The sequence below is a fragment of the Rhinolophus ferrumequinum genome, chromosome 25 (assembly GCF_004115265.2).
Source record: "Rhinolophus ferrumequinum isolate MPI-CBG mRhiFer1 chromosome 25, mRhiFer1_v1.p, whole genome shotgun sequence".
NCBI classification, from domain to species: Eukaryota; Metazoa; Chordata; class Mammalia; order Chiroptera; family Rhinolophidae; genus Rhinolophus; species Rhinolophus ferrumequinum.
The window spans coordinates 22241701-22309391 of NC_046308.1; the positions used below are offsets into that span (position 1 = coordinate 22241701).

At 53.2% G+C, this 67691-nt stretch overlaps 5 protein-coding genes across 6 annotated transcripts in view; 2 read left to right on the forward strand and 3 right to left on the reverse strand.

Annotated features, from left to right (window-relative positions):
• Nucleotides 1-796: 796 nt before the first annotated feature.
• Nucleotides 797-13223, reverse strand: GUCD1 (guanylyl cyclase domain containing 1). 2 transcript variants are annotated; one of them, XR_004422075.1, is made up of 7 exons: nucleotides 13011-13223; nucleotides 8240-8324; nucleotides 7234-7399; nucleotides 5961-6052; nucleotides 3915-4156; nucleotides 2937-3216; nucleotides 797-2680 (listed from the first exon to the last, which is right to left on the reverse strand). XR_004422075.1 is itself a non-coding variant. In XM_033097550.1 (6 exons), exons 1-6 carry the CDS (start codon nucleotides 13051-13053, stop codon nucleotides 3125-3127), a joined length of 720 nt encoding a protein of 239 aa, XP_032953441.1. In that variant the 5' UTR covers nucleotides 13054-13223; the 3' UTR covers nucleotides 797-3124. The 2 variants fall into 2 exon arrangements, 1 of the variants encoding a protein (XP_032953441.1); XM_033097550.1 differs by having other exon boundaries at nucleotides 797-3216.
• Nucleotides 13224-13555: 332 nt separating this feature from the next.
• Nucleotides 13556-31021, forward strand: SNRPD3 (small nuclear ribonucleoprotein D3 polypeptide). Its single transcript, XM_033097551.1, has 4 exons — nucleotides 13556-14176; nucleotides 15557-15700; nucleotides 28692-28884; nucleotides 30770-31021. The coding sequence occupies exons 2-4, from the start codon at nucleotides 15575-15577 to the stop codon at nucleotides 30829-30831; spliced, it is 381 nt and encodes a 126-aa protein (XP_032953442.1). The 5' UTR covers nucleotides 13556-14176; nucleotides 15557-15574; the 3' UTR covers nucleotides 30832-31021.
• Nucleotides 17796-18344, reverse strand: LOC117017401 (transmembrane protein 126A-like). Its single transcript, XM_033097552.1, has one exon. It carries the CDS (start codon nucleotides 18342-18344, stop codon nucleotides 18030-18032), a length of 315 nt encoding a protein of 104 aa, XP_032953443.1. The 3' UTR covers nucleotides 17796-18029.
• A 7227-nt stretch (nucleotides 31022-38248) lies between the features above and the next one.
• LRRC75B (leucine rich repeat containing 75B) lies at nucleotides 38249-48627 on the reverse strand. Its single transcript, XM_033097989.1, has 4 exons — nucleotides 48427-48627; nucleotides 45827-45955; nucleotides 44243-44358; nucleotides 38249-42798 (listed from the first exon to the last, which is right to left on the reverse strand). Exons 1-4 carry the CDS (start codon nucleotides 48601-48603, stop codon nucleotides 42288-42290), a joined length of 933 nt encoding a protein of 310 aa, XP_032953880.1. The 5' UTR covers nucleotides 48604-48627; the 3' UTR covers nucleotides 38249-42287.
• A 7097-nt stretch (nucleotides 48628-55724) lies between these two features.
• Nucleotides 55725-67691, forward strand: part of GGT1 (gamma-glutamyltransferase 1) — a 16332-nt gene continuing 4365 nt past the window's right edge. Inside the window, exons 1-7 of the mRNA XM_033097988.1 lie at nucleotides 55725-55776; nucleotides 61750-61913; nucleotides 62454-62584; nucleotides 62720-62806; nucleotides 65579-65771; nucleotides 66166-66323; nucleotides 67349-67498. Coding sequence (XP_032953879.1) covers nucleotides 61753-61913; nucleotides 62454-62584; nucleotides 62720-62806; nucleotides 65579-65771; nucleotides 66166-66323; nucleotides 67349-67498 — 880 coding nt within the window. The 5' untranslated portion in view covers nucleotides 55725-55776; nucleotides 61750-61752. The remainder of the gene's footprint in view (nucleotides 55777-61749; nucleotides 61914-62453; nucleotides 62585-62719; nucleotides 62807-65578; nucleotides 65772-66165; nucleotides 66324-67348; nucleotides 67499-67691) is intronic.

The window sequence follows — 67691 nt, forward strand, 5'->3', positions numbered from 1 at the left end:
TCCATTCAGGTTGGGGCCCCTTTCCCTCGGGTGGGCAGAAGGCTCATGCTGAAGGGCAGAGGAGCAAGTTCACTGCCAGGGTTAACATGCTGTTGGCTGCACGTGTAGCACACCTGCTATACTTCCTGGGACACTAGTTGGGCATCCCAACCTCGGCTGGTCAGCTCCGACTGATGTCTACAGGGCTGCTCTCCAGTTTGGAGTAAAGAGCCCAAGACCTCGGTCCAACCTCCTACTAATATATCTCCACAGTGTGGGGCTTGGGTAGGGGGAGAGCAGCCGTCAGGGTGAGAGCACAGGCCAGACACCGGGCCCCTACCCAGGGGCCGGCTCTGCTTCCATCAGCCTCCCTGTAGGACCTGGGGCAGGTCTGAAGATGCCACGTGATGCAGGATTTCCAAACACTTCTTTTAGAAGCAGAATTCTTATCAAATGCAATATTAGAAGGACCCAACAGCTAGCAGATACGGAGAGCTGCTGGTTGGGGTGGAGGGTGCAGGGATGGCTGGAGTCCCTCTGTTCCCTCCTGTGGTCCCCACTGCCCCCCTCACTTGACATCCCCCACCCCCCGGCCCTCCTCCTGCCCGAGGTTGTACGCCTTCCATGCCCTCCTCAAGAACCTTGGTCAACCTCTGAGGCCCTTCCACCTCCAGTATTGCTGCCTAGGCCCTGCACAAGCATCAGGACAGATGCAGGCCAGAAAAGCAGAAAAGTGTACTGCAGGTCGAGGACCCGGGCTCCTGCTCGTGCTGAGGAGACAAGAATTCATGAAGGCAGCCAGGGACTGCCATCATTGTGCAGTGAGAATAACGTTTATTGAGAATGGCTTGTTACAAACAAAATATATTTATGTATAAAATCTCTGCAATGCAAAAGATCCCTTTTGTCCCCATGTGGCCAGAGTGAACAAAGCCAAATGTCCGCTGTGCTTTGGGGGCTGTGCTGGACCCCCAGCATGTGGACAGGGGGTTGTGGGTGCCACGCGCTGTAGGCAGAAGTTCCTGATGGAGCTTTTTCTCTGGCCCCACTTTCATGATTTTTTCATTACACAATATAGTGTGGTTTGTGTCCTGCCTCCATAACCCTCCCCAGGAAGGTGGCACCATCTTAGGGGCAGGCAGCTTTCTTGTTAATCTTCCACATAGTTGAACCCTAACTTGTGACTTGCCCTGAGAAGCGCAGGGACAGAGCGTTTCTAAATGTCACATGACGGGCTGAGGTGTCATGACCACTGTCCGTGGAGGCTGCTCTCCATGGCCGCCTCCCAGCGTGGGCACGTACCTCACTCACATTCAGCCATCCTTGAAAGCTTCACTTCCTCTCGTTGTTTTCCTTGACACATCTATCCTCACCACAATTTTACTTGGGCCCCTCCTAAGAACGCCCAAACCCCACAGTTGCCACATGTGGTATTCCTGAGCATAGAGCCAGAGCTCCCCGGATCTTGGACCACCCAGCATTAAGGCAATAGAAACGAGACCAGTCTGAAGGCAACGCTAGTCTCACACCCAGAATAGCTGCCCAGCTAACAGCGCCTCCCTCCTGGCCCAGGCTACACCTGGTGTTGAGGAGCAATACGGCTGGGTGGTCTGACAGCCTTCGTAAGCAGAGCCCCTCAGAGCAGCCATGGTGGGGAGGGGCCAGCTGGAGGGGGAGGGCAGCAGCTGCTGCCACGTCCTGCCTTGGGCATTGGAAGACCAAATCGCAGAGGTGCAGGGTGAGTGGGGCTGCTGGGGCACCTCTGCTCCTTTGCCACAGGCAGCCTGTGAGGGGTCGGTACCCCAGCCCCTTTGGAAATGATTCATTTCCTTTATTTTTTAGGTGCAGACCTGGGTTCAAGACCCAGCTCCACCAGACTCCTGGGTAAACTCTCCCCAGACTGGGCCAGATTCGTCTGCAAGGTGAGGGGCCCTGGCACTCAAGCCCACCAGCTGCGAGTCCCCTTTTCTTTGAAAGAGAACTTGGACTGGCTTATCTGTCCCCTGAAGAGAGGTGTCAGTGGTTCCAAAGTACCTGCAATCTATTATTGTCTTATTTGAGGGTTATTCTCACCCCCAGAAGTAAAAACTTAAATCTCAAAAAAAAAAAAGAGAAAAACCCCCACCTACCCAAAAAAAAAAGAAAGAAAGAAAAAGAAGGCAACAGCTCTAGTTCATGCTCTGTGCCATGCTGTGTAATCCTGGGCATGCACCACCCTTCTTGACCCACCATTCTGTGCAAAAGGTCCTGGTGTGCACCGCCGGGGGGGTGGGAGACCACAGGCTGCCCCCTCCATTGCTTCAGAAGCACAGACCCTGTGAGACCTGGGGCTCCCCACACTCAGAGGACAGGCCCCACTGTTGGGACTTAGGCTAGTGTCAGGAGGCCTCCTGGGTGAGGGGCATCTTTGGGGTCCAGGCAGCTGTCCCTAGCCTTCTGGGTCAGGCTTTCCGGAGCACTCACCAGGACCCTGCCCACACCCTTTAGAGCTGGAGTACCTGGAGGGCTGCAGGGGCCTGAGTCCTTTCTTCCTGAGGTCCAGCCCTCCCCAGGAGCCACAGGCCTTGAACCAGCCACAGGAACTTGGGCCCTCTGGGAGGCCGGAAGGGGCGGTGGCATCCATGAAAGGACAGGGGGCTCTGCAGCACTTCCAGGGAGAAGGGCGAGGACAGCTCCCAGCACGGCCAGGGTTAGCTACAGTCTGCAAACACACAGATGCTGTCCTGATAAGCATCTCTCTCAAGGGCTTGGTCCCTCGGTCTGTGGGGAGATGGGCTCAGACCTCTCCCCTGGCCCAGGGTCTGGCTCGCAGGCAACAAGGGTACTGGCGGTACTGGACGTCTCCTGGACACAGTTGGAGTCAGGCTCGGGGTCTTGGGGGAAGCTCCGCTAGGATGCTCTGGGGGTGCCTCCAGCAACCAGCAGGTAAGCTGGGTAAGTGGCAGGATGACACTCACCACTGGTGGATGAAGCAGGAATGCTGCAGCCTCCCGGAGTTCCCTAGGGGTACTGCCACACGGGCTGAGGCCGCAGCTCTGCATCGGAGCCCCAGCAGCCCTAGGGCCTGGACCAGGGCCTTCTGAGCGGGCCCAGCTCGGGTGGGGCCGGCTGGGGTGTGAGGGCCGAGGCCCGCCGAGCTCCGCTGTCAGCTGTCTAAGTAGACAAACAGGATGTCCTCATCTGTGCCGTAGCTGGTTCTGGCCTCCTCGAAGTTACTGACGCTGGTGCTGCACATCCCTGGGGCAGGAGGGGCAGAGCAGGGCAGCGGGCTGGGAGAGAGCGTCGCGGCGCGGCGCTGGCACCCAGGGATGCCGGGGAAGTCTGACCATATCCCGCCTGCCTGGCCCCCACTCAGCACACAAGACTTCCACCCCCAAGAAGCCCTTCTTGCCTCTTGTGGCCTTTATGAGCTTGTCCCTGAGACCTCCCCAGTTTAGCAGATGGAGAAAGAGAGGCCCAGAAAGGGGATAAAACATGCTCGAGGCCACACAGGGCAAACCTGTGAGTCAGCGCAGTCCTTCCCCATCCCCAGGGCAGTAGGGAGCCCTGGAGGGGTCTAGAGAAGGGGCTGGCAGACTCTCTGATGTGTGTGCTGACTGTTCCCGGGAGAGGAGAGTGGGGAGGGAAAGAAACTGCAGTCTATACAGCAGGAGCCCGTGGGCGGGGCCCTGGGCCGTGGTGTGGAGCTAGTGCTGTGGGAGGGAGAGCTGGCCGGGCCGGTAATGACGGGGTGTGGAGGAGGCCAGCGCGGCCCCGCTGCCTGGCCAGAGGGGTGGCACAGATGACAGGAGCCCAGGAGGAGCAGGGGTTTTGGGGAGAAGGCGGCAAGGGAGGTCTTGGCCCCGCCAAGTTGAATGGGAAGGAGTTGGGAGGGCCAGGCGAATGTAGCCGCACCACCCACCGTCCCCAACCCCGTCCTCGTCAGCCACACTCACGGTCAGCATACGCTGGGTTGTTGTAGAAGATGGAGCCGGTGACCCGGTTGTAGCCACGCAGCACGATGAAGTGGCCCTGGTAGTCGGGGGTGCGGCAGAAGCAGCGGTGGCCGCGCGGGGCGAAGCAGCAGTACTTGGCGGGGCTGGAGCAGAGGTCGCAGTGCAGCACCCCTGAGTTCACCAATACAATGGCCACGTGGCCCTGCGCCAGGTGCGCCTGGATGTCCTGCACGCTCACCGTGCTGTGGGTGGGAGGAGGGGAAGCTGGCACCGCTGGGCCCACTCCTCATCTTTCAAGTGGAGCCCTAGCTGGAACCTGTGTCACACAGCTTGGGGAGTGGCTTGTCTTCCCTCTGCCCCGAGCTCCTTGCAAGTGGGAACATCTTGCTTTGTCACCGTGGTCCAGGCTCAGCCCAGGGCCAAACACAGGACCACTGGAGGGTGTCTCTGAGTATGCCCAAGGACAAGCTGGCCCCGTCAGACCCTTCGGGGGTGGCAGGTCAGCTCCAGACAGGCCCATCAAGGGCTAGTGGAGCAGCACATGGGACCCCGCCTCCTGGACTGGGAAGTGAATTATTTTAGCCAGGCACCTCCACTGGTCCTTTACCCTAAATCATGTGTGGTTTACATTGGAAACTGTCGGTCCAGTTTAATTCCCCAAATCTGAGCCAAGCAGTGCTTTGCCAGTCTCAAAACCAAATGCTTCTCTGAAAGGGCTATTTTTCTTTTTTGCCAAGGCTCCTTGTGGGAGAAGTGGCTGTCTAGGAAGAGCTGGTCAGCAGCGCTTCCAGGAGAATCCCCAAACCAGCAGAGCCAGCTGCCCCATGGAGTGCGGCCCCACCCAGAGGCAGCAAGTCCAAGGCCAGGGGCTCCACCATCTTTCCTGGCTCCTTCCTTAGCAGTCTCAGCAGTGATGGCCTGAGCACCAGTGGCCTGGCCCCACTCCAGCCCATGGCTGAGTCACATGGCAATTTGGTTCGTTGCCTCAGCCCAAGGAAACATGTCATTTTCCCATTTGGTCTTTGAAATGAAATACTAACTGGCTGACTTCCCAATGGTATGTACAAGAGTGAGATTTCAGCTACAGAAAAAAAGCAGGGGCTGGGCTGGAAGGAAAGGCAGAGGGTGGCATGGGATAACTGTGGGTGGAAGTGTCAGGTTGGGGTCACAGCAGGACTGAGTAGCTGGGGGCGGGGCGGGGAATGGCGGGGGAGGGGGTGGGCGTGGGGGGCTCACACCACTTTTCCCTTCCTCTGTTTCCTCAGCTGAGGAATGAGGACAGCACCAGTGTCCCACTCAACAAGACAGCACCTGTCAAGTGCCACGAAATCAACATTCGCTGCCTTTCCTTCCAACGTGTGTTCATGTGGCATAAGGATGCATGGAAACTCTTCCTGTTTTCTAAGTCACCTATAGTGTGGCTTGTTAAATGAAAATAGAAATCTGTAAAGAACAGGGAAACCTGAGAAGAGAAACCTGAGGGGAGCCCGGCCGGGACCTGAGCCAATAGGCCTGAGAGAGGAAGAAAGCCACTTGTATCCGGGCAAGTTACTCCCAGGCTCTGCCTGAATCCTGCCCCCACGTAGAGATGAGAAGGGGAAACCCATGTAAGGTCATAGCAGCCCATGAGGAGATCTGGGAGCCAGGCCTCCCCAGATAACCTACACACTGGGCTGCCCTGTTACCCTCCATCACTGTGCCAGCATGCTCCTCAGGTTGTCACCCCTTCCTTCAGGTTCCTGTTCTGTCCCATGCCACCATTCCGTGAGCAGCCCAAGGACCGGCTGGAATGTGTCTTGCTCACCTGTCCCTCCAGCCCCTGCTCAGAATCCATCCCAGGCTGAAGCCTTGTGTACAGTAGACCATGTAGTCCCACTGGTCCCCATTTCATGGATGAAAAACCAAGGCTCAGGGGGGCAAGTCAGTACCCATGGCCACCCGAGCAGGAAACCCCAGTTCTGCCTGTCTCCCAAGGCCCTCGCCTTTCCTGTACACTCCAAGTCTGCGGGTGAGCAGGTACGCAAGAGAGGGTGTCAGCAGGCTCACCATTTCTCTACCAGCACCTTGGAGGCCTTGGCTTGTGCAAACAGCTGGTTCACCCGGGTTTCCTCTGTGTCAAAGTGCTTCCTGTAAAAAGACTGAAGAGAAAAGAACAGGCTGGAGGGGCCGCCCACCCTGGCTGTCCTCACCCATTTGGACAAAGAGCACGTTATGGAGTCAGAGACGGTGGGAGAGTGGAGGAGCCTGGCCTGCCATAGGAGACGGCATATGCAGCACGTGAGCAGAAAGCTGCATGTCCCGAGCCCGCAGGGTGACTTGCCAGTGTGCACAGGACCACACAGAGGCAGGAAGAGGATGCTCAGGGGACGGGGGGGCAGCTGAGCTCGGGTTGCTTCCCTGGGCAGGTCAGTCGCCCCTGGGCTTGTGCCTCTGGCAGGCATGAGCAGGAGTCTGAATAAATGAGCAAAGGGGCAGCTGAGCCCATCTAACTGCTCAGCCACCACTCGGCTTAGCCAGGTGAGGTCCATAGAACAGACTTGGTTTGGTGCAGGGACCTCAGGAGAGTTTCCGGGGAGTGGGAGCTTTACTCATGGGGAAGGCAGAAATGACCTTGTTCTTGGGCCCTTTTCTCTGCCTCGTGCCAATGGTGAGAGCCTTGTTCCCCCAGCCTGGAAGGTTCCGAGGAGAGTTAGTTGATTGGCACTGGCCACTGCTCGGCAACCCTCTTGCCAAGGAGGCCAGCAGGGACTGCGCTCTGCCAAGTTTCAGAGCCTGGGCTGAGCTCTGCCTCAGTGGCAGGCAAGACCAGCTCTAGCTGTTCAGGGAGGGAAAATGCACGGGTGTGTTGACGAGGCTACGCTGGCATTCTTTTTCAGGAGAAAAAAAAAAAAGATGATATTTTGGTTTTGTCTTTCAGAATACCTATTACCCATGAGAAGGAAGAAAATGGGCAAATAATTGTTGGATGAGGTCAGAATGGTGAGCTCTGAGGCCTTGGGCCCTGCCTTGGCTAAGGGACAGGGGAAGGGCACAGAAGGAACCCTGAGACGCTCTTCTGCATCCCTGTCTTCCAGTCCTCAAGTCTGTTGAAGGCAGTCAGCAGGGTTCTCTGGGGCAGGGGTGCCAGGAGGGACCCAACTTGCTGTTCAAATCCTCTGGGCAGGCTGAACCTCAAGGTCACTTGGTCTTACCAGCTTGAAGTCCTTCCCATGGCACATCTGCCACGCTCCCTGGTTTCTGCACACCTGTGTGTCCATGCGGTGTCCAGGCCTTGCCCGTACCCTCTTCTAACAACTGGACCTGGTGGTCGGCCACTCACCTGGTTTTTGTAGCCCTTGTCAACGCCCAGGGTCTGGGTACAGAAGCGGTGCCTCACGCCAAAATGGCGCATCAGGTAGGCTAGGTCGATGGTCCAGATGCTCCTGGTGAGCTGCAGCTCCTGCAGGGCGCTCTCGAACTCCCCGTCATCCAGCTGGCCCAGGTACCTGTGGGCAGACAGGCCACGGAGGCCAGTTCACCTCGAGGGGAAGCTGGTCTGGTCACCCTTCACCTGTGGGTCCATCAGCCACTGGCAGAGCTTCCACTCCCCAGAAAGCTCTGTCCTTTGTCATGAAACCCTATGTCCCCCCTGGACACAACCTGAGGCTGCTTGGGCACCGTGCTGGCCTTAGAGTCGAGAGCCTGAATTCTGCTTCTCCCATCTCCTGCTGTCTGTGTGACTTTGGGCAAGTCACTGCCCTCTCTGGCCTCGCTAGTTTCATCTCTAAGATGAGGTGGTGGGACCACATCAGTGGTTTTCTAAGCTTTACTCGGATAATTCTTCTGTTGAACCCTATCTTGCCTAGAATTCCAGGATGTAAAAAGGATAAGGGAAAAGCTGCTCCGGGGTCCCAGGCAGCCATCTAAAAATTCTCCTACAAGGTGACAGCTATGGTTCCTCCAAGCTCTGATGGTCAAGGTTCCTGTGATGATCACACAGCCTCAGCTCAGTGCTTGGCTACCCAGTGACCCTGTCTTCCAGGGGCCTGAGGCCGAAGAGATGGAAGGCCCTGTGTCCCAGTCATGGGGTCACTCTGTGGACCAGGACTGGGCACCTGGGACTTCCCTGCCAGCCCCAGAGCTCCCAGGCATTCCCAGGGTGCACACTTGGAAAGCCTGGCCCATCCCTCGCTTGCTTTTGCAGATGGGACTGAGCCGGACTAGAAGCTCGGCCTCCCACAAGCCCCAACCAAGGACAGCCGCATGGATAATGGATCCCAGCCCGGTCTCCCCCTGCAGCCAGAGCATGCGGTGCGGATGAGGAGGGCCCTGGCCGGCCTACTCACCGCAGCACCATCCTGGAGCAGGCCAGCCCACAGTCCCAGTGGTAGAGCTGCTGGATGATGGGCACAGGCAGCTGCACAAAGTCCCCTGCAGGGAAGCACAGGGAGGTCATGGACCCTTGGCACAGTGCCTGTCACTGCCACCTCCACTGGACCCATCGTCATTGGGCCCTGCCCAGATCCTGCAGGTGCTGTTCAGGGGCCAATCCCCAGCCTTTCAGGTCCCCAAATCCATTCTCATTACAACAGCAGTGATCTTCCCAAAATACCAGTCAGAGCAGGTCAGCCCTACACAAAATCCCCCAGTGGGTTGGTTCCCGTCTCTCTTAATGCCTTAATGGCTGCTGCCCCAGCAGCCTCTGCCTCCGCACCTGTCATTTTCACCCGACCATCCCATCCTCCAGGCAGAATTTTCACCTGTTGTGATCCCTTATGCCCCCGGGCCTTTGCTCACCTGCTCCCTCTGCCTGGACTCTCCTGGCCTCCCAGGTGCTCGAGCTCACTCCTGTTTTTGTGTATCTTCTCCATGATGCTACCCCTGTCCGCCCCGCCCCCTACTCTGTGCACTCACAGCCCCACAGGCCGCTCTCTCAGAGCCCTTTTTGGTGGGAGCTCCAAGGAGACGGGGCCAGGGCCAGCACGTGACAGGTGCTCAGCAGATATTCATGTCTGAATTCATGAGGCCTCTGGAGTTTGTCTGACTTCAAAGCCCCCAGGGCCACCAAGGTGTGACGACCACGGTTGAGAGGAGGGGACTGTCCTATAATCTGTGTATGTGGAATGCTACCCTGGGCGACTTCTCAATCTGTCCTTGCCAGGCAGAGAGGTAGAGTAGAAAGGGCCCGCCCTAAGTGTACTAGCCCCAGCTTGGCCACCGGCCACCGGCCAGCTGTGGGCTGAGCAACTGACTTCCTCTTACTGGACTGAGTCTGGCCATCTCTAAAGTTGGGGACTTTGGTCTGATTCAGTCATTCAATCAACAAATATTTTCCAAGGGCCTAGCAAGTGCCTGGCATGTTTACGAGAGATACAGCAGTGAGTGACAGGTCCCTGTCCTGGCAAACACTGAAAACAAGCAAGTTTAAGAGAAAAACCGGGGGCTTAGGCTAGGGGAAACGGTGGGGGTGTGCCTTAGAGAGGCAAGAGGTAGAGAGCGCAAGGCAGAGGGAGAACAGCGTGCACTGAGGGCCTGAGGCAGGGGCGAGCTGGCGGCGCCGGCAGGACCCTCCCACTCTGCCCTTCCATGAATCTGGACAAAGTTCAGAGTCTAAAGGACCAGGAGGAACTTCCCTTCAGTAGTCACCACCACTCACTGCTCGCTCATGACACCCATTCAGGACATGAAAAGCCTGCCCACATTGTTTCCTCACCTCAGGTCTCTGGGGCCTTTCTTGAACCCAAGACCAGCCGGTGCAGAGCCGTCCCGGGAGCCTGCCTGCCCCCCACTGCATGCCCCCAGCATGAGGGCCACGCATTAGCCCTGGAGGCCATCCTCGCCTTCCGACCTACTGGCCTCGTCTGGGCAGTGCCTTCTTAAAAGGAGTCCCGTGCTCCTACTCTCCTGTGTCTAAATCCGCCCCCGCCCTCACGGCCTGGCACAGATGCCACCACTTCGGGGCCATCTCTGAAAAAGCCACGCCCTTTCCTTCATCGGCACTCCGCCAGGCCTGAGTTCACACTTTGCCTCCCAGAGGGGACCCTGGCACCGAGCTTGTCTGTGCCCTTCTGGGCCGTTGTACATTCCTAAGAGGCAGTGACCTGTGGCGGCTCCTTTGCTGCATGGTACTGGTCTCTCTCTCCAGACTCCTCACCCTCAAGGGCACGCAGCAGCGTGGGAGGCAGGATGGCATGGGCGAGGGCAGGCCACCCACTGGCTGAGTCACCTGAGAGGCACCTGACTTCCCTGAGCCTGCTTCCGCCTTTATGAAATGCACCATCACAGACACCAGCCAGCAAGGTGGTGGGAGCGCTCAGGGCAAGGAGGTGTGTAGAGCCCTTTGTGGGTGCTGATGTGAACCCTGCCTCCATCCAGCTGGGAGGGGGCCCGGCACACTGAGTCCAGGCCTGGCTGAGGCTTTGTTCCCTCCTTCCCCCGACCCCAGGTGCCTTTAAAAGGAACCCAGGCACTTCATTCAAGGCCTTCACACATTCTCCTCCTCCCATTGCCATGGATTCAGTGCTGAGGGCTTACTCCCGCCTGACCTTTGCCTGTCTTCTCCAAATTCCACCTCAGCTCCTCTGCCATCTCTGTACACAGAAGCCAGAGGGATGCCATCCATAGCGTCCCACTGCTCTTAGGATAAAGTTCTCACAATTTACCATAGCCTGCAGGCCCTGCCCAAGCAGGACCTACCAGCCTCATCTTTGCCTTTACCCCTCATTTACCCTGTTCCTGTTACTCTGGGCACCCATCGAGCTTCATTCCACTCCAGGGCCTTTGCACATACAGCTCTCTCTACCTGGAACTCTCTTTCCCTTGCTGTTCTTAAGGCTTCCCCTGATGGTCATTTCGGTCTCAGCTCAAAGTCTCCTCTTCAGAAATGCTTTTTCTGGCTACATCTTCAGAGTGAGGGAGCCCGCCGTCACAGCATGCTGTTTGTTTCCCTCACAGTACTTAGCAAAAGTCAGTCAGTCGATCAGGCTCTTCTGTCTCCCCACTAGCCTGGAAGCTTCCTGAGGGCAGAGAATTTGCTAATCTCGTTCACTGGTATTCCCAGTGCCTGGTGTCTGATGCTTAGTAGTAATTCAACATTTGTTGGAAGAAATGAACTTGTTGAGCACCCACCGTGTGTTAGGATCTGGGGACACTGTGTGACTAAGATCCAAACCCTGCCCTCCAGGGATTCATACTCTAAAATAATTCCCCCCAATGGGCTGAGTGGAGGAGAGCTCTATGCAGGGTATTGTCCCCCCATGGTGGGGTGCCTCCCTTTTCAAGAATTCCCTGTGGACATAAACGGCCTTTGTGTTTTTCTCTACACAGGCTGTTTATTCCCCAGCCTTTCCTCTTATATATCCCTTAATTTGGAACGTTGTCTCCCATCTCTAAACGTCCGAATGCTCTGGTCCCTTTCCTTCTCTGAGACCCTCAATATGGATTATTTGAGGTGGTGTCCGTATTCCCCAGTGGACAAATGGAGAATTCTTCAGGGGTAGGTGGGGACAAGGTGGCATTTACCTCCTCCTAGCCCTCAGCCCAGAGCAGGCACCCAGACATGCTTGGTGACTGGAACATGCTTTTCCCCAAAGGCCTTATCCCTTGAGATGCCAGGGGCCTACCTGTCACCGCAATGCCCAGCACTCCCACCCCCAGGCTTCCAGACTACAGCCTGTTCATGGCTCCCTCCTTACTCTGTACCGCAGGCTCTGGTATGGACTAGCTGGGCTTTGAGTCTGTCTGTACTTTCTCCTATGCCCAGCTGTAAATGTGGCACAGGGCAGTTGCTCTGAGCTCTGCTGCCCCTTTTCTTCTTGCCCTGATCCTTTAAACTCCTTGATCCTGAGGTCCCGAAGAGCTGAACATCCCCTTGTGGCCGCCCCCAGTCTTGGCACCAGCAGGTCTGCCCATAGGGACCCACAGACACTCCTGTGGGGAATGATAAGAGTAGGCGAGGTCTTCCAAGCCCAAAGCTGCTACAAGATGTTGATGCCTGAAGCAAAGGGACTGTCCCACGTGAGAACTAGGGTCTGCCTAGAAGGCCCTGGCTGGCTTCAGTTGGCAGCTGTCACCAAGGAAGGAACGCAGCTCACTGGCCCTGAGTACTTAACCCCTCTCAGCCTCAGTCAGCTCATCCATAAAAGTGAAAATCACAAGGCAGCCTTCTTCATGGGGTGGTGATGAGGATTAACGAGGCACTGCATGTAAAACACAGCACAGTGCCTGCTAGAGAAAGCTCTCTGTGAAGGTGAGCCATTACTCCACTGACACTGAGGCTCAGGAAAAGCAAGCGCCTGGTCCGACATCACAGAGTTGGAGTAGGATGCAAATCCCAGGGTAGCATTAGACGGTACTCCTTGCTGCAAACGCAAGAGACCACTTCCTCGGGTGACACTGTGGTTCCACTGAGGCGTTAGTGTCAGGTTCCCACGCGCTCGCTCTTGTCCTCTCCCATGAGTTGGCAACTCACTTCAGAGTTTACTACGGTAGTACTACCACTACCACTGTCTCGTTCTCATCAACCCTGTGCCTTAAGCAGAGAAGAAATCACTCCTTTCCCCCTCCCCCACCTAGAGAAGCAAACTGAAGACCGTGACACTGAATGTCAGTCTTGGTTTCCACCCCAAAGGAACTCAGGCCACCTCGGCGCAGAAGGAACCAGAGGGTGAAGAACTGTACAGGACAAAACGCTGAGTCCGGGAGGCCAGGTAAGGGCCCTCCCATTGCTCTGTGCTCTCAGCAGTTCCTTGCGCTTCTAGGCCTTGGTTTCCCCAGGGGTCAGGATCTCCCAAGGCGACTCCAGCAGGACTTTTTGCTTCTGGGGAAGGTGGCGCCCCAGCCTCACACGCTGGGACCCTCCCCACCATGACCGCTACCAGAGCTGACTGGGGTCTCAGCCCTGGGAGTATCAGGAAACCCCAACTGACAGGGGCTGGAGGGTAGGGAACCAAGGCGGCTGCGTACACCTGGCCAAGTTTCGCTGGAAGCTCTATAGCCTCGCCGGAGGCGGCGGTCGGCCCAAGGTCGCGCGCGCGGCCGGACCCTGCCCCGCGCTGTGGAGGGGTGGGAGTACCCCTCGTTCCCGAGTGAGGGCTGGGCCCTCAGGGAGGCACTAACCGGGCTCGAGCGGCGACCCCGCTGCCTCCGCCTCCGTCCTCATGACCCGGGCGGCGCGGGGCGCCCATGGCCCCGGCCTGGCGCCGGCTGTAGCTTCGGCTGGGGCGGGAGTGGGACCGGAACGTGTAAGGCTCCTCCACCGCCACCTCCACCGCCAGCGCGGTGGGGAGAAGAAGAGGCGGTGGCAGAGCCTCCCCAAGCCCCGCCCCGGCCCCTCCAGGCCTCAGATCCTGGGACCCCGCCCCTTCCATAAGCTCCTCCCCTTCCCTGGGCCTCCAAAGAGGCCACCCCTTTCCCATCCCTCGTCCTATTACTAGAGGCCCCCCGCCTCCTGATCTAAGCCCGCCCGGGCCAGTCGCAGCCTTGGCTTTTGGTGACCCCGCCCCTTTCCCAGTTCTCGCGCAGACGCACAGGCCCTTCTCCGCCTCCGTTCCCGGGGAGCCCCGCCCCTCTCTGAGCCCCGCCCCGAAACCCTGTAGTCCAGCGAACATTGGCTCCCCAGAGGCTCTTCCCCTTAGCAAGCTCCACCTCTACTCACACCCGCTTCTTTGTCAGCCTCAGGTCCAAGGCCTGGTCCTGTGGCATAAATCGTTGGGCTTCGGGAGACCTAACCCTACTCCGAATCCCTGGGCCGGCACCCCCTCTTCTCTATACCTCAGTTTCCCTATCCGTATGGTGAAATTCGTCGCCTTGCTCAGGTCGCACTTACCTGGCAGTGCCGGGTTCCAAAGGTTAAATTGTGAGGGGAGATCCTAGCCTTCGGCCCTACCGCCTGCTGCCCCCGATCCGACGGCCCAGACCCTAGATCTCCGCCCTTGGATCCAGCCCGTCCCTGGTGGGGGGTGCTTGGAACCGCGAGTTCCCCTCTTCCCTTGACGGGCTGAAGGTCGGTATTTCGGGTGGCACCTGGGCCCCATCATCAACCCTCTTTTCTGGGGCCGGAACGATCGTACCAGAGCCCACGTTTCCTAGCCGGCGGGGTGAGGAGGAGGCGGAGGCGAGATCGCTCTCACCACTAGGAAAAGGAAGGGGTCGGGTTCTGCGCGCGGCATTTTGGGAACGCATGGTATTCTGGGAGAGCGGAATCCGCCATTCGCTCGCCTCACGCCGTCGGAGTCGCCTGAGACACCGCAGCCGCGCGGGAAAGGAAGAGGAGACCGGAACCGGTGAGGAAAGGCCAGGGGCAGGCGAGGGTAGGCCGAGACACCCGTGAGGGGCCGGGGGCTGGAGGACGCACAGCCATGGAGCTCTGCGTGGCTCGGGGAGGGAGAAGAGCGGGAAGCCTGGGCCACCCAAACATCAGCGTCGCCTCACTAGCGCCTGGAAGTGAGTTTATTAGCTTTTCCCCAAAGTACATGCTCTTCATTTTCTATACCTCTCCAGGTCTGTTTTTCGAAGTGTGCAGGCAATAGTCTTGAAATCATTTCTGACTGATTGCCTCCATCCTCCATTCAGGCGCTGGTGCCCCGTGCTTTCCACACTGGTACAGAAGTTTTATCACGTTCCCCTGCTTCTTAACTGTGTTTGATCCATTTTATAAGTGCTGCTACCTTTTTGTTGGATTATTCCTTACATATAATCTTGCAGTGGTCCTTCGCTGTTTTCAGCCTAAAATCCACACTCCTAAGGCTCCTCTCCAAGGGAGCCGGCGTGTTTTTCCCAACCTCGTGTTCCTTTTCCTTTCTTGAACACACATGGTGCTTTCCAGCCTTTAGTCGTTGTTCATTTTGGAGTTAAAAAACCCTTCACTTGTCTCGTTCAATTAGGTCAAGCCAGGCGCTTGCCCTGATTGTTTCTCTTCCAATAAAAGCATTTCCTGCTTCTAGCACATTGTCACTCTGTGAACACTTTGATATTTTCTCTTTAGCCTTGATGGTGAAGTGGAGGGTCAAAGGGCATAGAATGGGTTAAATTAAATACACAACCTCTTCCAGATTTGCCTGCATCCTTTGGTCTATATGAGCAGTGCTTAGTAATACTGTATATATGTATGCCCAACACTAGCCACATGTGGCCATTGAGCACTTGAAATGTTGCTAATATGACTGAGGGACTGAGTTTTTTAAATTTTATTTCATTTTAATTAAGTTTAATTTAAATGGCTACATGTGGACAGTGATTGCTGTCTTGGACAGCTCGGGTTTATATCATGGGTTCTCAAAATGGTGTCACCTACAGCTCTGGGTTGACAAATACATTGTAAGGTAATGCATGCCACCCCCCTTGCCCCCAAACACACAGAATTGATTGATGGTTATTTGGTGAAGATAAAGGGACATAGGATAGCAGGGAGGAAGATGGAAGGTACTTTTCATTCCCATTAGATTTCCCTCTACCCGGGCTTCCATTCCTCCCCACCCCACATGTTCCATGTATTTTTTCAGATAGGTACCTCAAGCTAGATGTTAAGCTTTTTTTGTAGAAAATGCAGCTGAGACATCTTTGCTAAGTTTTATGGAGTGTCAGGCCTTAAGGGAGGCATGGTATGTGCCACATGCCTTCTCAGGCCCTGAAAGATGAACTAACTGTTGTCTCTCCCACTGTAGAACTCTCTTCCTGCCAAGATGTCTATTGGTGTGCCGATTAAAGTTCTACATGAGGCGGAGGGTCACATTGTGACGTGTGAGACAAACACTGGTGAGGTGTACCGTGGGAAGCTCATTGAGGCGGAAGACAACATGAACTGCCAGGTATCCTGCTTTGTACATGAGACTGGAGAAAGCTTGTGTCTCTGTCTTGCGGGACAGAAAGATGGTGACTGGAGGTCTTTTTGAAGTTCTCATTGAACAGTTCCTTACTGAGTGCCTAATGTGTGCCAGAGACTGGTATAGGTGCGGGCATATGGGCATGAATAAGAGCCATTCAGAAGTTTGGAATATTTAACTTTGTCCTTTGTCCCATATTTGGGGGACTGTTTAAGAGAAGTGGCACTGCTCCCTTTGTTGGAATCCTTCAGGTTCAGACCATTATCCATTTGCCCCCACATATTTGCATAATGCTTTGCAGTTAGCAAAATCTTACACTCACATAATGTGCTTATTTGCCAGTTTTCTTGAGGGGAAGAATTTCATTTGATTATAGCAACTACCTTTCGAGGTAAATGGGTTTGGTGGGAGTTTTGTCATCCATAAAATAGGGAGAATAAGATTAAAGGACTCATCTAGTGAATGTCACCCTGCTAATAAATGTTGGAGCAGCTTCCTGATGTGGTGTTCTTCCCGTGGCACTACTTTGCTTTTAATAATCACAAGAATCTGTATAACATTACAAAGTGTATCCGCACACTTTCTCCTTTGTTCTTTAAACCATCAGTTAAGAGCTTGGGCTTTGGAATCATGTTGGTTTGAATCCTGATTATACGACCATAGCCATGTTAATCACCTCAGTTTCCTCATCAGTAAAATGGGAATAGTGTTACTTTGGGTCCTCTGTGATGTAGATGCCAAAACTGAGGAGAGTAGCATGGGGCAGAAATGGCCTGGCTCTAGTACCCCCGCTGTGGCCAGTCATTGGCTGGCAGCCTGCGGAGAGAGTGGCCTCGGGGTGTATGTATGCTGTAGTGGATACCAAAGGTGGCAGCTGGAGCTTGTCAGCTCCCTGCATTCCTCACAGCCTGTTGTCCCTTGAAGGGAAACCTCAGCAGAGCTGCAAAGATTGCCACAGAGATAACGCCTACACACCCCAGGGCTATTCTAAAAATCAGATGAATTGTGTGTGAGCAACACGTAGCTCAGGTGAGAAAACTGGAGGTCAAAGAGATAAAGTGACTTAACCCAAGGTCGCACTGTGGATCAGGTGTCCTAACTATTCCTTGCTTCCTAGGGTCATTCATTTATTTGTGGTATCTCTGTAGCTTTCAGCATCATCTTCCTGCCAGGTTGACCAGCTGGGGCAGTACCCTGGCATTCAGGGAGATGGGCATCTGGTGGCTGCTGATTTCTCTCCCTTGGTAGTAATGCCACAGAGATGGGTGGTGTGGACTCTCTAAAGGTCCTGTGGCTCCTGGCTTCCTTTGCTTTTGTGGGGTGCCACTGTCATAGATCTAGTCTTCTGGCTTAAGGCATCCTTGTCCGTTTTAAGGTACTTTAGTTTGGTGAGTAGAATGCAAGACTAGAGGTAGGGAATCCTGATGTGTTTATTCCACTATTTGGACAACTTATTGAGCTTCAGGTCGTCAGACTGCCCGTCTGTAATGTGAGTGTCTCACCGGATGGCCTTAGTGGTCTTTCAGATGCAGCCAGTATGGGGTAAAGCACACAGACCCTGCTGATAGACGGATCTGGAATCAGGTTGTAGCTTGCTGCTTGGTGTGACTTGGAGCAAACTTTGGACTGCCCTCACCCTCTGTTCCCTCCTTTCTAAATTAGGGATGAAACTAGTACCTCAGCCTCAGTACCATGGTTCAAAATAAATAAGCAGATGCTTGTCAAATGGTGGGGGCCTGCCTCCTGCCTGTGTTAATCTGCTGGGGCTGCCATCACAAAGTTCCACGCTTGGTGGCTCAAACAACAGAAAATTATTCTCTCAGGGTTCTGGAGGCTGGAAGGCGGAGATCAAGGTGTCACAGGGTCGGTTCTTCTGAGGTCCATGAAGGAAGACTTATAGGTGGCTGGCTTCTTCCTGTGTCTTCACATGGTCTTCACTCTTGTGCCTGTCTCCAAATCTCTTCTTACAAGGAAGGAGGCAAGTAATTGGATTAGGGCCCAGTTACCGCTAAAGATCCAGTCTCGAAATAGTCACATTCTGAGGTACTGGGGCGTGAAGACTTCAACATAAGAATCTGGGAATGGGGCACAGTTCAGGCCATAACACTGCCCATGCCAAGATGCGAGGCTTCTCTGGATCTACCTAAGCTTGGCACATTGACTACATGTGCCAGGTGCTTGTCAGATGGTGGGGGCCTGCCTCCTGGGGGCTTTGGCATGACCCCCCCAATCACTGACTGGACTGCTGGAACTATCACTGAATTTCTGTGCCACATCCAGAGAACTGAAGAGCCTTTATAAGTAGTTTGTATTGTCAAGAACCAAGGCATGCTGCAAAGCCAGTCTGGAGCAAAATGGGAAATAATATCTTTCTAAAGACGGGCTTAGTTCTGATCCTACTGGTTAAGATGTTTCCTTTCTCTGGTAGCAGGGCTGAGGCATACCTTGCTGCTAGGCCACCATTCACAGTATAGCCAAGAAAACTGTACAGACCGCCAAAAACAAGACCAACTAATCCACCTCGTGTGATGGTATAGGTTTCACGATTCAAATCACCTTTATTCAGTGGTGATACAAAACCTTTGTAAGATACTCGTATGTTTGCTGTCAAAAATAGGATCCCTGCCATTGGTAAACCCGCAGCTATGTGAGCTTGTGTCATATTTAAGATGTGCTGTTAAACCACAGGGAGCAGCATTAAGTCCAATATATGTTGATCCATGTTCAAGTAAATCCCTTTTCATTTCTGGAAATTGGTTAATTTTTCTGGTTATGATAAAAATTCGGTTTTCCTTGACAGTATCGTCTGGTTCACAATTTTCAGTATTGAGCTTCGTGCTCTCCTCCCAGCAGTTGGTGCTTCCTCTGGTCGTCCTCGGCCTCGAAGGCTCACTGCTGCATTTTATGCAACTTGCTGGGGCACAGCCATCTTTGACTGACACATGACTCAGTCCGAGCAAACTAATTTTTAAACTATATTTTTTCTGAACTATTTAAGAGTGGATTGCGTTCATCATACTCCTTCATTGAAGAATACTTTTGTGTATATTTCTTAATAACAAATACATTCTCTTATTGTGTCCATAGTACCATCATTCAGGAACTTCAACATTGAATCAGTACTTTATTTAGCCTGCAGTCCATATTCCTGGACTGCAAGTGTCCCAGTAATGTCCTTTATGACAATGTTTTCATCCCTGTATCACTTACTGCACTTAGTTGTCAGCTCACTTTATGTTTCTGTAGTTTTGGTTGGTTCCTCCACTTTTGCTTTTCATATCATTGATGTTTTTTGTTTTGTTTTTTGAGTTTTCAGGTTTTATTTAAAATTTTTATTAAAATGTAGCATACAATACTATATTAGTTTCAGGTGTACAACATTTACACACCTAAAGATGTGATCACCATGATGAGTCCAGCAACCATCTGACTCTGTACCACGCTATCACAATATTATTGACTATATTCCCTATGCTGTACATACACCCCCATGACTTACTTGTTTTATACCTGGAAATTTGAACCTCTTATTCCCTTTCACCTTCCCCCCCTTTTTAAATTTTTCAATGACAGTTGACATTCAGTATTATTTTATATTAATTTCAGGTGTACAGCATAGTGGTTAGACATTTATATAATTTAAGAAGTGATCCTCTTGACTCGTCTAGTACCAGGTAACTACCTGGTACTATACATAGTTATTACCATATTATTGACTATATTCCCTATGCTTTACATCCCCATGACCATTTTGTAACTACCAATTTGTACTTTTTAATCCCTTCACATTTTTCACCTGCCCCCGTTCCCCTCCCATCTATCACCCTGATAAACCCAATACCCATTTGACACCATACATAGTTATTACAATGTTACTGACTACATTCCTTATGCTGTACCCTACATTCCCAAGACTATGGGGTAACAATTTGTAGTTGTTTTTTTTTTCCAGGGAGGGCGCAGCTTACAGGGATCGAACTGGCAACCCTGGTGTCATCAGCACCATGCTCTAACCAGTTGAACTAACCGGACCCCCCTCAATTTGTACTTCTTAATCCCCTCCACTTTTTCACATAGCCCCCCCAAACGCTCTCCCATCTGGCAGCCATCAAAATGTTCTCTATACCTATAAGTTTATTTTGTTTGTTTTGTTCTTTAGATTTCCCATATAAGTGAAATTACATAGCATCTGTCTTTTTCTGTGTGACATAAGTCCACTGGGCACAATACATGTGGCCAGGTCCATCCATGCCACTGCAGATGGCAAGAACCCCTTCCCTTCCATGGCTAGGTAATAGTCCATTGTACATATGTACCACCTCTTTATCCATTCATCCATAGACAAACCAAATACCCAGGCTGCCTCCACATCTTGGCCATTGTAAACAATGCTGCATTGTTTACATACGTCCCCTCGAAGTAGCATTTTGAGTTTCTTTGGATAAATATCCAGAAGAGGGATTACTGGGTCCTTCTTTGTCTCTTGTTATAGCTTTAGTTTTAAAGTTTATTTTGTCTGGTATAAGTTTGTTTTAAAGCCTGTTTTGTCTGGTATAAGTATTGCCACCCAGCTTTTTATTGTTTGTGTGTTTTCGTTTTGATGATATCTTTTTCCATTCCTTTATATTCAGTCTATGTGTGTCTTTTGATCTAAAATGAGTCTCTTGTCGGCAGCATGTGTAAGGGTCTTGTTTTCTTACCCATTTAGCCACCCTGTCTTTTGATTGGAGCATTTAATCGATTTATATTGAAAGTAATTATTGATAGATATGTAGTTATTGCCATTTTATTATTCATATTGTTTATGCTTTTTTTTCCATTTTATATAAATCCCTCTAAGATTCCTTGTAATACTGATTTGGTGGCAGTGAACTCCTTTAGCTTTTTCTTGTCTGGGAAGCTATATATCCTGTCCTTAGATTCTAAGTGATAGCTTTGCTGGATAAAGTAATCTTGGTTATAGGTCCTTTCTTCCTCTCCCCCTTCTCCCGTCCCCCCCCCACTCCAGTTCGAGCTGTTGTTTCTCAGTCTAGTTGTGTAGGACACAACTCCCTGGCCCATGCTGGTATTATGAGCCTTGCGCTACTACCGGCTGAGGCAGTCGGTCACTGGTCGTCGGTCAGCCGCTCAGCTCACAGCAGCTCTTGCCAGCTGCCGGCCGCTCACAATGGCTGCCGGCCACTAACACTGACTGCCGGCCACTCATGACACTGCACGGTAGCCCACAGCCGCACACAGCAGCTCACGCTGGCTACTGGCCACTCACGCTGGCCACCGGCCGCTCCTGGCAGCACATGGTTGCACACAGCAGCTCACACCAACCTCCGGCTGCTCATGGCAGCCCAGCTCCAGGGAGAGCTGTTGTTCCCAATCTTAGCTGTAGAGGGCGCAGCTCACTGGCCCATGTGGGAATTGAACTGGCTACCTTGGCATTAGGAGCACAGTGCTCCAACCACCTGAGCCAACTGGCTGGCCTAGTCCTTGCTTTTTATCACTTTGAGTATTTCGTGCTAATCCCATCTGGCCTGCAAAGTTTCTGTTGAGAAATCAGCTGACAGTTTTATGGAAGCTTTTTTGTAGGTAACTAACTGCTTTTCTCTTGCTGCTTTTAAGATTCTTTCTTTGTCTTTAACCGTTAGCATTTTTATTATGATGTGTCTTGGTGTGGGCCTCTTTGGGTTCATCTTGTTTGGGACTCTGTGCTTCCTGGACGGGTATATTTATTCCTTTGTCAGATTAAGGAAGTTTTCCATCATTATTTCTTGAAATAGGTTTCCAATTCCTTGCTCTCTCTTTCCTCCTCCTGGTACCCCTATGATGCAACAGTTAGTGCGCTTGATGTTGTTCCAGAAGCCCCTTACACTATCCTCATTTTTTAAAAATTGTTTTTCATTGTGCTATTCTGATTGGGTGTTTTCTGCTACCTTATCTTCTAAGTTGCCAATTCGATCTTCTGCTTCATCTAATCTACTGTTGATTTCCTCTAAAGAAGGGGTGTCCAAACTTTTTTCAACGTTTTTCACCAACGGCCATATGCGGTAAAATACACAAACAGCCGGGCCACTCACTCGAGGTGAAGTACGTATTGCCTCACCTGGTTTATTTTTATTTTTATTTTTTTTTAAAGATTTTATTGGGGAAGGGGAACAGGATTTTATTGGGGAACAGTGTGTACTTCCAGGACTTTTATCCAAGTCAAGTTGTTGTCCTTTCGATCTTAGTTGTGGAGGGTGCCGTTCAGCTTCAAGTTGTTGTCCTTTCAGTCTTAGTTGTGGAGGGCGCAGCTCAGCTCCAGGTCCAGTTGCCGTTGTTTGTTGCAGGGGGCGCAGCCCACCATCCCTTGCAGGAGTCGAGGAATCGAACCGGCAACCTTGTGGTTGAGAGGATGCGCTCCAACCAGCTGAGCCATCGGGGAGGCAGCTCAGCGCAAGGTGCCATGTTCAATCTTAGTTGCAGGGGGCGGAGCCCACCATCCCTTGCGGGAGTCGAGGAATTGAACTGGCAACCTTGTGGTTGAGAGCCCACTGGCCCATGTGGGAATCGAACCGGCAGCCTTTGGAGTTAGGAGCATGGAGCTCTAACCGCCTGAGCCACCGGGCCGGCCCCACCTGGTTTATTTAAGTAAACTATATTTTTGGAATTTGCTGCGGGCCAATTAACAATGGATCACGGGCCACAGTTGGCCCGTGGCCGCAGTTTGGACAACCCTGCTCTAAAGTATTCTTCGTTTCAGTTACTGTATTCTTTATTTCTGACCATTTCTTTTTTATGTTTTCTATCTCCATCTTTATGTTTCCCATCTCTTTGTTGAAGTTCTCCCTGAGATCACTGAGCATCCTTATAATGAGTGCTTGGAACTGTGTCTGGTCGATTACTTGTCTCCATTTTGTTTAGTTCTTTTTCTGGAGTTTTGTTCAATTTTTTTATTTGGGATATGTTTCTTTGTCTCCCCATTTTGGCTGCCTCCTTGTGTTTGTTTCTAGGTAGAGGTGCTATGTCACCCAGTCTCAGTAGAATGGCCTTATATAGTAGGTATGCTGTGGGGCTCAGTGGCACAGTCTTCTTGGTCACCAGAGCTGGGTGCTCCAGGTGTGTCCCTTGTGTGGGTTGTATGTGCCCTCCTGTTGTAGTTGAGCTTTGGTTGCTGTCTGCACATCAGTGAGTGTATTGACACTTGGACTGATTGGTTGTGAGGACTGGCTGTAACTACAGTGGAGGAGCTGTTGTGCAGGGACTGACCTGTGGAGCAGGATTCACAATCTGGTGCCTGCCCAGTCTGCCCTTTGGGTGTGTCGTCCGTGGAGGCAGTCGGGTGATGCTCTGTCCGAAGCTGTCCACTGGGTGTGCCACCCCTGGGGTCTCCTAGGTCAGGCCCCACCACAGTCCAAGTTCAGCCTTGCCTTTGCCCTGCCTGGGGCCACCTGGCATGAGCCACAATGTAGTTTACAAATGGCCCCACCCATGCTGGCCTTTGAGGTGCTTCAAGAGGCCAAGCCACGAACCGAGAGGCCAAGCCACAAACTGCAGCTGGTTGTCGCCAGTACTGGGCTTACGTCTGTTCAAACGGTACAGGACATGCTGAAGCCAGATGTTGTTTGTTTTGATTTTGTGAGCCTTTGAGAGATTTTAGGAGAGTCTGCAGCATGAGCCAAGACAGGCAGTTTGTATGGAAAAGCCACTGGAAGTGACGTGGGTGTGCCTGAAAGTTGGGTTGGGTGGAGGTCTCAATCACTAGGGCAGGGCCAACAAATGGTATTAGCCAGATTGATGGAGACTCAAATATAGTGGCTACCTGCCTCTGATGTTGGGAGCCGGGCAGGCTCAACAAAGATACAATGGCTTCCTCTAGCTCCTCTGGGAGAAAGCTGCCCCTTCAGCCCTCACCCTGAATCCAGACAACTCAGTTCTTCCCCATATGTCCTTGGCACCTTTGGAGCTGCTGCCCCAGCTCTGGAACTCAGAGCAATGAGTCCATCAGCCAGTAAGGCTATGCACAAGTCCTTTAAGAGGAGTGCCTGGGACTGCAGCTGCCCTCATCTCACTCAGCCACAATCTCTGGTTTTCACAGCCAGAAGTTATGGGGACTTCTCTCCCTGGCACTGGAACCTTGGCCTGGGGAACCTGGTGTGTGGCTGGGACTCCTCATAGGGGACCTCATGGGGACCTCCACAGCCTAGCTATCACTCCTGATTTTTTTTTTTTTTTTTTTTTTAAGATTTTATTGGGGAAGGGGAACAGTGTGTACTTCCAGGACTTTTTTCCAAGTCAAGTTGTTGTCCTTTCAGTCTTAGTTGTGGAGGGCGCAGCTCAGCTCCAGGTCCAGTTGCCGTTGCTAGTTGCAGGGTCCAGCAACCTTGTGGTTGAGAGGACGCGCTCCAACCAACTGAGCCATCCGGGAGCTCAGCGGCAGCTCAGCTCAAGGTGCCGTGTTCAATCTTAGTTGCAGGGAGCGCTGCTGCTCACCATCCTTTGCAGGAGTCGAGGAATCGAACTGGCAACCTTGTGGTTGAGATCCCGCGCTCCAACGAACTGAGCCATCCGGGAGGCAGCTCAGCTCAAGGTGCTGTGTTCAATCTTAGTTGCAGGGGGCAGAGCCCACCATCCCTTGCGGGACTTGAGGAGTTGAACTGGTAACCTTGTGGTTGAGAGCTCACTGGCCCATGTGGGAATCGAACTGGCAGCCTTTGGAGTTAGGAGCATGGAGCTCCAACTGCCTGAGCCACCAGGCTGGACCCCCTCCTGATTTTTAATGGTCACACACAGGAGTGGGACCAGCACGTTCCATATCTCTGCCCCTCCGACTAGTCTCAAGGTGACTTCTTCTGTATGTCTTTAGTTGTAGGGCTTCGATTCAGCTAGACTTCAGACAATTCTCAGTGATGGTTGTTTGTAGTTTAGTTGTCATTTTGATGTGGCTGTGAGAGGAGGTGAGCACAGTGTTTACCCACTCTGCCATGTTGGCCAGAAATCACATTGTTGATGTTTTTGAAAAATAGAGGCCAGTTATTTTTTTAGAATGCCCCTTGATTGGGGTTTCTCTAGTGTTTCCTCATGATTAGATTCGGATTATGCTTTTGGCTGAACTGTGTAAGAGATTTTATCTCCTCAGGGTGTCACACCCAGACGCCCAGAATGCCTGTTTGCCCTTTATTGGTGATGTTAATCTTGATTATTTGCTTCAGGGATTGTGTGGTCTTTTCACTGTATATTCTTTTGCCTTTTGTAACTAATGAGAATTTTGTGGGGAGATTTAGGTTTACTGTATGGAAGAGTTTTCCTTTATTCCCCATTTATTCATTCATGTATTATCCATAGGGGCTGTGGGTTTCCGTTTTATTAAATGGGTTATAACCTGTTACTGTCATTATTTTGATGTTCAAATGATTTCTGATTTGGTCAGTAGGATCCCCCTCAAGCTGACTCCTGTGTCCTTTCAATGTGCTCTGGTCATATTTTGGGAGCACATCCTTACCTTCTGGCTCAAGATGTTTGTGACAGGCCCATCTTTTCCTTCCCTGACCCAGTTCTGGAACCAGCCACTTCTTCAAGAAGCCTTGATTTCTTTTAGGTTAGGAATAGAATTTAGAAACCAAGATCTGGGCACTGTTAAGTATTTTAAGTCTTAGTTTAACTTGTCAAACTAAGACTTGTCTCCGAAAGGGTGTGTGCTTAATAGTATCAAAAGTTTTCATTTTTTGCATGTGATTCTGTGCCAGGCACTATGCTAGGGATTTTACATACAATAGATCCTTCAGTCATCGCAGGACCTCTCTGAGACCAACATGCTTCCAGGTGCCCAGGGTGACCAGACATGGAAGGAGCAGATCTAAACCCAAGTTCCTGACTCCCAAGTCTGTGATCTTAAACCATAGTCCCTACAGATGAGGCGTAGAGGAAACCTGTGATATCCTGTTGCCTCTGGATGTTTCAGACCCTCAGCTGTGACTGTCAGATTCCAGGCAGGAATATGAGTAAAAGGGATCAGAGGAAGAGAAGGAGGCTCTATTATTAATGGTAGGGCAGAGTGCTTGCTGTGTACCCCACAAAGGGATGCTGTGTTTGACGATCCTGAGGCCCCCTAACATTGCTTCACAGATCTCTGCCTTGGCCCCAGGTAGGAGGAAATCCCCACAATTTGACTGTGTAGTAGTCCCGTCTTATCCAAGGGGGGATGTTCCAAGACCCCCACCCCAGCAGGTGTTTGAAACCAAGGATAGTACCAAACCCTATGTATACTGTGTTTTTTCCTATACATACCTATGATAAAAGTTAATTTATAAATTAGGCACAGTAAGAGATTAGCAACAATAACTAATAAAAAAACAATTATAACGCACTATAATAAAATTATGTGAATGGCTTTGGGGCAATTATTAAGTAAAACAAGGGTTACTTGAACACTGTGACAGTTGATTTGATAACCGACATGGCTACTAAGTGACTACCAGGTGAGAAGTAGTGGTGGGCTTGGATGGGATGGCTCATGTCCCAGGTGGGACAGTGAGACGTCACGAGATTTCATCACGCTACTCAGAATGGCGTGCAATTTAAAACTTTGTTTATTTCTGGAATTTTCCATTTAATATTCAGACTGGAGAACCATAAGATGTCATTTAAGTTGGGCCCTGGCTTATGCCATCTGTGTTGTATTGTGGTTATTTGGGAAAGTTGAGTAAATCGGGTGTTCCTGCCTGACCTTGATTAAAACCTCGTTCACTCAAGTTACTGTCTTGGCTAACGATGGGAACAGCTCCGAGTTACTAACAAGCTACGTGAGTGGGTGGGCAGTGAGGCTATGGGGCTTGTACACAGCACAGTCATGTCTCAGCTCGTGCAGCAGGACGAGCACGAGAGTAACAGTGGACATGGTTCTTAGGGTCGGAGTATGAGTCAAATAATACTGGACTCTGCCATTGTGAAAACACTTGGTTTACGTCTTGTTGATCTTACATGTCAGCCTCTGTCAGGGTTTCTCAAGTGGGTTAGGGAGATTGTGGCAGAGGAAGGAGTGAGATGTACCAGTATGTGCTGAAGGAGAAGGGACTGGGCAGCAGCACAGCCCCCAAAATAGACATTTTCACTGTCATTTTGATTCACCATTTTACTGAGATTCTGTGACCCCGGTAGGTAATAATAGGACAGCATTCCAACATACCTGTCTTGTTTAATTTGCTTCTTAGTAATTCTAGGGAGTTACGGGGTGGTCTGTGTGTGGGTAAGAGTGTGGGTTTAGTCAGATAGGCTAGGGTTCGAACCCCGACCAGGCTGCACAGGGCCCCGTGACCTTGAGCCAAAGAACAGGGTGGGTAAGGGCTTGGTCTCTGGGAACAAATCTGCCTCTAATGGGCTGTGCCGCTTTATCTCCAGTGGGGATGGTGATAGTATTTATCTCGTAGGATTGTGTGACATAAAATTAGTTGCTGTGTGATATTGCCTGGAACAGTAGTAAGTGCTCAGCGAAGTTGGCTTTATTATGTTGTATTTTTCCTTATTTTGTAGGTGAGGGAACTGAGGCTCAGGGGAACCAGGAAACTTAGCCAGGGTGACACCCCTGACAAACGGCAGGTTCGCAGGCCTGTTCCCAGGTGTATCTGGTGTTGTGAGACCCGGCCAGACCCACGTTCCCCTCGGGTAGCATCACCGTAGCTGGTGTGCATTTGCAGCACCAGAGGTTATGATGTCCAAGCCAAGGGCAGGGGGTCGAGGACTTAGAAACTGGGAATTTGCTAAGAAACTGGGAGTGCTGGGCTGGAGCAGATTTATGGGAAACTCGAGCTTTGCCTCCCCTGAGAGTAGAGCAGGGGTAGTGGGTTGAAGCTCCAGAAACTATTCCAACTCAAGATATAGCTGGAGGCAGCCCCAGAGGATTGTTAGTCTGTTTGTACTGTGGATGTCCAAGCAGAGGCTGGGTGGTCAGTTAGCACTTGAAGAAAAGAGCAAGTGAGTGTAAGATGACAACGAACCAGTGAAATCTGGGAAACAGCATATCTATCTGCACGGCGGGCTTATCCCATTCTGAATAAATTGTAATCATCTTACCTCCAGAAGACTCACAAAATAAGCTACTTTTAATGATAAACATGCTACCTGTTGAATTGGCCCTGGCAGGTTTGCGTCACCGTTCCGTGCTCAGCCAGTCTCCCAGCTGGTGTCACCTCTCGGCTCCCTGCCTCTCCGTCCCACAGGTGATCCATGTTGGCATATTCGTCTTTCCAAAGTGCTGCCCTAACCCTGACCACCCTTTCTGTATCCGTGAACTTGAGTGACCCCCATCGTCTCTGAGGTGATGAGCCTGTCCTCCATCCCAGTTCTGCTCCAGTCCCTGTATCCTGTAGGTCCCTGCCTGAGTGTCCTGTCTCTCTGCAAGCTCTTGCCTCACACCTCTCCTATTCCGGGCCCTTCATACAGGCACTGCCCCCTCAGCGTCTCAGTCCTGTTCAGCCAAGCCCGAGGGGCTCTTGTAGGGCATGCCCTGGGAGAATAGGAATCACCTCTGGTACGTGCTCGTGACCTTCGTGGTGCCTTTGCAGTCTGTGTGCTGGGAGACGCAGGAGAGGACAGAGTTTGGACAGGCAGTTCAAAGCTGCTTCAATTACAGTTTATCACCACTGAGCACGCTTCACATGCTGGCGGGAGGCAGTATAGCAGTTCAAGCTCTGGAGCCAGGCCAGCTGGACTGGAATCTGGAGTCCCTGCATTCTGGCTGTTTGACTTTGGAGAAATGCCTTAGTTTTTTTAATCTATAAAAGTAGGAAAGCGCATACCCATGCTGGAGGTGCTGTGAGGACCACATATGTAACATGTTAGCACAGCCCCTGGCACACGTATAGGTACTCGTGTTCCCCTGGCTTTGCCTGGCTCCTTTATTTCATGGTGTTAGTCTCTGTTTCAGGACTTCTCTCCCACCAGCCACGACCCCGCTTTGTGCCTCTGTTCTCTGCTGGCCCTTACTGACGAGCTGGTGATTCCCTTCCAGATGTCCAACATCACAGTCACATACAGAGATGGCCGAGTGGCACAGCTGGAGCAGGTATACATCCGTGGAAGCAAGATCCGCTTTCTGATTTTGCCTGACATGCTGAAAAATGCACCCATGTTAAAGAGCATGAAAAATAAAAACCAAGGCTCAGGAGCTGGTCGGGGGAAAGCTGCTATTCTGAAGGCCCAAGGTAGGTGTTCCTCATGCATTGGCTTTAACATACGAGTCTGTTGCGTATCTTTTAAGAAATGGTCTTATTATTGCCTGGGAATGGGTGTGGACCTGACCTCAGCCATCTCCACACCCACTGCAGTCTTGGGGTCCTTACCTGCAAGGGGCTGGGGGCCTTGCTCTGCCCTCCGTCTTGCCTCGCCTGGTTGCATTCTTAAGGCTTATGCAAAATCCACAGTGGCTCCTTCGAAAAATGATGGGAAGTCCTGTCTTAAGCTAAAGAGTAGATAAGTGTCATCTCTAAGAGGCCCTTTGTTTCCACAGATTATGTCCAAGGGTCTGGGAGAAACTTGATCTTGTCTAGTTCCCTGAGCAGGGCACTGCCGTGTGGATTAGCTTGACTTCTGAAGCAACAGGGCAGCAGTGCCCAGAGAGCCTGCGGATGTGTGTTGACACTCAGTATAAACCAGGGAAAAGCTGGTGGTGGGGATCCATTCAGAACACAAGGTAGCAGTTTTAAGCCATCTTTACCTGTTAAAGGGGCTGGACTTCCGTCTTCAAAGCTTCTTCTAGTTGAAAATAAATCCTTCCTTTAGCATATTCTAAAAGTGAGACTAGCCTTTTCCCACTGACTTAGTCTGGCCTTTCTTCTGGCTTAGCCCAATCAAAAGTTTTAGATTTGGGTCCGTGGAAAGTTCTGCCATGTTGATTAGCTAAGAAAGCAAATGCAGTAGTTAGAATCTGTCTTGACATTGCTAAAAATTTACAGGGCAGGAAAGTCACTGGATTCTCCATCAGTATCTTTAACTGCTCTACATATTTTTGATATGTGTGGTAGCTTTTGAGTTTAAAGGTGCAATAGAGTAATCCTTTAAAATGCCTTCCCAAAAAACTGATCAGAGAATCTCGTTGCCCTTCCTAGAGAAGAGGTATTTATGGGGAGGTAGAACCAGGAGCTCTAGACCTTTTGTCCTAGAGAAGGAATGATTTCAGAAATGCTTCCAGCTTCCTTGCTGGAATTGCTACTCCCTTTGCTTGCTCAGGGAAGGGCTGTCCTCATTAGCACTACGTAACTGCATCATTTTCTCTAGCGGAAGGTGAAACCTGGTGGCTGTGCCCTAGAAGGCACTTGGCAGTGAGTTTGCCCAGGCCCTCCGGCTTCTGCCTGAGCCATCTGTGCCTCTCCCAACCCCGTGCTCTTGTCCTATCAGCATGTGGCTGGGTTTTCAGGTGAATTCCCTCCCTCTTCAGGGCAGCTCTAAGCTCTGAAAGAGGAGAGAGGGGTGAGGCTCCAATTAGTAGTCATCAGAATATTTTCGCCTGTCCTTCAAAGCCACTCATCCCCTCTGAGAGCCCTTGGGTCACAGAGAACAGCAATCTTGTCATATTCTTAGTATGGAGAATGGTTTTGGTTTTTTGTGAGTTTCTGTTTTTCTTGTTTTTTTTTTTTTTTTTTGCTATTACAGAACATTTCATACATGCAGAATTGCTTGAAGATAATAAAAGCCCTCACCCAGATTTAACAGATACAAACATTTAACTATATTCGTTTCAGAATTTTAAGTGGATTAAATGCATCTGTCATGTTTTATTAGCGTGCCCTAGGCCAGCTCTGGGAATTCATCTTTTCTATGGTTCTCAGTCTTGCTTCACAATCCACCTTCACTCTCAACGCCCTGCCTGCCAGCTTCTTTAAAGAGTCCGGTGCCTGCTCCCGCTCTGACACCAGGCGCTAGGCCTCGCCCCTCTGTCTGGGTTTCCATCGCCCCTGTGAAATATGATGGTGTGGGGTCAGGTGGCCTTTCAGGCCGCTTCCCACTCTGAGGTCCCCAGGCTCCCGCTGCTGTGACAGGAGTACTCACCATACTGACCTGGCTTTGTCCATTCTCTTCCCCACCTTTCAGTGGCCGCAAGAGGAAGAGGACGTGGAATGGGACGTGGAAACATCTTCCAGAAGCGAAGATAAATTTATCTGTTGAACAGAACTTTGCCCTTATTTTTTCCTTTTAGGTAATTTGGGTTTGGTGGGGTGCGTGCTTATGTATATGGTATATGTTCTAGGTTTTCTTTTGACATCTTCCTCTTGAGATCAGGGGACATGTTAAAATAAATAACTATGGGTTTGTTTTATTTTTCTTTTTGATTATGTGTTCATTTTGGAGTTTGGTGGTGTTTGCTTTGGCAGCAGGTTAAATTTTGACACCCTGGGAAAATGCCAATGCTTTAAAGTAGCAGTTATTGATAAGAGTTTAAGTTGCTCTTCCTGGTCGTGGGCTGGTTAAGCCCTTAAAAAAACTCTGCAAACGCACAGACTGTGTGTCACTTATCTTGTGACATAGGCACTACGCTGTACTTTGTTCAGGTAGCCTTTGTGGAGATGTCATCAGCTCAGTTTGAACAACATGACATGAGTGGTCCTGGCCCTTGACAAAGTCTCGTGCTCTGACCTCTGAACCTGGAAGCCCCAGTGGTTCCACATTTGGCAAAAGCAATCTAATATTAAAAAGTAATTCAGCGAATCTTAGTAGCCAACATCTGGGGCTCCTATACTGGCTTCGTAAGCAGTTTAGTAACAAGGGGGGGAGGTGATGGGTGATGACAGATTTTTTGTGCATTTATGAAAGTATCTCGGCATTGATTGGGACGGCCAGTTTTTAATGTAGCGAAAGTAGAGAAGGCAGCATATGCAAAGCAAATAACTGGCCAAAAAAACCCACAAAACTCAGAAAAGCAGCCTGAAGACATCAAATACCACAAAGAGCTCTCGCAGGGGTTCAGTATAGGATGAGCTACAGCGAAAACTGTCGAGGAAAAGGGATCGATTATCGGCCCTTAGAACATCGCTCATTGAACAGGTTGTTCAAGTAATGGAGGAAGAAAGTCCAACACGTCCATTAACCTGGCATCAAGTAGGGATTTTCTAACAAGTGTTGTTTAATAATCATACCGCCAAGAGCTGACGGGCTCTATGTTATTCCTGTAACAAAGAACTGCTAAGGAGCAAGCCTTGCTGGAGGAGAGGTGTCAGTCAGATGCAGGCATGTCAAGTAAAGCTTCAGAAACCATCCCCTCCATCCCCCAGCAGCAGCCCCTGTGGGGTTTGCCCGGTCGTCCCCAGCTTCTCTGAGGCACTAAAGTGTGGCTGGTGACCCCCCCCACCAAGCAGTGCTGCTCCAGAGGAGGGGCTCCAGGACCGGGCGGTTTCAGATGAACTTACCTCACTGAATGGAGTTGTCCCTGGTCAGAAAAATGTGTTCATTGAGTTTCCTGTAGAGTGAATTTCTTTGAAGTCTTTATAAATGGAGTTCTGTCAGGTAGGAGTTGTCATAAGCACTAGTACCCTGCATGGACTACTTTGCTGCTTCTGTGCTGCTCACCTTGATTTACAGACATTGATTTACTTGGCTTATTCCTGAAGCCTCCTGAGGGGTTAATATAGCGAGTGGGAGCAGTGCTTTTCAACATTAGCTGGGGACCTTGTTAGAAATGAAGATTCCCTGTTGTGAGCGGCCGACCAACGACCCGAGACCGGCTGCCTCAGCCGGGGGAGCGCAAGGCACATAACACCGGCATGGGCCAGGGAGCTGTGTCCTACACAACTAGACTGAGAAACAACGGCTAGAACCGGAGTGGGGGGTGGGAGCGGAAGAAGGGGAAAAAGAAAAATGAAGATTCTAAGGCCCCAACCCTTAGAGATGGTAGTTGGTCTGGAGTGGGGCCCAGGAATCTGCATTCAAAACATTGCCCTTGCCACGCCAGCTAGGTAATTCTGATTTGGTATATCTGAGGCCACATTTTGACCTTGGACTACAGTATGTTTTAGTGTGATCTCTCCTTAAGTTACACTTTTACAATAAATGGTACTGTAAATAATAACATTACACTCAGTAGTGAATTGCATCCTGGATCTGAAAAACTGACTTTGGACCTGGTTCATTGTGGGAATCACGCAGGAATACCAGCCTTGCACGAGTCTATGCACAGTGAAAACCAGCCAGCCGTAACCTTACCTAGATCCTGAAAAGTGGAGGGGATTCTCACAAAGAAAATTAACCAAAAACATACAGCTTTATAAATAGTTTTATATCCTGCATTTTAGGGGGAAAAAATCAGTTCTTCACATTGAAAGAGCAAATACTTCTGCAAGATTTATTATGAAACAGCAGCCCTCCTGCCCTTCTAACCTCTTTTCCCTATCAGTCTGGGCTGATTTGTTTTTATTTGCCTCCATGTCACACTTTAAAACAAGTTGGCATGGCCACTCCTTGGTGTTCCATTTTAGGCATTACCTTTCGACTTCTCCGACTTCCTCCTTCCTACCATGCATTCCCCAATCATCTGTCTCCTGATGCTGTAATTCTGCTTAGATCAGATTCATTGTTTATTATGGCTCGGTGTTTCACAGCTGAGCCAACTAGTGGACTAGATTGCTTTCTTGCAGAACGTTTCCCTGGAATTAGTAATTCTCTTGTATTTTCATTCATTTATTTTTCTGTCCTCCTGTCACTAATTCAACACCAACCATAAAGACAACATAGCTATTTTATCAATTCCTTCTTGACCTGTCCCAATCTGGACTAGCTTTCCCTTGTGCCTCATGTATTGCTATCATTGTGGGCTTTCCCCACTTCTTGAATCTCCTGTTTTCTGTGTAACCTCTTGGTTATTACCTCATTCTGGTAGAGTCCTGCTGTAGAAGGGGTGCATGGGAAGTATTTTGAGACTCCATGTCTGAAAATGTCTCATACTTGATTTGATTGGGTATGAAATTCTAGATTGGGTATCAAAATTCCTTTAGAATTTTGAAGGCATTGTTACTTTTTCATCTAGTATCTTGTGCTGCTTTAGAGAAGTCTGAAGCTGTTCCAAGTCCTGACCCTTTGTATGTGACTCTTTCCTTTCTGTCACCAGTATTCTGAAATTTTAAAATGACGTGCCTTGGCAGAGGTCTGTTCACATGCATTGTGCCAGGCCCTTATTGAACCCTTTCAGAACGGACTCTCATCCTTTATTTCTGGGAAACTTTCTTGAATTAATCTTGAATGATTTCCTTCATTTGCTTTTCTGATTTTTTTCTTCCTGGATTTCCTGTTACGCAGATGTTGGATCTCCTGGACTCACTTGTTTTTATCTCCTCTCTCTGCCACGCCCCATTTTTCTTATCTTTTGATCTCCTTTATGGAAGAGTTCCCCAAATTGATTCTTGAATGTTCCTTTTTTTTTTCCTTGTTTTAATAATACCTTGTACCTTGGTTACAATATCTTATCTCTGAGGACATTAACATGCTTTGCTGAGCCTTTCATCTCCATGCCTGATATGTTCCCCCCGCCTTTTTTTTTTTTTTTTTTTTGCAGTTTTTCATATTACAGACTTTCTGTAGCTGTCTGGCCATCAGTCTATATTTAAGAGTGGGGCATTAAAAAATATCTGTTTGTAAGAAAAAGAATAATGTTTTGGGGTAAAACCCCCTAACGTCTACACCTTTAAGACTTCCTCTTGCACTGGTCAGGTTCCCTGGAGAAAACCCAGGTTCTTGTCAGGAGGGTTTACCTTGAACTGCTACCCTTCTGCTAGTTCAGCTGTGGGCAGGGGGCTGGGGAGTTTCGGCATTTTAACATGTCCAGGTTCACAGTCTTCCATGTCTCTGGGAGACCTAGAAGGTCCAGAAACCTAACCCCCTCTTGAGAATAAGCTCCAACTTTTTGCCAAGATTGGAGAGGGACCGACTCAAGATCATACAGAGGTCTGAATGTTTGAGTTCTCTCTTTTTGAAAAAACGTATTTTCTTTGTAATATATAACTTTTAAATGGAAAACAACTTGGTAAGATAACGAAGACCTAGAACAAAGGATGAGGTCCTGAGAAGGTAACTGGACAAAGACTGAAGAGATGGATTCTGGTTCTGACTGCCTACACTACCACTTTTCTCCAAGCCTCTACAAGGGAGGGTTTAGACTCAGTTGATTGCCTAATACATTCACCTGCTGGGTATTCCAAAACCTTTTTAAGATAAAGCATACAGGATTTCTTTCTGCATCTGGCCAAGATGAAGGTAATTACCTGGATTTACCCTCATGGCAAAAAAAAAAACAAACAAAAAAACAATGGGACGGCCCGTTGGCTCAGTTGATTAGATCACAGCGCTCATAACACGGTTCAATTCCCACATGGGCCAGTGAGGTGCGCCCTCCACAACTAGATTGTAAACAATGACTTGGAGCTGATGGTCCTGGAAAAACACACTGTTCCCCAGTATTCCCCAATTTAAAAAAAAGTTAATGAGCATTTAACAAAAAACAAACAAAAAAACCCTCAGACACTGAAGAAGAGTAATCACCAAGAGATGGGAAAAATAAGGCGGGCTTACTTGTGAGTTTTCCAGGATGCAGCACAGGAAGGGCAAACTGAAGGACCCTGCTAGCCTACCTGGGTTGAGTCAGAGCTAAGACTTTAGAAAGGCCAAGGCAACTAGAGTACATAGGACAATGCCAAAGAAAAGAAAGGTACACAGAGAACCCAGATCTGCAGAGTCCTCCTTGAATATTCAGAATACTGACCAGCATGTGAGTGTAAGGAAATGTTGATATAAAAAAAGGTCTAAGGCTGGCCTGATGGCTCAGGCGGTTGGAGCGCCGTGCTCCTAGCTCCGAAGGCTGCCGGTTCAATTCCCACATGGGCCAGTGGGCTCTCAACCACCGGGTTGCCGGTTCAACTCCCCGAGTCCCGCAAGGGATGGTGGGCTCCGCCCCCTGCAACTAAGATTGAACACGGCACCTTGAACTGAGCTGCCGCTGAGCTCCCGGATGGCTCAGTTGGTTGGAGCACGGGTTCTCAAACACAACGTTGCCAGTTCGATTCCTCGACTCCTGCAAGGGATGGTGGGCTGCGCCCCCTGCAGCTGGCAGCAGCGGCTGGGCCTGGAGCTGGGCTGCGTCCTCCACAACTAAGCTTGAAAGGACAACAACTTGACTTGGAAAAAGGTCTTGGAAGTGCACACTGTTCCCCAATAAAAATCCAGTACCCCTTCCCCAATAAAATCTTTAAAAACAAAAAAAAAAGTCAAAAGATGTAGAGAATTTTTATGAGTTTATTTGAGCCAAACCTGAGGACATGCCAGGGAGCAAGATCTCAAAAGGTCTAGCGAAGAACAATTTCACAATTTCTTTTATGCATTTGAAATTAAGGAGGGAATTTAAGGAAGATTATGGAGGTGGGAGAAAGCAAGGTGGGGGTGGGATTACAGGCTATTTAAGATTCTGTGCTCTCACGCTTTAGAAGGAGGGGTTTGAAAGGGCATTTCAAAGGTGTGTTAACCTCTGACACACAGAAACAATGGACAGGGCTTGCTTGAGGCAAAAGAAAGCCTTTTGCTAAAGAAGTTAAATCCCTGAAGCATGACTACCCACCAGAACCTGCCCAGCTAGGAATCCTTGATCAGATTCACCCTGTGAGGCTACTTTCCATAGAACCCTTTTTTTCAGTCTACATACAATAGTATAAACACTCCAATTAAAAAGCAGAGATTGTCAGATTGGGTTTAAAAAAAGCAAGACCCTGTAAGAAACACTTTAAATGTAAAGACTTAAATAGTTTAAAAGCAAAAAGATGGAAAAAGATAATACCATTGCCAACACTAGTCAAAAGAAAGCTGGAGTAGCTATATTATTATATCAGATAAGTAGATTTCAAAGCAAGGAATATTGTCAGGGATAATGAAAGTCATTTCATACCGATGATAGGGTCAGTTAATCAAGGAGCCATAACAATCTTAAACGTTTATGCATCTAATAATAAAGCTTCAAAATACATGAAGCCAAAAATAAGTAGAACTGCAACAAGAAATAGGTAAATACAATTACAGCAAGAGATTTCAGTTCCCCTTTCAATAACTGATAGAGCAAGTAGGCAGAAAATCAGCAAGGATATAGTAGACTTGAATAACACTATAAATCAATTTGACTTTTATTAACACTTATAGGACCACTCAACAATAACAGAATACACATTCTTCTCAAGTGCACACAGAACATTTACTAAGATTCAAAATTGGCTTCAAGCCTTGAGGGTGGCTGGTTAGTTCAGTCGGTTATAGTGTGGTGCTCGTAGCACCAAGGTTGCCGGTTCAATCCCCGCATGGGTCACTGAGTTGCGCCCTCCTTTAAAAAAAAAAAATTGGGGCCAGCCCCGTGGCTCAGGAGGTTGGAGCGCCTTCCTCCTAACGCCTAAGGCCGCCAATTCTATTCCCACATGGGCCAGTGAGCTGCGCCCTCTACAGTGAAGATTGTGAACAACGGCTCTCCCTAGAGCTGGGCTGCCGTGAGCAGCCAGAGGTTGGCGTGAGCTGCCGTGTGCTGCCATGAGTGGCCGGTGGCCACCGAGAGTGGCCAGCAGCCATTGTGAGTGGCCGGCAGCTGGCAAGGGCTGCGAGAGCTGCTGTGAGCAGCCGACCAACGACTGGCGACCGAGGGTCTCAGCCAGGGGGAGCGCAAGGCTCATAATACCAGCATGGGCCAGGGAGCTGTGTCCTACACAACTAGACTGAGAAACAACGGCTTGAACTGGGAGGGAGGCGGAAGAAAGGGGGAAGAAAAAAAATTGGCTTCAAGCCTTGTTAATTATGTTGTCTGACCTCAGTGAAATTAAATTAGATATCATTAACAGAAAGATACTTGGGGGAAAAAAATCTCTAAATATTTGGAAACAAAATAGTACTCTTCTAAGTAACCCATGCATCAAGGAAGAAACCAAAAGAGAAATTAGAAAGTATTTTGAACCAGCTTAAAAATGGAAACACAATATATCAGAATTTGTGGGGTGCCACTAAAGCGGAACTTAGGGGGGTAATTTATAGCACTAAACACCATATATGATAGGGAAAAAAAAGATCACAGATTAATATCTCAGCTATATTAATATCAGACAAGAAGATTCATTTAAGAACCAAGAAAAAGAAGAGCCAATGAAATCTGAAGTAAGCAGAAGAAAGGAAATAAGGATCAAAGTGGATATCAATGAAATAGAAATCAGCAATAGAGAAAAATCAGTGAAAGCAAAAGATGAGTCTTTAACAAAATCAATAAAATTGAAAACCTCTAGCCAGACTGATTAGGAAAGAGAAAAAAAAAAAGACACAATTACTAGTCTCAGGAATGAGAGAGGTGATTACTACAGATTCCACAGATATTGAAAGGAAATATTATGAACAACTTTATGCCAACAAATTCAACAACTTAGATGAAATGGACAAATTTCTTAAAAGATCCAAGATACCAACGCTCACTCAAGAAGAAATAGCTAACTTGAATAGTTCTATATCTATTAAAGAAATTGGAATTGTAGTTGAAAATCTTCCCAAAAAGAAAACTTCAAGCCCATGTGTCTTCACTGAGGAATTCTACCAAATATTTAAGGGACAAATAATACCAAGTCTTCCCAGAAAAATTGAAGAGAGGGGAATACTTCTCAACTCCTTCTTTGAAACCAGCATTACTCTGGTACCCAAACCAGGCAAAGATAGTACAACAAGAGAAAAACTATTGTGATATCACTACCCAAGAGAAAAAGAATTTTATGTTCATGCAAAAACTTGTACACGAATATTCACAGCCGCTTTATTTGTAAAGGCTAAAAATTCAAAACAAATATCCATCAACAGGTGAATGGATAAATTGTGGTGCGTCCATCCAATCGAATAGTAAACAATAAAAAGGAACTATTGGAACATGCAACAACACTGTGGGGGGTCTCAAAATAATTATGCTGAGTGACAGAAGTCATATGAAAAAAAGAGTGCACCTGTATGATTCCATATATCTAAAACTCTAGAAAATATAAACTGATCTCTAGGGACGGAAAGCAGATCAACGGTTGCTTGTGGCTGGGGATGGGTGGTGAGGGGAGGGAGGGAGCCCTTACCAAGGGACACAAGGAAACGTTTGGTCGTGAGAGATATGTTTGTTGTCTCGATTGTAGTGGTGTTTTCATGGATATGTACACAAGTCAAAATGTGTCATATTGCACACTTTAAACTTGTAGCACTTGGTATGTTCATTTTGATGTATTTCAATACACAGTGGAGCACAGGTATCTTTTCTACATGTTTCCTTTAGATGATCTCAACATCTTGGCAAAATAGGTTTAGGACTGAGAAGGCTGAGGCCCCGAGATGATCTCAACATCTTGGCAAAGCAGGTTTAGGACTGTAGTGGCTGAGGCCGCAAGAGATGAAGGCACCTATAGCAGACCACCAGAAGTCGGCATGAATCCTGCACCCCTGAGTACAAGGCTAGGCTTTGTTCAGTCTGACAAGTACTTCCAAACCCTCTCCTAATTAGTCCCTTTCAATCCTGGAAGAGGGCAGAGCCCAGGTCCTCACTGCTCCCCTCCCCACCCATTTTTGAACACGGTGAAACTGAGGCCCAGGGAGGTCCTGCCTGGTCTTACTCCTGGGGCAGCACTGCTGGAGGTCTGTTCCCGTCCACCAAGGACACCATCATGGTGGTCTCTGCCTTGAGTGGCCTCTTGGGAAGGGGCTTGCTCAGGAGTTCCAGTGAATCCTGGGCCCCCGGGGATGGCTGTGGAAAAGGCAGCATCACAAAGGGTTAGCATTGCAGACTGAGGCCAAGCTGCCTGGCTCACATCCCAGCTCCTTCAGTTCCAAGACTTTGACCTTGGACAAGTCACTTAACCTCTCCCTGTTTTAGTTCACTCACCTACAAAATGGAGGTGGTAATAGCACCCACCTCCTTCAATTGCAAAGAGAATTAAAGGAGTGTAAAGCCATCGGAACAGTACCTGGCCCAGAGAAGCCTACAGAAGTGCTCATTAAATAAATAAATGGCTTCAGTCCTGCCTAGTCCCAAAGGTTTGGGCTCCTGCCATTCCCATCCAGAGAGCCCTGGGTGGAGGCCCTGCCGATGCTGACTAGTGCCTGTCTGTGCCCCCCACGCAGCAGGCACTTTCCAAACCTTATGTCATCCTCACTCCAGCAGGATGAGGGGAGGCTTGGTGTACCTAGTTCCCAGGAGGGAACAGGCCTTGCGAGAACCACACCGCCAGTGGATCATGGGGCCTGTCTGCCCCCAGTCTGGGACTGGGTGAGGACCAGCCTGAGTGAGGCCCCCACCTGCTGCCTCCTCCATCTGGAACTTGGGCTGGAGCCGGCCTGGCGGGCACTTTCTGCCCGCCAGGCAGGCTGAGTGAGTCACAAGCCCCGCTTCCTGGAGTGTCCCAGCCTGTAGAGTAGCCTCCCTAGTGGTCGTGAAGCCCCGGTGTGAGGGCCCCCGTGAAGGGACTGCGGACACCTGCATGGCAACAAGGCCAACCCTCTTCTCTTGAGCTGCTTCATGCTCCAGCTCGGCTGTTGCATTGAGTGCCTCTGTCCAAGAGGCGGGGAGATTGAGGCCAGCTGCCGCCGCCTGGATTCTCCCAGAGCTCGCCTGGCGACACCCGGCTCAGGTCCTCTCACCATCCTGGAAGGAACCTCTCCGAGCGGTGACGTTCAAGGTTAGTGGGCTGGATGCAGGCCACTGGTGGGCAGGAAGCAAGGCAGGCTGGAGGGCCAGAGGGCAGGCGGGAGCCTGACATTTCTCCAGCAAGGAGTCACAGGAGCGCACGGCTGCCTGTGACAACAGGCTTATCAGCCTACCCGGCCTCGGCTTCCCCTTTCTTTCCCTCTCCACTGGCCCCTTCCACCTCCCACCCTGCTTTGCCTCACTCAGAGGAGCCTCAGCCCCCTGTTCTAGGGCCGGGGCACAGGGAGATGCTTCTGTAGCTCCCCAGCCACTGGGCAAGGAGGCCTGGGAGGAGCCAGGACCCCAGGGAGAAAGGAGAACCCGAGGCCGTGAGAGGGGTGGGCCTGGCCAGGTCACACAGTGAGTCAGGAGCAGCGCTGGGCTGACAGGATGCTCTTCACACCCTTCTCACCAACCCCGGATCAGGGTTCCCGCAAAAGTGCAAGACCAGACGGCCTGACAGTGGGGGGGCGGGGGGGGGGACATGCACCATAGAAGGGGGAGCTGCCTCACTGCCTCATGCTAGGACCAACTCCTTCCCATCCTTCCCTTGGCCGCCTCCCTCTGGCCCAAGAGGCTGCTGTGCAACCAGCCGACCGGGGATGTGCTGTAGTCCACGCCAACTCACAGTCCCCTGTAGCCAGAACTGTGGGGGAAGGTCGGCGCTGGTGGGCTGGGGTACACAGAACCAGGAGGACTCCTGCCTCCTCTTTGGCCCATGAGGCTTTGCTGTGCCACCAGGTGTCTCCTATCCGGCAGGATCCCATGGCCCCTGGACCTCACCTTTTGGCTCTACACAGGAGCCTTAGGTTACTGGCTTCCCTACTCTGGAACTCAGTTTCCCCCTGGACATCTCTAAATTCCTTTTTTGCCTCTGCCCTGCCCGACACCTAGTTGGGCTGAACTCCAGCTCTCCGCACATGGCGTTAGGCTTCTGGTCAGGAGCCTGCCCTGATAGTGCTTGGGAGAAAGGGAGACAGCCCTCTGCTGGGAGCAGGCCACCTCCTGGGCTGCCTTAGGACAGCTTGGTCCCAGAGACCCCTGCTTTTGGCTGCGCCCACCTCCACCCCCTACATGCTGTCTTGGGGTCCCCTATAGGGGAGGACTGTGCGTGTGTGCCCCAGGAGCCTAGAGGGAACACACAGCTCTCCATCTCTGGTCTGATGTGTCTCCTAACCCTGCAGAGTTGCCCACTCACCAAGTACAGGAGGCCTGGGGAGTGGGTCCTAGGGGTAGTGGGCAGTGCTGTGCCCTGTCGGAGGCAAACCTCCCCTCCTATCAGTACTCTTGTGCCCAGCCCAAGGGGCCTTTGTGGGGGAGGTCAGCAGCCTGGGCTCAGGCATGAGCTAGCTGTGGGCTCCGTTCCAAGCTTTGCCCCTCTCTGGGCTCCCAATTTGCCCCTTCCCAGCCCTGCCCAGATGTGAGGGCCAAGTCCCTGGAGGCCTCCTCTAACTCCACAGCCCACAGACGGACCTGACATCCACATCTCGGTCTGTGCAGGTCTTGTCCTGGAAGCACCTGGAGGGAGGTCACTGTGAGCTTGGCCCCTCCCTTTCAGGTGGGCAAGGTCCCTGAGTCTTTGCCGCCCCCTACACCTTCACCCCACCCTAACAGCAGGGCTGGTGCTCACTGTCCATGATGCAGAAAGGCTGAGGCAGAGGGGGTATCACCCTTTATTATGGGGTCTGCACAGCGGGTGCTGAGCCCCTCCTGCTGCGAGGAGGCTGAGATCTCAGTCGGGACTAATCATCCGGCCTCTGATGAGCCCGTTATCCTTCCATTCCTTTAATCCCAGGCACAGCATGTGCACTGGATGTCTGGGGGCCTGGGTGACCTCTGGGGCCTCCATCACCCCATTCTATGTGCTTGGGAGCATCGTCAGTCAGGTAGCAGGAGCCAGGGTGGCGGTCACCTAGTACAGCAGGCCTGGGGCTCAGACTCTGGCTCGGCAGCCGCGGAGCCCCAAGTGGAGGCAGCAGTGGTGGCATGGGCCACACTGCCCTCAGGCTCGAGGTCCAGGCCCTCATAGATGGTGGGGAGCGAGGTGCACTGGCTCAGCCGCCGGCGCAGGCCAACCAACAGGGGCTGGGGCAGGGAGGCCACATCTACATTGTTGCCCAGGTCCACCCAGGCTAGCGCAGGGAACTTGGTGGTGTCCTTCACGGCCTCCGTGAGCTCACGGGCAGCAGCCCGTGTCAGCCGGTTGCCGTTGAGCAGGAGCTGGGAGAGGCGGGGCAGCGTCCAGAGGCGGGGCAGCTCATCACTCAGCCCCGTGAAGCTCAGGTCCAGTGCCGTGAGCTCGGCGCCCTGGCTGCCCAGGTAGCGCGTTATATGTGGCACATCCCGCACCGACAGTGGGATCCCTGAGAGGGTCACGGTCTCCCCTGCCAGCAGAGTCTTCTGCAGGCTGCTCTTGAGGCTGTGGGAGGGTTGCAGGTGGAGATAGACTGAACAAGGGCCCATAGCCCAGGTTCCACTGCCCCCAGAAAATGCCCTGTTGGTGCAGCCCAGGGAGGTGAGTTGGGCCAAGCTGGGATCAAAATGCCACTTTCTAAGTAACTGGCCATGGGTAATGCTCGGAACCTCTCTGAGCCTCAATTTCCCCTTTGGTGAAAGGGGATCTGGCTGTTGAGATGATTAAATACACACCTGTTCAGGCTCCAAGAGCTGTAATTATAAAAAGCCTACTGTGTGACTGCATCACCACACCTGTCATTTATTGTCTCGCTTACTTTTATGCCAGCCCAGTGGGGTAGGAACGATTGCATTCTCCAGAGGAGCAAATGGACACTCAGAGAGGTGACGCGATTCTTCCATGGTTACACACCATTAAGTGGGGAGCCAGGTCTCCAAATCGAGGTGCTCCAACTCCTGAGCCCAAACATTTTTCACGTGCCTCCTCTAAAGTCAACCCTTTGGGGGTAAGGATGGGTGTTCCTATCAGGATGATAGGGTATCAGGCTAGTCCCTCAGGTCTTGGAGGCTAGAGAGGGGACAGGCCCAGGGAAGAGAGAGGGGAGGTGCTGGGGGACACGGGGGTGGCGACCTGCCCTGGGGAAGGGCTCCCTGTGTTCTAAGCTGGAAAGGAAGTTTAGAGACTGAGGAGGGTCCCCTGCTGTCCTCAAAAACCCCTCTAGGCCTTTCTGTCATTTGAACACAGCTCACGAGGCACATAGTCTTGACTGGGGGCTGAGGGCAGTGGGGTCACCCCACCTGCCACAGCGGGGGACAGATGTGGACTGCAAGGCCTGAGGGGGGCAGGAGAGCACCGGGGCTGTGGTTCTGGGCCCCTGGGCCGAGTCTGTGGCCACAGGCTGTGACGGAGTGATGGAGAGGAGGACCCCTTGGCAGAGTGAGCCATCAGGCCAGCTGGGGAGGCCTGGGCTTCAGGCAGGTGACACATAATTCTCAAAGGGATGCAGGAAAATCAAGGCGGGGGTGGCCTTGGGAAAGCCACTTTCCCTCTCCCAGCCTCAGTTTCCTTCCCAGTAAAATGGGAATCATGACCCAGAATCTGCCTCCCTCAAAGCTGGTTACGAGGATTCCGCGGAAACCTGCTAAGGTCACCTTGGAGACAGGTCCAGTGACAGGCCAGAGACTGAGGGAGGAGCGAATGGCAGCGGGGGGGTCATACAGAGAGTGCAGCTTGACTTGGAGAGTGTCTGCAGCCATCGGCCAGCCATGGCCTCCAGCGTTAGGGCCGTGATACAGACGAGGGCGAGAGACCCACAGAGTGGTGTTTCAGGCACTAGCCTTTTTCTGAGAGAAGGCTGGGTAGTCCCCAAGGGCTGGTCCTGCCTCTTCACAGCCTGGGAAGGGACCCTAAGGGGCATGAGGTGGGACTATGGTTAGACTCCCCTTACCAGCTCGGGGTCTTCCTCTGGGACAGTCTGGACCCTTGCTGCCACTTGGAGTGAGGGGTGAGGTGGTAGATGAGCTGCCGACAGATCTTGTCTGAGGACTTCCAGAACTCAGAGTCCTGTGGGAGATACTGCTGTCACGGGTGAATCCAAGCCTCTCTCACTGCCCTCTGGGCACTGGAGATCCAAGTGTGTGGTTGAGTACACAGTTATTCATTACGGATCACTGAACTGCCCACGGGCCTCCCCTGCCCACCCCCCACTCCAGCTATGGCTTGGCACGGAGCCAGGGGAGTCTGCCCACTGGGAGCTGGACAGGCTGGTCTGAGGCCCGCAGTGCCCGGTGGGAGGAAGCACAGACAATGGGCCCTTGTTCCCTGTCCTCAGGCCTAGAGCCAGCATCTCCAGCTATCAGTCGGCCCTCTGCCCACCCTCAGCGCTCCCCGGGGACTCGCCACACGGGGAGGCAGGACCAGGCCCCTCCAGGGAGCCCTGCTCCACTGACGCCACCCCCAGAGAATAGGAACAAGCCAGGTCAGCATGTTTTTCTACCTCTCACTCTCCAATCTAGACTGCGCCTGTGGGGCCTGGGGTCTGGGCTGCCAGGGCTGGGAGGGTTAACATGCTACAGCAGCACGACCTGGCTCACTCCTGGTCCTAAGTGGGCCGTTGTAGAGCCCAGCTTGGGCAGAACAGGGGTGCCCTGCTTTCCATAAGCTGGCACTGAGCACGCTCCACTACCCACATGTTCTTTATCCAGTCCCTCCGTTAACAGCGTGCACACACAATGGCAGCAAGCCCCAGGGGTCACTGTGGCAGCTCTAGGCTACCTCAGCATCCTTAGTGACAACTACATATAGATATGGGAGTTCAGAGTTCGCAGGGCCCATCGTGGGCACCCTTGACTCACTGTGACTCGCTGTGACTAAGAGATGGCGGGGGGTCCTGGCCACAGGCTGTGTCCGAAGCACAGCACCGTCAATGCTCATGGTGGCAGGATGTCTGCAGGTGCCATTAGAGTGGGGTTCTGGGCAAACGTGGTGCATGGGGGGGACAGGAAGGGGAGGCTGCAATTGGAAGATGCCAATTCAACATCAGGAAGGACTTGCTGTGGCTTACGCTGCTGTGGGAAGCAGTGAGCACTTGTCCCCAAGGGTATTATACAGGATGGGGACATTGGACAGGGGTTCCAGCCTAGGACAGCTCTTTTCTGGTCCAGGAACTAGGAGGCTGGGAACTCAGAGGTTTGGGTCCATCCGCGAATTTGTAAGAACATTCTGTGTCCTGCAGGGTCCCCATACAACTTCCTGCCTGGATTCTGGGGCCTGGTGCATAGTGCTGCCACTCAGGAAATGGTCTACCCAGACACAACTTTCTGGGGTTGGGAAAGTACAGCTCACACTTGCTCTAGTTGCTGTCCACCATTATACATTGACACTGGCATAAGGGCCCAGAGAGGGGCAGTGACCTGCCTAAGGCATCGCAGCAAGCCAGATAAGGACCCAGGTTCCTAGCCCCCAGCCCTGGGCTCTCCTGGCCCCTGTCAACCACACCATCCAGCCTGAGGTCCTTGCCTGCTGGCCTCACCGTCTTGGGGCATTGCAGGTCCCGGGCCAGGTTCACGAGCAGGTCATGAGAAATGGGGTCTACCAGATTGAGGAAGGCCACGTTCCTGTAGAATATGTCAGGGAGGAGGATCCCCTCGAGGCCCAGGTCCTGTGGGTGGTGAAGAGAGTTGAGTGAGCCAGGAGTTGGGGCCACCTTTCTCTGGGCCCCCTCCCAGCCAGCCAGAGCCCCTCACATCCATTCCCCTTTCTCCGTCTCTCTGAGGCTTCCTGGAGTCTCCCCACAGGTGGCGATGGGCTAACTATCTAGGGGCAGGTGGACCTTTTAGATGAGGAGACAGTCAGTGCACCAGGGGCCTCTGGAGGTGAGAAGTGGGTCCCAGAGCCCTTAGACTAGTGTCCTGAAGGTGAAACATGCGGGGACACCTTGCATTCTCTGGGGTTGGGCCTATCCAGGGGATTCTTTGAGGGCTCCTCTGATGACTCCAAAAGCCACCGTTCTCTAGTATTCCCTTCGGGCCCTTTGCCTTTTCCACCTATTCCTGTCTGTTTGCCTACAGGTCCAGACCCCTGCTGTGGGGGTGAACCTCAGTTCAGACTGGGCGTGTTCATTTCCTACCCTGAATCTGGCCTCACTTTCTGTGCCCCAGCTCAGTGAAGGGTGTTACCATCCCCATCTTCCCAGGAATCACCCCACACTCTCCCTCACCCCTCACCACCCAGCTCTCCCTCCCCATTACTCAAGAAGGTTCAGGCCTCATTCTATGGCAACCTCTCCCTGGGGCTCCTGCCACTCTTCCAGTCTCACCCTCAGGCTGCCAGAGCCTGCTCTAGGAAACACACACACACACACACACACACACACGTGAGCTTGACCCTTAACCCCCTTTGGTGGAGACCAAATGCTCTGAAGTCGTGTGATGTCAGACTCATGCACGGTCTGCAGTCTCAGAACGCTCCACCGTCTGGCACTCACACTCTCCCCAGCCTACCAGCCTCCTCGTCTAGCCTCCAAGTCTCTCACTCCTCAAACAGACCCCATCATCGAGCCCCTGGCCTTCCTGTCTTTAGCCCTTCATCTGTTACACAGGCCTGATGTGGTACTAACCACCCTTTTAGAGGCTCTATTTAGAGGGTATACTGACAAGCTCATGGGGCAGGCACAGCCAGGAGGGGCCTCCAGAACCCATGTGGGCCTCCGCAAACCAAAGAGTGACCTGTTCAGTGCAGAAGCCGCCCCGCTCCACCCGCACATAGGAAGACAGCCCAGGAGGGAATGCCCAAGGGCTAGAACTACAGAGTTTCTGTGGGGCATGGGGCCGGCCAGGCCCCTCACTGGACCTCAAATCCCACACTCTGGGAAATGAGGGGCAATGGAGCTGGTTTTCCAGTTATAATGCCCAGCTGGTGCCTTGGACTCTAGATAGAAATCTATGCCTCTGGATAGTCTGGCTGATTCGGTGATGCTCTGCTGTTTGCATTATAAACATCATTCATGTTCATGTTGCAGATGTCAGCTAGGGAGGTCCCAGAAGGGAGGAGTGACTGGTGAGCCTGGGCTGACCCAGACAGGGCCCCAGACCTCAGCCTGCTTTCTGCTGGTCTAGACAGCTCCTCTTAAAGGGCCAGCCTCACCTTTCCAGTCTGCTAAGCCAAGAAGAGAGTAGCAGGAGGAGCATGGCTGGGAGGCTAGAGGTTGGGCTGTGGCCTTGGCTGGCCCCCAGTCTGTTCTGTGGTTCTAGGCTCACTTTTCTCCAAGCCAAAGTTTCCCATCTCTAACATCCTCCTGCAGGCCAAAGACCTGCACGGCTGGTTTCAGCTTACGGGATGGGGCAGGTTGTGGTGGCAGCTGCTGCAGGGGGTGGGGATGTGGGCAGAGAGGGAAGTAGCCTGCCTAGTGGTGATGCTGGGAGCAGGACCCAGTCTCCTAGGATAACCCAGGGTTTGGGATCTGGGACTCAGGTGCCCGGTGTGTGTAGGACCAGAGCCCCCGCCAGTCCAGATGTGGTATGATGTACAGATGCCAGGGGTGTGTACTCAATGAGCGTGAGCTGTCCTTTAAGAGGATGGGTGATGCAGGCTGTAGCTCTGTCTGGGCCACCATAGTGTCATGGAGAGGCTGCACCCACTGACCAGCTGGGCTGTTGCTTTCCAGGATCCTCTCTCTAAGGTCTAGTGCCTCCCCTCACCCTAGAGAAGGGGGGGGGGGGGCGCAGGCTTCCCAGTACAAGATGCTCACACTTGCCACTCCTCCCAGCCCCCCTCCTTTCCTGCCAAGTCCTGAATCTGGGCTCTTAGCTACTGGCTTGGGGCACCCTCAACACACACAACAGACCTCAAACCCCAGAGGCTCGCCCGACACACTCACAGTGCCCCCCACGTCCCCCGCCTCAGTGGTCCTCACTTTAGCTGGTTGCCCTCCCTCCAGTGCCCTCTCGCCCAGACAAGCTTCCACCCCTGCAGCCAGTCATCTCCTCCCCTCGGAACCCGCCCGACCCGTGTGCCATTCCGGGTCGGCCCTGCCTCCCGGCCCCTTGCAGGCCCGAAGCCCGAAGCCCAAAGCGCGCAGCCCCCCGCCTCTCCCGGGCCTCCAGCCCCAGGCTGGCCCGCTCCTTCTCTCGCCTGGCGCAGGAGGCGCAGCAGCTGCCGGGCGCGTTCGGGCCGCCGCTCGCGGAGCGTGGACTGAATCTCGCGGAGCCAGCGCACCCGGCGCTCATACGGCGCGGGCCCGCACCCCGTCTCCGCCCCGGCCTCGGAGCCCGCCTCGGGTCCAGCCCGCCGGCCCAGCCGCGCCCCCATGGCCACCGAGCAGCTGGCGGCCGGCAGGCGGGAGGCCGGGCGGTCTGAGCCCCGCCCCCGGCCCCGGCCCCGGCCCCGCCCCGCGCTGGCTCCGGCCCCGCCCCCGCCCCTGGATGCGCGGAGTGGCGAGCGTGGTGTCTGAAGCTGCACAACTCTGCCGGGCCGGAGCCGGAGAAGGGAGGGGGGTGGTTTCCTGCTGGGGCCTCCGAGCTCCCAAACACTGGGTGTGGGGGGTCTCGCTGGACGACGGGCCCCCGCCCGTGCTAGGCAGGGCTCTGGAGCTTTGATGCTCTCGGGGGGAGTCGCTGAGCACAGCCAGGACGAGATGGCGCTTGACGCCTCTAAAGCCTTCTGGCCCCAGTGCGGATTGTGGAACAGTTGCTTTGGCGGTGCAAAGAGCACTGGACTTGGACTCAGGGCGGGATGGATTGAGGGTTCTGCTAAAGTTTGCCAGCCTTAGGAGGTGCCAGGACATGCTTTCAGGAATCACCCCAGCAAAGAGCAATTGTAGTATCTGACCCGTACACCCTGCTTGGACACTCCTACGATGACAAATATGTACTGCCCCTCCCAGCACGGCTAGGGACAGGCCTCCACAGGCTGAGTGGAACCAGCTCCCTCTGACCCAGGCCTCTGATCTCTGGCCTGGGAGATAAACGGGATGAGGAGTGCTGGTTAACCGTTAAGCCCAGCTCTGGTAGAATGGCAGAAAGCTGGCTGCACCTGCCCCTGGCTTTGGTTTTCCCTGCCTGACAAGGGGGGAGGGACAGTGTGAGAAGGGAGGCCCCTGGCTCTTCCCAGGACCAGGCTTGAGCTAGGGACCCACCCAACTCAAAGAGTGTCTCCACCTTCTGAGACTTCCTCAGCAGGAGTCTGGGGACTTCACTGGAGGCCTGCCGTCCCCTGCAACCCCTCACATTCCCTAGGTAGGGAGCATTTGAGATACTAGACTCCAATCCCCAACTGCCACAGCAAGGAGTGTTTGTCCAGCCTGTGAGGACAGGGTGCCTGAGGACAGGTGCAGAAGGAGGGTGGGGTGAGAGGAGACTATCCAAGGGCAAGGGGTAAGTGAGGGCAGGGTCAGGCTCCTTCCTTTGGGTTAAGCACTACCTGGGTCTGTGGACCGCCTGAGACAAGGCAGTGTCGTCATCCCTCAACCACCCACTGAACCCCAACCCTTGTTGCTGGCTTGGGCACCCCTGTTGGGCCTGTTTCTGAGGCCTTTCCATCCTGGGCTTAATGCTCTCCTGGCAACTGCTGGCTGGACCCAGCAGCCTCCTCTCCCTCCTGTATAGTTAACACTGTCCTGGGGCCACCTTGGCATCACAGGTTTCCTCTCTGGCAAACCTGCATGACTGCCTGGCTTGCCGTCCCTCAGAGCCAAGGCACTGTCGCTGAATTGACGTGGTGGTGAGGGAGCCAGAGACTTCAGCAGTGGCCCCAGTGCCCCAGACACCTCTAAGACCCCCTGTCCAGAGCTGGCACCCTGGTAAGACCCTCCTCCCCCACCCCCATATCCTCAGGGCTGGAGCCAGAGCTGGGATGGCTCCCAGATCCTGACCATACCCTTCCAGAGGCTGAGCCAGGCCTGCACATTGTCACCTTGACTGTGAGAAGACTGAGGTGGGGTTGCAGGGTGGGGGAAAGACTGGCTGAGCCTGAGGTCATGAAGGGGGCAAAGCAGGCAGTGGCATAGGGGGATGCCCAGAGTTTAGAATCTTGTGGAAAGCAGAGAACTAACTCCCGGCCCCATCCCTCACCGCGCAACCCACCCTCTGTCCCTGGCTGGGAGATTCCTGGAGGACGTTTTTCCAGGAAAGGAGGGAGAGTGGTGTCTGGACCCAGATCCCTGGAAGGGTTTCCTTCAGCCTCCTGTGGGGGGTGCCTAGATTGAGCTGGCTCTTGGGGACTCTTTCTGGCCTAACCTGATTGGGCAGGAGCCCCCAAAGCCAGGGCTGTGCCGTGGGGAGTGGAGACTTCTTTCTCCCTCACTAGCTTCCATGTGTACATAACTAAGGCTGCTGGCCCCACTCCCTGGAGTTTTCCTGGGCAGCAGAACTGTGTTTTTAGAGACCCCACAGCGCAGGGGGAGAGCTGTGAATTTGCCCTCTCAGCCCCCGGGATTGATGTGGAGGTTCAGGGGCTTGTACCATGCCTCTCAGGGCAGCCCTACTCAGTGGGCCACCAGTGAGGTCGAGGTTGGACGGGTCAGAGAGTCAGTGTGGGGGGGAGACGGCCAGACCCCAGGCCCTCTTGGAGGCAACCTGAACCCCAAGTGGAGCCTGCCAAGAGATAAGTAGCAATGACAGCCACACCTTTGGCTTCCCAAGCCCTTGGCCACCCATATAGTGACTCAGCGAGAGTGACAGGGAACCAAGTCCAGATGACTCAGAAGGTGGGGTGGAGGGTTGTGGCTGGAACTGGAACGGTCTCAGTTTTGGGCTTCTTCTCTGCCCACCAGTGGGATAGTCCCAGCCCAGGAGGAAAGTTAGCACAGGGCTGATGGTACCTCAGCAAGTAGCCAGATGACACTGAACCTCTTAGCAGCCAATGCAAAGAAGGAGGCAGGATGGTTTTGGACTCAATAAGAGGAAGGAAGTAGATGGATGCTTCATGAAGGCAGTTTCCCTGGAACCAGGTCTGCAGGGATGGGTTGTCAGCCTTCTACAGTGCCAGAAATCTCCATGGGGACGGGGGGGGGGGGGTCACAGGTGTAGGCTCAGGACCTGGATTAAAATCCCCTGGACCTGACACCTTTGGGGTATGCAAACCTAGGCAAAGTAGGTAGCTGTATTAGTTTTCTATGGCTGTCATAACAAATTACCACAAACTTGGTGGCTTAAAACAACAGAAATGGATTCTCTCATGGTTCTGGAGGCTAAAAGTCTGAAATCAAGGCATCAGCGGGGCTGTGCTCTCTGAAGGCGCCAGGAAAGAATCCCTCTGCTTTTTCCAAGCTTCTGGTATTGCCGCCAGTCCTTAACTTTCCCTGGCTTGTAGCTACATCGCTCCAACCTCTGCCTCCGTTGTCACATGGCCTTTCCCCCCCCCCGCTGTGTTGGTGTCTCTACTCACATGGCCTTCTTATAAAGACACTAGTCATTGGATTTAGAGTCCACCCTCACCTTAACTAACGACATCTACAAAGACTCTATTTCTAAATAAGGTCACATTCTAAGCTCCTTAGTGGACATGAATTTGGAGAAACACTATTCAACCCACCACAATAACCTCTGCAAACCTCAGTTTCCTTACCTGTAAAATGGGGAAAATAAAATGCCCATCTGGCAAAGGTGTCATAGGATTAGACATACAACAGTGCTGGTACACAGCACTGTTGGACAGGTGTGAGTTCTTTTTACTAATGAATCTTCCATAGCTCTATCCCGAATCCACCCAACCACCATCATTCTTCCATTCAGTGAAGATTACTGGGCAGTGTGGTTACTTTGGAGACTAAGATAGTCACAGGAGGTCATAGCTGTGATCACCCACCCCCACTGCGGGAGCTGAGGAAGGCAGCTGACCAGGAGGTGGAAGAGAGCTTCAGGAAGAGGTGACATTGAGGTTGGGGTCTAAAAGAAGAGTGCTAGCACGATATCCCAGCAGGAGAGCAGGGCAGAGCCTCAGCAAGGCAGGAATTTATCCGGAGGGCAAAGGGGGCCTTTGAAAGGTTTTTGGTGGGGGAGGGGCATGCTCAGATTTGCAGGCTGAGCACAGGGGCTGTAGTAGGGAAACCAAGGAGGAGCTGGGGACCCGGAGGAGGAGTTGCCAGGTGAGAAGCAGTGGTCTGAGGGGAGATTGGGGTCAGATGCAGCCATGAGGGGGTGCAGAGGTAGGGACCACGGGATCGGGCCATTGAGGATGCAGGGGTGGCCACACTGGACTAGACTGGCTAACGTGACCGGTGGAGGTGTGAGGAGGTAGTTGCTTAGCTTAGTCTTGAACATGTCCACCTGAGGTATCTGAAACACCAGGGAAGAGGATGTTTGACAAGATTCAGCGAAAGAGGAACTGAGTCCAGCTTGCAGAGGTGAACGAGGCCAAGTAGGTGCTATGAAAAAGGGGGTGGGGGACGGAGCTCCTGGAAGTCCAGGGTGTGCAAGGAAAATATTGGGCAGTTTTGTCATCAGTGAAACCACACGTCCACTTAGCCCCATGCAGGGCTAGGGTGGCGGTGAATAGGAGGGTTTGGGCGTGAGACCCCTGAGGCTATGGCTCTGGAGACAAGAATGCTTGGCTCTTAGGGAGTCTAGGCCCTGAGCAGGGGTGGGGACTTGGGCCTGGACCAGATGCAGCCTTCCTCCCCCACCCCTTGGAGCTCCCAGACACTAGATAATTATAAGGTGATGTGATAAATGCTACCTGTGCATAGTGCCGTGGGCAGAGAAGACGGGGAAGCCAGCAGGGGGGCACTTATGACCTCTGAGCTGCTCATCAGGCAGGGAGAGATGGCTTCAGGCCCTGTGTGGGAGCCATGGAAGTAACAGTCACTTATGTAGCTCGTGTGCTGTCTCAGTGAATCCACCACTGTTTTAAATATCCCTGTTCTCCAGATAAAAAACTGAGGACAGCAAGAGGAGACCATGGGCTACCAGTAGCTGGGGTCGAATTTGAACCTAGGGACTCTAAAGTCACTCTGCCATTCTGCCTCTGAGCTTGGGAGTTGGACTCGGTCCACCAGGTGCCAGACCGGCCCTGCTGCCGGAAGTTCCCAGGTGTTTACAAGCTGGCATTACTGGAAGCCCACGCACATGGCTGTGCTCCAGCCTCCATCCTCACATCAAAGGTGGGCGCTGAAACAGTGAATGCTAGGTATGGCTCCAGGGGTGCTGGCCAGGCTCTAGGGACGCAGGGACTCTGCCCGCGCCTGCAGTTGGCCAGAGCTCATCTCCCCACCACCACTTGGTGACTTTAGCCCCTTCACCACACTGGCGTCTTCCTTCCATCCCTTCAGTGTGGTCTGCATGGCTCTGAGAGGCTGTGGCCAAGTAGCCACAGGGTCTGGAGTGGCCCCTGCTCCTCTGCTCTGTGGCCTTAGACAGTGGCAGCAGGCCCATGTGAAGCAGGCTGACTCTCACAGCGGCAGAAAGAATTCTAAGAAGGCAAACTGGGGCTTGACACTGGGAAGAACTTGCCAACCAATCAGCCTTACTATTTTTATAGGTAGGAAGCTCCCCATCAGGGCAGGTGTGCAAAAGCTGACTTTTTTGGGGTGCTGGAGATGGGTGATCCGAGACCAAACATTTGAGATTCTGTGATCCTAGTTAAGATACTACGATGATTGGATTTGCAGTCACTTTTCCAAATATCTCCTTGGTGCAGATACCAGGAGCCATAAAACATCCTGGATCGTGTCAGGTTTCCTGGCTCCCAGCAGGTCCTGAGATCCTGTCCCAACAGTTCTGGAGGATGGATCAGGCACTGCGTGCATCTGGACCTGCCTGCCTGGCTCCTTCCCTGTGAGGCTCATGGCTGCATTTGGGGATATTGTTTCTGTACCAGCTGTCACCCACCCAGGGCATGAGGCTCACTTGGCACACTGTGGGACAGGCGCCAGCCGCTCCCAGGACCTGACAGCAGGGTGGGGCATGACGGAAATGGTTGCAAGGATTTCCCCCTGTCACGGGTCGGGTCGCTGTCCTGCCCAGTGGCTTTGAGCAAATTCCTCCCCCTCTCAGGTTTCAGTGTCCTTGTGCTGGAAGCGCTCTTCTTCCTCCACCAGGGACTTGTTTTCCCAGGCACAGAAGTGGGGCAAATCTGAGCCTGTCAGAACAGGAAGGGCCTTGGAGGTCACTGTAGGCCCATTTCTCAGAGGAGGGGGTGGGCCAGCCTCCTCTACCCACTGGATTACTGCCTTGAGCCTCCTGTCTGGCCGAGGCCCCTGAGGCACTCTAGGTTGCTGGTGCCAGCACAGCAAGAGTGATTAGGAAATGAAAGGCACCAGGATGGTGAGGTGGCACCCCCGAGCCCCCTTGCCAGCTGCCCCTGGCTGTAGGCCAGCTTGGCCCAGGAAAGCTCTTTAAGGAACAAGGGTACAGAGACCTCAGCTTGGCCAGTCCCCAACTAACGCTCCCCTGAACACTCCCTTCTTCCCTCGGCCCCTGCCCACTGCATGGCTGACTGAGGAGCTAATGGTCACCCACCAGGGTCTCAATGAGTGATCTGGGGTTGATGGGTTACCCAGCCTGGTGACACATTTACCCACCTCCCTGGGCTCTCAAAGTCCAGACACCTGACCTTCAAGGGCTAACCTCAGACACCTCCCTTTCCAGTCTTGACTCCTCAGGGGTCAGGGAAGGACCCAGGGAAGTTAAGAGTCTCCCTTGTGCCCTCGCTGCTTCAGGAGACGCCTCAGTGCCAAGTCTCCAGGCTCACGTTGTTCCCTCCATCTGGCATGTCCTCCCCAGTCCAGTCTCTGCTCTGCCTAAATTCCTCCCCACCCCCACCATGTCTGCCCCGCCCTCGGAGTCCTGGGGTCTTCCTCCTTCTTGGCTGACCACACTATCCCTCCTCTCTCCCTGCCTCGTGTCCTCCATCATCCTGAATACTCATGACCCCAGAAAGCTGGGGGATGAGGAAAGGCTCCCCTAGGTTATGTGACGGACTCCCTTCCATCCAGGTGACAGGGTCCTTGGAGTGACAGCCTCTAGATGCTACACTTGTAGTCTTAAGGGTTGGGGAGAGGGTATGTTTGTAGAGAGAATCTTAAGCTCCTCAGACTCTGGGGTCTCAGATGCTTACATTCCCAGCCTTCGCTGATATAAGCATCTGGCTGCACCCCAGTGCCATGCGACGCTTCTTCTCTGGACATTGTAAGTTGTGGGGAGCTCACCTCCTCTCAGTGAACCCTTGGCCTGACCTGGCTCTGCTGGAAACCCAGCCTCACGCAGCCCCCACGCCCCCCCCATGAGGCCCACAAAGCTCAAGTCTCTCATTCAGGGTTTGGGACCCCACTGGACTGGGAGAGGCCAGCAGCTGTCCCTGGTCACACAGCCACAGGGACAGGACCAGTAGCCAGGCTTCTTCCCACCTGGAAAGGTTCCTGTGCCTTTAAAGCCTTCCTCCACCCAAGGCCAGCACTGGGAGGGAGGGGAGGAGCTGGGTCACAGCTAGGCTCTGGGGACTTAGTTCTGTGCTGGAGTGCAGCAGGAGGACCAGCCCTAGAGCCAGGTGAGCTGGGATGGAACAGGCTCTGGCTGTACCCCAAAACTGTGTGACCCCAAAGCATGGCTTACCCTCTCTGAACTGTTTGGACATTGTAGGTGGGGTAGCTTGGGTTTGGGGCCTCCTGGGAATGTCTGGAGGCCTGGGTTCTAGCTCTAGCTCTGCCATGTGCTGGCCATGCTCTGGAGGAGCCCCTCTTGTCATCTGGGCTTCAGTTTATGAGCTGTAATTCAGGGTGACGAGGTATGGCTCACCTAGACAGATCCAGAGAGGCTCTTTGTCTGATGCAGTCTGGGCTGGGAGGCTTTGTGTCTTGTCTGGTAAGTGGCTTTGAGACTGCTTGTACAGGCTCCCTGTTTTATTCTGCCACAGGTATGGGGTGGGTGGCGGAGAGCCGGGTAGAACCACCTAAATTCTATGAAGAAGGCTTTGAAGAAGCCACGGCACCCAGGAAGTGGACTTGTCAGAATTAAGAGGGAGGAGTGCAGCATGGAGAAACTGAGGCCCAGAAGGATCGGGCAGTCTGGGGTGGGGTAACCACTGGGGGGGTTCAGGTCTGGAGTGGAGCCCGAGCTGTGAGGGGCTGTGTCCTCAGGCTGTGATTCCCCTCTGGGGCTCTGGTTTGTGTCTGTGGTGCAGGTGGGGCAGGGTCAGTTGTGCAAGGGTCATTGCACAACTCTAGGGGGCACCCACGACCTTGTTGTTACCTCAGGCATATTCAGACAGATTTACATCCGGTAGAGGTTATTGAGTGTTGAGGAAGAGGCCTTTATCTAATTCCCAACCTTATGCCACCAGGGTGGGCCGTGAGAGAGAGAGACCCCAACTCTGGTAAGTTTTGCGTCCAGGGGTGTAGACTGGGCTGGGGAAGCTGCTGAGAGCTGTGTTCTCGTACTTGTGGGAGGTGACTCCTCGCTGTGGGCTGGCGATGGTGGGGTAAGCGGGGTGGGTCCTGGGTCTACCTGCCCGTCCATGTGGCTCCCAGGGCCAGCTGGCCTGGGCCAAGTTGCTTCAACCTAAGCCTCAGTTTCCTAAGCCTCAGTTTCCTGTCTATAAATGAGTTTGGAGCTGTGTCCTGTTTTCAGCCTCGTAGGTCTGGGGTTGTGGTGACACAGCTATTGGGCTGGGTTGGTGGATTAACAGAGAAATTCCGTTTGACTGCTCTGTCTTCCTCTTCCTTGTGCTCTTCTCTGCTGTGTCCTAGGAACCCACTTGCTTCAGCCTAGATTCAGTTTGGGGGGGTGTGTTGGGAGGGGGTGATGCTAATGGCAGAGTCAGTATCTTTGGGTGGGTGAGGCTTGCACATTTTGGGGGATGAGGAGCTCACCACCTTTTGTGCCTAGGACGGGAGGTGTAGGGTCTGGAGGAGATCTTCCGCCCAGGTTCCTGTGCCTTTAAAGCCTTAACTGAGATGACATGGTTTCCCCAGACCCAGGTCTTCTCTCTGTATGTAGGGAGTGAGGGGCTGACCTGGACAGAACATGACACACTCGACGTATGAGGAGGGGCCTTCTTTGTTCTGTACGTCCTGCCTCGGTTGACATGACTTTGATGAGCTGCCCTCCCTCCTGTCCACATTCCCTGAAACCTGCAGCTGCTGCTGGGCCCATCACAGGCAAACTCTGTGCCCAGGGTTTTCCTATTGCGGTTACCTGTGGGCGCTAGACCATCCTCTGCCCACTCAGACATTCTTCTTGCTCTACCGCTGCTGCTGCTACTGCTGTGTCTCACACCATCCCAGGAAGGGAGGAAACTGCTGAGCAGTTTCAGGCCAGGGACAGAGCCCCTCCCAGCACTGCAGACCCCTCCCAGCTGACTGCCCTGCAACGTAGCCACTCAGCCAGGGCCAAATCCCCTGGTGTTCCTGGCTGTTGTCTAGCCCTCAGGGACAGGCCTGGGCCTTGGTCCTCGGCTCCTTCCCTGTCCGTCTTCCCAGTCGCTCTGGTCTGCAGTCAGGGTGATACCCAGGCAAATTGTTCAGTTATAATATCTCCAGCCTGCTCAAGGGCAGTGGGTGACGGGAGAAGGTCTGCTCTGGCTGCGTGACCCAGGGCAGGCAGCAATATCTGGTCAGCTTCTGTGTCTCCAAGTGGCGCAGCCTTGCAGGCTTGTTGTGGATTAGGTGTTAGAGACGAAGGCTGCGGGGGCTCCCAGGCAGCCTAGACACAGCTGGCCAGGGAACCTGGTGGGAGCCATGACTCAGGAAGCAGCTGCTCTTTGTCCTTGTTCTTAGCAGATGAAAGGCTTGGGGGAATGGGGAGCAGTGTCCAAGGTCCCCTGGGGCCAGGCCACCTGACTCAAGAACTCCTTGGTGGGCTGGTCAGGGACACGCAGTAAATTGGGGGCAGGTACAGGGCGGCCAGGCCTGCACTGCTGGGCTATGTGACTTTGGATCAGCTCTGGCCCTCTCTGGGCCCTGCCTTTCAGGTAGTTCCTTGAGCCTGAGGCAGTAATATTCTTGGATAAGCAGTAGAACTGGTTCTGACCTAAGGCCCCAGGTTGTGTTCCTGAGAGGCTCCCTGGGAAACCAGCTGAGGGTGGTGTGTGGTAGTGAGGCCTCCCAGGTCTGGCTTTCTAGTCTGGTGCTGGCAGCACGCATGCTGCTCTGCCTCAAGAACCAGCTCTGGAATGCTGAGTCGCCCTGACGTTCAGACGCTCTGATTAGGGACAGGGATCGCCAACAGGGGACCCAGTTTGGGGCTCCGCAGAGGGGCTTACGGCAGACTCCACCATTTGGAGGGATCTGAATCCTATAGAGGGGGACCCCCTGCCTCTGTCACCACACCTGTCATTTCCTGTTGGGGTCACACCCTCACCTGCTGCCAACACCATGGGGACTCCAAGAGTCACTGCTGTCACAGAAACTTCCAGGACTTCTTGAACTTTAGTCGCCTGGTTTACAGGCCAAGTCACCGCGCCTCCTTGCTGCCCGACCTCCCTGCCAGGCTGGACCTCCCTTAGAGGACTGCCTGCTCTCCAGCCTACTCAAGGGCCTTCAACTGCCCCATGGGGATGCTGGGTGCCCCCAGGCCGCCCTCTCGCCCTCTCTGAGCCTAGGTGAGCGCGAGATCTTCCAGTCCTTCCTGCCTCTGCTCCTTCTCCGACACGCCCATCCCCAGATCTCAGTACTAGTTCAGAGGCCCCCTGAGGAGCTCTGCAGGGGCCGCAGGCGTGGCTCTGGCTCCTGAGGTCCCTCAAACCTCCCCACACAGCTGGCTCCCCTGGGAGTGGGGAAGCCAGCGGCACTGTGACCAAGACTTTCCCAAGCAGACAAATCTGCCTCTTCCTCCCCTGCCGTACCCCAGCCCAGAGCTGTCTTCTGAGGAACACGGGCTTTCCTGGGCCCCTGATGCCCCGGGGTCTCAGGTAAGCCCACTAGGGTTTATGAGGAGCCGGGCTGGAGTTTGAGGCCAGACAGTGTCCCCGATCCACTCTCTGGCCTCTGTTTCCCCTCCTGATACGGATTTGAGTGGGAGCCAGGCCTCTGGGCTTGGACATTTTTTAGTGAGTCTTAGAGAAAAACGTGGGGCGGAGGGTGGGAAACGGAAGCACAGTCCCCCAGCAGGGTGTCTTCCGCAGGCTGGATATGTTTGCTTGTGGGGGGCTGAGCCAGGCCTCCCGCTGCCCTGCTGAGGGAGGAGGAGATGGGGGTCAGTGCTGCCCACATACTCCCTACACACCCTGGCAATCTGAGCCTCACTGGGTGCCCCCTGCCCCTCAAGGCCCTTGGGTGGGTGGATGGACAGATAGCTGGATGGACAGGAGTGTCTTAGGAGATCATGGCTAGCTCATCCCAGGGACCTGAGGGGAGAACGGAGGGCCCCGAGGGGAGTCTCAGCTGATGGCCCCCAGCCCGGGAGAAATGAAGCCAGGCCATGCCCCAGTGGACAGGACCGAAGGGCCTCGTTGGTGGGTGGGGCTATGTCTATGCCAGGGAAGAGGTGTACTGGCCTCTGTCCTGTCCAGCCCTGCCCGTCACATGTGATGGGGACGTTCTGTGTCTGGGACAGACGCTGCATGTTGCCAGTCCAGCTGCTGAGGCCCCTCAGACCTCCCAGCACAGCTGTCTCCATCAGAAGCCCTTAACCCTGACTGGCCTCTCTGCCAGGGCCCAGGGTGTACCCCGAGGGCTGTCAGGCTTAGTGGAGGCAGGGGGCAGAAGGCAGGGGCTGTCCCCAGGGCATTGGCAAGGGTTAGGAACTGCTTGACACTTTGGAGAGCGCCGTCTGGCTGCTTTTCAGAGGACTAACGAGCAGAAGATGCGCTGGGAGGAGGCTGCGTGGAGTCCAGCCAGAAATGGTGGTGCTTAGATTCCGTCAAGGTGGGGAGGAGGGACCAGCTTGAATCCTGAAGCTGTGCCGTAGTATGACCGCCCCCTGAGCCTGAGGAGAAGAAAGCCCCTCTATGCTGCTGTCTGGATGCCCCTCCCCTGGGTGTGGGGCTCTATTCCTAAGCCATATCTGGGACACCACCTCTTGCCCTGGGGTTCAGACCCTGAATAAGGACAAAGGACAGAGTGAGCCAGAGAGGTCCCAGCCCGGGGCTCAGTCCTTGGACGTAACTGAGTCTAGGGGAGGGAGACACCCTGCCTCTGTCGTCATACCTCTCCTTACCTGTTGGGGTCACACACCTCGCCTGCTTCCATCGCAGGGGCACCCAAGCCAAGATTCAATCTAACTCCTCCTTTCCACTGCTGGTCCTCCCAGTACACCCTGGCAGGAATTCAACAGGGAAATAAGTGAGCAAGAGGCTGACCAGCTTCCCACTGCTGCATGCACGCCTCCAGGGAACCCCCTCCCCAGGATAGCCCAGTGTAGGCAACACTTAACCTTCCATTTCCCACCCTCCAACCCACTTAATCTTCACAACTTCCCCACGTGTCATGCCTCTGTCATTCGCACAGGCAGATGGTGAGTGACTTGCCCAAGGCCCCACAGCAGGTGAGAGGCGAGTGTGGGCTCAGAAGGCGCAGGCTGGCTCCAGGGCTCATTCTCCCCATCCTCTGGGCCTGGCTTCACCCTTACCCACATGACATGCTCACCACAGAACCCCGGCCTTGTACAGAATGCCCCCACTGCTCCCTGCCCTGCTCTGTGCAAACCCCTCTTGGCTGTGCCTGGGAATATTCATGGCAACATGTGAGCAGCTCACAGTCTCTTTGACTCCAGAGCTCGTATGGAGACAGAGAAACCTCACCGAGCTCCTTGAGAAGGGCTGGGCCTGCTTCGGATACACCCTCTCCAGGAGAATGAGGAGGCGGGGTGGTTGGCGCGTTTACTCTGGAGCAGGTTCTGTGGTCACAGGCTCCTGCAGTGAGTGACCTCAGTTATTTTGCCAGCTGTTTTAGCCAAACTCTCCCAGTTTTTGTGGCTACCCCCACGCCCCCCAACCCAGGCGAGGATCAGGGGTCCCATCTGCTGAGGAAGGTAGGTCCCTGCCCTGCGGTGGCTAATCTGATGATTTCAGGAGGGGACTGTGGGTGCCCCCTTTGAGGGCATGACAGAAGCTAAACCCCACATTCTGCGACAGGCCAGTCTGGGGGACCCATGGACAGTGCCGGGGTCTGGGCGAAGGCGGGGACACAGAAGGAAACAGGCCATACTTGTCCCTTCTAGAGCAATCCATTGACAGGGGCGGGCTCTTACACTGCGAGGAGACAGACAAAGACCTGCAGAAGCAGAGGCATGTGAACTATGGGGGCTCCCAGGAGGGGTCCCTCCTGGAGATGGGGTCCTTTCTGGGATGAGACCCCGAGGATAAACAGAGAGGATCCGGGAAGGCAGAGATGAGGCCAGGAACTTCTGGCGTAGAGAATGACCTGACGCACATGCTCTGGGTGTTAGAAAGGAGATACAGGGACAGGTTGCTGAGGTTTGACTTTGAACTGTGCCCTGTGGGGGTGGGGGCCAGGATGTACCCAAGTCCAGGCTGGCGCGGTGCCCTGACCCTGCTCCCCCCGCCCCCACCCTGTGCCCACAGATCATGAAGAAGCGCTTCGTGGTGCTGGCAGTGGTGGCTGTCGCCCTGCTGCTCCTCATCATTGGCCTCTGCTTCTGGCTGCCCTTCACCTCCAAGCCGCCCAACCACGTGTACCCCAGGGCAGCTGTGGCCACAGATGCCAAGCACTGCTCAGAGATCGGGAGGTGAGTGGGACGAAGAGTGGGGACCCAGGCCGTGTAAGTGGACCTCTGAGACCCCATCTGTCAACGGGCTGCCTGGACAAGGGGCATCCTTCCCTTGGACTTCCTCAGCAGCCTCTAGTCAGAGGAAAAGGGGACACTGACCCCAAGAGCAGGGTACAGGTCTCCCAGTGCCCAGCTGGGCCCTTTTCTCAGTTCTAAGGGTGTCTGTCTCTTTGAATAAACTCTGCTGTTTGGTACTGTTTTTGACTCCTATCTCACATTATATACAAAAACTTAAAGACTTAAACAGAACAAATGTTATCAGTAAAAAGTAACAATGTTTAGTTTTTTTTCAATTATAAAAGTTATGTACATCTGTTTGCTTGCAAAAGAGGAAAATATAAGCCCATCAGTTTTAGAGTTACATTTAGAAAACAAAAACTCCCGCTGATTTCTCTTCCATCAGGGCCAAGGCGGCCAGGGGGGTGGAGGTGGGTGGCAGGGTGTGCATGGGGTAGGGGCGGCCGCAGGGTCTCACTCCCCTCCATGTGCTGCGGGCAGGGACGCGCTGCGGGATGGCGGCTCGGCGGTGGACGCCGCCATCGCAGCCCTGCTGTGCGTGGGGCTCATGAACGCACATAGCATGGGCATCGGGGGTGGCCTGTTCCTCACCATCTACAACAGCACCACACGTGAGTGCCCGCGGGAGCAGGGCGTCTGCCTCAGGTTGGACTTGGGCTGGGGAGAGCACAGCTGGGTGGTCCCTGGGCTCACACAGGGTGAGGGGTTGGTGTTGGTCCGGCCTGCCCACCTGCTTCTCCTTCCAGGAAAAGCGGAGGTCATCAACGCCCGCGAGATAGCCCCTGGGCATGCCTTCAACACCATGTTCAACAACTCGAAGCAGTCGCAGGAAGGTGAGGGGCAGGCTCAGGGTGTGGGGTGGGAAGCATGCTTCTGTCTGGGGCTAAGGACAACGCTGGTAGTTACGATGTCCACCAGGATGAATCAGGGAGGATAATGGGACAGAGCTTCTGTTATTTCTGCTCAGGCTCCTCCAGGGCCGCCTGTGCTAGTACACGGAGAGAATAATTATTTCTACAGTAGCTTGCCATACTAGAGGTCACTGGGGCCAGCACTCTGTTCAGCCGATTTCACTGCTGAGGCCCTTGAATCCTCCCTGTACACTTGGTGGGAGAGTGCCGTGCTGGTTCCCATTCCATAGGTGGGGATGCTGAGGCCCATAGAGGTCATGCAAACCGGCTGAGGTCACACAGCTCTATCGTGGCAGAGCCACATCTAAGTCATTCATTCATTCATTTGTTCATTTTGGGGATGAATATGGGGTGGAATTTTTCTTTTCTAATCTAGCCATAAGCAAAGAGGAGGCTCCGCAACTCCCTAAGTAGCTGAGGAGAAGCCAGGGGCCACCAGGGGGTGCTGCTTCAGGGACCCCCAAATGGATTTCAGGAAAAGAGGTTGAAGAGGCGGAGGGACAGGGCACACCAGCCACAGCGGGCGTGATCCCCTCCTTTGGGCTCTGCCTCTGAGGTTGAGGCCCTATGTGTAGCCCCTGTGGAGTTCTCTCCAATGTGCAAATATTTGAATTTTTACTCATTGGGAAACTCAAAATGTATAGAAATGAAATCAGAGTGTGAGATGGTTAGAATCTTATAGACCTAACATCTTGTGAACATTTGGAATTCATTTATTAACTAGGACTGATTGGGCACTCCCTAAAGTGTCAGGGGCTATTCCCTAAGCTGGGGTCCAAAACAAAGGCAACAGATGAAACCCGTGGCCAGGTCAGTCTGCCATTCTAGGTGGAGAAGAGAGGTTGAGCAGACTGCAAGTGTGCCATGTGCTGCCGGGACAGCAGGGGCGGGAAGGGCCAGAGGGTGCTCGGCCGTTCAAGGGTGGCTTAATCAGGGAAGGGACATCTGAGGGAAGACCCAGAGGCTGGGGTGGGGTGGGGGGAGCTGAACGACGTCTGAAGGGAAGAGGAATGGTCAGATGGAATGGTCCAGGTCCTTCTGGACCTCATTGGTCATTGTGAAGACCAGGCTTCTTATCTGAGGGGAGTGGAGTCATCCCCTGGAGTGTTTGAATGTGGGGAGGTGGGGGTGGATCTGGCCTATGTCTGTCAGGATGTCCTGGGCTCTGTGGAAGGAACAGGGAGCAAGCTGCCTGCCTGGCAGGTGACCGGTCAGGAGGTCTCAGCGATAATCAGGGAGAGATGAGGGTGGTGGCTGGTGGCTGGTGCTGAACACACGTGGAAGGTGGAGCCTGTGGATGTGATGTATTTGCCAGGAGTCCCAATGACCCCAGGTCTTCGGTCTGAACCTGGAAGGATGGGGTGGCTCTGACAGAGACCGCCACGGCTGTGTGGCAGGGGGGGATGGATGGCAGTCCGGAGTTGGGTGTGGGGTGTGTTAAGTTTGAGATGCCTTTTCCAAATGGGCAGATGCATCCTCAGATGCGAGCCAGGCCAGAGAGTAAATTTGGGAGTTGTCAGAATGTAAATGAAACCCGAAGCCCAGATCTGGGGGAGTTCACTGAGAGAGTGAGTGTAAACAGAGAGGACAGGAGAGGGCGGGGAGATATGAGGAGAGGCAGGCGGGTGTGACACAGAAGTGATTCGGGAAGAGAGAGTGATGGGCCAGGTAAGGCGAGGCTGGGTGGCACCCACTCTGGCGGTGTGGGGTCAGTGGTGACCTTGGTGAGTAGGGTGGTATGAGAGCCTGATTGGTCCTAGGTCACGGCAGAATTTGTTTCAGGTGGAAGGCATTGTGTACTCAGATCTGAGAGGTGCAGATGCCGTAACAACATGGCTCTTGGAACTTCGTGCCCAACTTCAGCTCTAGAAGTTGGGAGTGGCATCTCTAGAGCTGTAGCTGCCAAGCCTGGGAGTAGCTGAAATGACCCTGGTCATCTCAGTGGGGAATGCGGGAGGGCACCTGGGAGTGGGGGCCGTGGCTGAACCTTTCCGTGTCAGTGTGCAGCTTAGGGCCTGGTGGGCAAAGGGGTGAGGTGGGGGATCAGAGCCCAGGGGTCTGTTTCCAGTAGGATCATAGGCTCCTCAAAGGTCAGAGCTGGAAGACAAAACTGTTTATGGTTAGTTGGGGAAACTGAGGCCCAGAGAGGGAACAAGGTAGGGATTTGGGCTCAGGTCCCAGTTGGGACAATAGAAGAAAGCCTCTTACTTTGGGACTGGCCTGGGCTTGCGGGTGACCTGGACTTGAGTGTAGCCTGAGCTTGTGCTGGGAGCTCGGGCAGGTTCTGGTGGAACCCTTGAGTCTCGTGGGACAAGAAGCCTTTTTGCCTGGGACAAGAAGCCTGGGAGGCTCCAGCTGGGACGTGGTATGGGTCTGGCTTCCCTATAGTGTCATTGTGCAACTGTGAGCCTGGCATAGGATTTCAGACGTGGTGGCACCTGGGGAGAGAGACATCTAGGCCTGGGACAGCAAAACTCAGCGCTCACACGACTCTCTCTCCTTCCTGTGCCCCGTTAGACAGACATCCCCAGCCGATCTGCACTCTTCTCTGCCGAGTCCAGATATGACCTAAGAAACCCATCTCCTTCCTAAGCCTCACTGGTCCCACGTGGGCCCTGTGCCTGGGACGCTGCCTGGGAGAGACCCTGCTGTCCCCTGTCTGGAGCCACTAACTGTGTTCCTCTCCCTCCACAGGCGGGCTGTCGGTGGCAGTTCCTGGTGAGATTCGTGGCTATGAACTGGCGCACCAGCGACATGGGCGGTTGCCCTGGGCTCGCCTCTTCCAGCCCAGCATCCAGCTGGCCCGCCAAGGTTTCCCTGTGGGAAAGGGCTTGGCAGCAGCCCTGGAGAAAAGCCGGGCTGTCATCGAGCAGACGACTGCCCTGTGGTATGTCTACAGGTGCTGGCCTGCCCTGGGGCACAGGTGGGGCAAGCATGTCCCCAGGTCCCTGAAGACCCTGAGTGGCTGATGGAGCTCTTTCAGGAACCTGTGCTGATAAGAGGGCCGGGGTCCAGGAGATGCAAACCCCTTCTCACCACATGTGGGGACACATTCTGAGCCTGGTGTATGGGGTTCTGGCCTGTGTGTCCTGAGTGGCAGGGGACTCTAGGAGGCCTAGGCTGGACACTGCAGGACGAGTCCCAAGTGACAGGGACACCCACCTGTGGACAGGTGCTGACTGTCTTTTGTTCTTGCCTCCCTGTGTTGTTGGGTGGATGTGGGAGGTGGTCTGGCCAAGTCCACCACACCTGCCTGCCTCATGGGAGTCTCTCTGCCCCAGTGAGGTGTTCTGCCGGGACGGGAAGGTGCTGCGGGAGGGGGACAGAGTGACCATGCCACGGCTGGCTGACACATACGAGACGCTGGCCCTCGAAGGCGCCCAGGCTTTCTACAACGGGAGTCTAACGGCCCAGATTATTAAGGACATCCAGGAGGCTGGTGAGTGGGCGACCTAGGGGCCTTGGGGGAGGAAATGCACAGGGGGATCCCCGAGAGGAGGCTCAGAGGTCTGCGGTGGGCACTGGGCCCTCAGGGAGCACCTGGCCAGTGAGGGTTATAGATGGGTTCGCAGTCAGTGACAAGCCGTGGATCCACAGCTCCTGGTTAGGTCAAAGCTGAGAGAGAAGGTGCAGTTCAGGAGAGAAAGTCCCTGGGGAGGAAATACAGATGTAGACAGGAGCCAGGGCTAGGGAAGCACTCAAGTGCAGACCTGGGAGGACTTCCAGGAGGGGACAGTGCCTCAGCTACTGATGAGGTTGCAGGTTATAGGCAGAGAGAATGTGTGTTCCTGGTGGAGGGGTCAGACTAAGGCTTGGAGGGGCTTAATTCTCCAGGAGGACCACAGGGGATGATGGTGGGCTTGGCGAGAGAAGCGTTGGAGGGGCGGGATATAGGGTTCTGTGGTTGGAAACTTGTGGGGAAGGTTCTGATGGAGCCTGAGGCTGCCTCTTCCTCCCTGAACTGTGGCCTTCTGCATATGTTTTTTGTCAATGTGTCACAGACGAGGGTGATTGTCATGTTGACCGTCACCACTGACGCTGGAAATTAGCTTGTAAATACTTGTCTGCCTGGAGCCTTTCCCTTGGAGAATGAAGAGCCTCCCTCCAGCTACCCATTAGTCATGGGGGAAGGGGCTGAGTGGCGGGAGATGGGAGCAGATATTTTCCACTTAGAAAAAAACGCCTGCCAAGAGGAGAGACAGCCACTGGGAAGTCAGTGGGGCAAGCAGGTCCAGGGCAGCTGGCCTGGGCCTGGCCGTGAGGAGGTGGCACTGGCAGTGACGACAGAGAGGCTGGGCCACGGGCCCATGTGGAGGTGAAGGGCTGGGGGCCCTCCAGGATAGGCAGGGTCCTCCTCTGATGGTGTGGCCCCATCCACCCCAAATGGCAGCCCGGACCCGCCAATAGTGCAGCCCCATTGCTGTGTCCACCTCCACCTCCCACTGAGCAGCTGCCCCACTGCAGGGGGCATTGTGACGGCTGAGGACCTGAAGAACTACCGTGCTGAGCTGATTGAGCACCCCCTGAGCATCAGCCTTGGGGACACCCGGCTCTATGTGCCCAGCGCCCCGCTCAGTGGGCCGGTGCTGGCCCTCATCCTCAACATCCTCAAAGGTGAGTTGTCCACCACAGTCCTGCAGAGGGCGCTGTCAAGCTACCAGGCCATGAGTGGCCACTCAGAGGAGCTGGAGGAGGAGGAGTGTTGGGAGGCAGAGCGCGGGGAGCAGTGCCCTGGGGTGGGGCTCAGAGGCAGCAGGAGCTGGCTTGCCCCAGACATCGGCTCCAGAAGTTCACCTGTGATCCTGTA

What these genes read in the sequence shown, in the direction of transcription:
- GUCD1 (XM_033097550.1), bottom strand. Translation starts at nt 13,053, where the DNA reads ATGAGGACGGAGGCGGAGGCAGCGGGGTCGCCGCTCGAGCCCG. An exon ending in ACAAGGGCTACAAAAACCAG is followed by an intron (nt 6,053 to 7,233) that starts GTGAGTGGCCGA and finishes TTTTCTCTTCAG; the next exon opens with TCTTTTTACAGGAAGCACTT. An exon ending in AAGGTGCTGGTAGAGAAATG is followed by an intron (nt 4,157 to 5,960) that starts GTGAGCCTGCTG and finishes TCCCACCCACAG; the next exon opens with CACGGTGAGCGTGCAGGACA.
- SNRPD3 (XM_033097551.1), top strand. Translation starts at nt 15,575, where the DNA reads ATGTCTATTGGTGTGCCGATTAAAGTTCTACATGAGGCGGAGGGTCAC. An exon ending in AAGACAACATGAACTGCCAG is followed by an intron (nt 15,701 to 28,691) that starts GTATCCTGCTTT and finishes ATTCCCTTCCAG; the next exon opens with ATGTCCAACATCACAGTCAC. An exon ending in TGCTATTCTGAAGGCCCAAG is followed by an intron (nt 28,885 to 30,769) that starts GTAGGTGTTCCT and finishes CCCACCTTTCAG; the next exon opens with TGGCCGCAAGAGGAAGAGGA.
- LOC117017401 (XM_033097552.1), bottom strand. Translation starts at nt 18,344, where the DNA reads ATGGCAGGGATCCTATTTTTGACAGCAAACATACGAGTATCTTACAAA.
- LRRC75B (XM_033097989.1), bottom strand. Translation starts at nt 48,603, where the DNA reads ATGGGGGCGCGGCTGGGCCGGCGGGCTGGACCCGAGGCGGGCTCCGAG. An exon ending in TGCTGCGCCTCCTGCGCCAG is followed by an intron (nt 45,956 to 48,426) that starts GCGAGAGAAGGA and finishes CACCACCCACAG; the next exon opens with GACCTGGGCCTCGAGGGGAT. An exon ending in ACCTGCAATGCCCCAAGACG is followed by an intron (nt 44,359 to 45,826) that starts GTGAGGCCAGCA and finishes TATCTCCCACAG; the next exon opens with GACTCTGAGTTCTGGAAGTC.